The sequence below is a fragment of the Crocuta crocuta genome, unplaced genomic scaffold, assembly GCF_008692635.1.
Source record: "Crocuta crocuta isolate KB4526 unplaced genomic scaffold, BGI_CrCroc_1.0 scaffold144, whole genome shotgun sequence".
Lineage (NCBI taxonomy): Eukaryota > Metazoa > Chordata > Mammalia > Carnivora > Hyaenidae > Crocuta > Crocuta crocuta.
Genome location: NW_027529669.1, coordinates 2,230,865 through 2,302,953, shown reverse-complemented (window position 1 = coordinate 2,302,953; position 72,089 = coordinate 2,230,865). Strand labels below are relative to the sequence as shown.

At 40.3% G+C, this 72,089-nt stretch overlaps 1 protein-coding gene across 1 annotated transcript; it reads right to left on the bottom strand.

Annotated features, from left to right (window-relative positions):
* Positions 1 to 33,637: 33,637 nt before the first annotated feature.
* SMIM36 (small integral membrane protein 36) lies at positions 33,638 to 33,919 on the bottom strand. The gene has a single exon (XM_077762838.1). It carries the CDS (start codon positions 33,917 to 33,919, stop codon positions 33,638 to 33,640), a length of 282 nt encoding a protein of 93 aa, XP_077618964.1.
* Positions 33,920 to 72,089: the final 38,170 nt, after the last annotated feature.

The window sequence follows — 72,089 nt, the reverse complement described above, 5'->3', positions numbered from 1 at the left end:
TTTTTTTTTTTTTTTTTTTTTTTTGCACAGGGAGAGTGGTTTGAAGAAAACACAGTCTTGTTCTCTTCTGGGATGGGCAGGGAAGGGTGTTTCAAGTGATATTGCAGAAGAGTTAGAATTATAAGTCTGGAGCTCAGAGGGTAACTTCTGCTTTGGGGTGTGGAGGCTTCTCCATACACTAGTCTAAGACAGGTCTGGGATGTGAGAATCAAGGCAGCCGGGTGCTAGGGCTTCTGTGTTGGGGCACCAGGTCTCAGTATACCAGGGATCAAGGTCACAGGCATCAGACATGTGATCTGAGGGATTGGCATTTGAGTTTCAGGTGCTGGAGTATTAGGGCTTGGGAAACAGGCATTAGTATTCAAGGGTTTGGGGACATCTGGGTGGCTCAATTGGTTGGGCATCTGATTCTTGATTTCGGCTCAGGTCATGATCTCAGGATTGTGGAATTAAGCTCTATGTCTGGCTCTGTGCTGGGCATGGAGCCTGCTTAAGATTCTCTCTCTCTCTCTCTCTCTCTCTCTCTCTCTCTCTCCTCCTGCCCCTCTCCTCTGCTCATGCTTGTGCGCTCTCTCTCACTCTCTCTCTCTCTCAAATTGAAAAAAAAAAAAAGAATTCAAAAGTATGGAGTATGGGGAATTAGAGCCAAGAGTATTCCCACCAAGACACGTATTTAATCTACCTCCCCCCATCTCCTTTGGCAGCAACTCACTGCTTAAAGCTCCCTAACTGGCTTCTCATTGTCCTTAGACTAAGATCCAAATTCCTGATTGTTGCCCATAAGACCAAATGTAATCCAATAGCAGCATCTTCCCCAACATCATTTCCTACCTCTGTCTCCATCCCTCACTACCCTCTAGCATCACCAGCCTGGTCAGAAGTTAACTTGGTCTTGGAGGAGCCCAAAGTCTTTCCTGCCTTTGGGACTTTGCAGTTACTCTTCTGTTTGCCCAGAACGCTTTCCTCATAGCTCTTCCTGTGGCTGGCGCATGTTTACTTTCAAGTTTCTGCTCAAATAGCTCTCCAGAGACACCTTAATGTGGCCCCTGGCTATTCTTCTATATGTTTCTTACTACATGCCGAAGCTGTCTTGTTTATTGGTTTGTTATCATCTTTTGCCAGTAGAATTAAAATGTTTTAAAAAGGACTGTGAGAAAGATACATCCTCTCTGTGCCCGGAACAGTACCTGACACATAGTAGGTACTTCATAAATATTTGTTTGAATGAATGAATTTAGGGACGCCTGGGTGGCTCAGTCAGTTGAGCATCTGACTTCGACTCAGGTCATGATCTCACGGTTCATGGGTTCGAGCCCCGCATTGGGCTCTGTGCTGACATCTCAGAGCCTGGAGCCTGTTTCAGATTCTGTATCTCCCTCTCTCTCTGACCCTCCCCTGCTCATTCTCTCTCTCTCTCTCAGAAATAAATAAAACATTAAAAAGATTTGAATGAATGAATTTGCCAGTTTTCCTAAACTAGATCACCTGAGAAATTACCATAAATTCCCTACAAAAAAGATTGAAGAGTTTTATATCCCCTTGAACATTCATAATTCATATCAAAGGCTCTGAGAAGTTCCAAAGTAAACACTTTACCAAACTCAGCATTCCCCAGATATATTTGACCACATATCCTTTTGTCAAGGGATTTGTATAAATATCCTTGAGTACAGGTGTTCTACAGAGCAAGTCTGGGAACTTTTGGTGTAAAAATCCTACTGCATCCAGTTAAACTGCCAGTTTGCTTAACAATAGCCAGTTGACTCCAGCCTGTACACTTGTATATGCACAGCTTTGTATATAGAAATAGCAGAGCAAAGTTAGTGATAGGACTGGGACAGACGGTGATCCTGGAAGGAAAATCCCCAGGATGGAGAAGCAGGAGCTCTGACTTTGGCCCCTAGATCACTAACACTGGAGAGGAAATGGGCTGGACCACGTAGTCAGCTTTCCAATGGGGCTGTAATTGAACCAAACATTTGCCGTGGAACAGCTGACCAGAAGGCTCCAACTCTGCTGGCTCCGAGTGCTCAGCTCACACCGTGGCCATCCTGTTCTGGAAAGTGGGCTTTGTCACCACTCAGCTATATCCTGTCTCTCGGTGACCTGAGAGTGACCTGTAAATGTTTGCTTTCTAGTATTAAAAATGAACCCATCAGTCATTGCTGTATTTAGTACTCCTCTGCCTCCACCAACTCCCTTTATGTGTCTCCTTAAACATATAGCCAGTGAGAACAAAGCCTTTAGGTCATGGTTAGTTAGATCAAATATCCTCCTTTTGTGGTTGGTCAAGCTGAAGTTCAGGGAGAAAATGGAAGCTGCTCTGTGATCCATGTCTCCTGTGTGATGACTGGGAATAGGCACCCATCCCGTTCTCTGAAGTGCAACAGCTGGGCAGTGCCTCAGACTATGAGGCCACACAGCTTGGTCTCCAAGCATATATGTCACTCCCATTTTTCACTCTCCTTCTTGCCTTCCTTTACTCTGAAGAGGCCCTCAAACCATATAAATTATTCTACAGGTCTCTCAGCAAGTTCCGTACTCATCCAACTATAAGGATCCTTGCTTTGAGAATGGCAGTAGGGGGTCCCAGGTTGGTCTTTAAGTTTTATTTAAAACTTTTTAAAAATCGTAGTATATCACATATACCCAAAAAGGGCACATATGTATACTAAGTAGATTTTTAGAAGGCAAAGCTTATAACCAGCACTGAGAAGAAGAAATAAAACAATACCAGCTCCTGGGAATCCTTCATCATGTAGGAATTTAGCACAGTATTTATCCAGTCTGCTGTTAATGGTAGGTCCCCAGGTTTTAAAAGTCAGCTCCACTGATGCTCAGAGTAGTTGATCAACACTATTTAAACATGGCAGTGGGCTGAATCTCTACTGGGGGGTATCTGTACAGAAAAACCCGTTCTGAGGATCAGTAGCAGAGCCCTGGTTTCTCTAGGAAATATTTGCCCACATCGCAAATCACCGGGATTTGCTGTCTGGCATAACCCACTCAGTTCCCTGCGCAAAGAGAAGTCCAGCTGGAAGGGTACCAGCACAAGTTAGAGCCACGCCTACTTCCTCTTTCCTCTGTTGTCTGATCAGCAATGGAAAGGCTGACAAAACCGGAAGTAGCTTTCCCAGGAAGTAGGTTCACAATATATATTTGATAGGAGCCTTTGAAATATTCATATTAAAAAAGCTGTTTTATAGAGATGCTCTCTAGAACGGGGAAGTACTAAGAGGTAACTGAAGCCCCTGAGGTACCTGGGTGGCTCAGTCAGTTAAGCACCTGACTCTTATTTTGGCTCAGGTCAGGATTTCAAGATTTATGAGATGGAGGCCTGAAAATTCCTGCCTAGGATTCTATCTCTCCTCTCCCTCTGACTCTCCCTCCACCCATGCAAACACTCTTTGTCTTTCAGAATAAATAAATACACATTTAAAAATTTTTTTAAGTTTTATTTATTTTTAAGAGAGAGAGAGAGAGAGTTCTAGCAGGGGGAGGGGCAGAGAGAGAGGGAGACACAGAATCCAAAGCAGGCTCCAGGCTCCAAGGTATCAGCACAGAACCCCACAGGGGGCTTGAACTCAAGAACTGTGAGACCATGACCTGAGCGGAAGTGTGACTCTTAACAGACTGAGCCACGCAGGCGCCCCAATAAATAAACATTTTAAAAAGAAATAAATGAGACCCTTAAATAAATAAATTAACATAGGAAGACCTGAGAAGGGGAGTGTCATGGCATTCTGATATGTACTATGGAAGAGAAAGAACTGCTAGGGTCAGAAATCACTAAAAGCAAACAACCTTTAGGGATTACCCTCTTTAAAAAATAACACCAGTATTGTTTTGTGTTTAATATTATCACCAGTTTTTTTTCTTACCCTAGAAAATAGGAAGTACATTTTTTAAATGTTAATAACTTGGGATAACCACTATTACCTTTTTTTCTTCTAATTGTTTATTTTTGAGAGAGTGTGCATGGCAGAGGGACAGAGAGAGAGGATCTGAAATGCAGTGCAGAGCCCAACAGAGGGCTTGAGCTCACAAATCATGAGATTATGACTTGAGCTGAAATCAAGAGTCCGATGCTTAACCAACTGAGCCACCTAGGTGCCCCACCACCATTAGCTTTTTCATAAGCATCCTTTCAGCCTGTTTAAATACATTTACATACATTTTTACAATCATGATGGTAGAACAATTAACTGTTTTGTAACTTGCTTTATTTCTTTAACAATAGGTCAGGGGACTTCTATGCAGATAAGGCCCACAGGCAAGTTCAAAACTTCTACCTTCTTATTTGAGAAAAATCCAAGAGAGAAGGTAAAAATAGTCAAAACAAATTTAAAGACTTCACAATTTATCATGAACATTTCTCCATTAATTACTCTTCTGCACTATGATATTTAATGATCATTTTTTTTACCAGCAAGAAGAAGGACCATAATTTACTTAACTCATCCCTTACAGGTGGACATTAGGTGATTTCTAATTATTCACTGCGGTGGGTAGTCTTAGAGAGAGTTCCCAGGGCATATTCATTATTTTTACTTCAAATAAATTCCTAGGGACCCCTGGGTGGCTCAGTTGGTTAAACGTCTGACTCTTGATTTTGGCTCAGGTCATGATATCACAGTTTATGAGATTGAGCCCTGTGTCTGGCTCTGTGCTGACAGCGCAGGGCTTTCTTGGGATTCTCTCTCCCTCTCTCTCTGCCTCTCCCTGCTCGCTCTCTCTCTCTCAAAATAAATAAACTTTAAAAAAAGAATAAAATTCTAGAAGAAAAATTTCCCAGACAAAGCTATGCCCTTTTCAAAGCATTTTGATACTGATGCCCAACCCTATCCCCCTAGAGAGGTTGTGCTGATTTACAACCCCTCTAGTAGCTTTTATGGGCCTTTGCCAAACCTGAGTACATACAGGCATTTAAAGTAGTCTTTGGCAATTTGACAGGGGATGTGATACCTTGTGGCTCCTTTAACTTGTGTTGTACATGGAGTGTAAGTTCTCATCTGGTCTCTGATGCCTCTCACAACAGAGCCAACACACCTACCCATCTTTCCAGTCTCATCTCTCTCTTCCTACATGCAGGCACACGTGCACACAGCCACTTATGCAGGACGCACACATCCCTAACTTAATATTCCAATGTTTATTCTCCTCAGATGACGCTCATACTCCATCTACTCTCACCTTGACCTTTCCAGTAATATCTCTTAACATGTATCATTTAAGACTATTTCAGAGGCCACATCCCACATCAGGTCTTTTTTGACACTCTCAAGCAAATTTAATCTTTCCCCTTCTCTTCCGTACTTCTTTTCTGTCCATCATCTTCCCCTACTTTAGTTCTACCATAGTTAATTCTATGGTGCAGCCTATTTCTTGATTCTCTCTGGCATGAGAGTCAAGTCATGTTTTCTTGCCATGTCTCAGCCTTCTCACTGGTCCATGTAAGAAAGCTAAATCAGGCTGTATTGTTTAAATCTTCCTGTATGACATATTTCACATCTAGGATAGTGAACTTGAGCTTCCCTGAAGCCACAGATGCCTCTGAGAATTGGATGGAAGGTTTGGGCTTTAATTTCTCCCACATGGATTTATAGATGTGTATATTTCATGACAATATGGTTATTAAATCATCCCTGGAATTTCCTTTAAAACTTTCACTTAGGTCATGATCTCGCGGTTCGTGGGTTCGAGCCCCGCGTCGGGCTCTGTGCTGACGGCTGGCTCAGAGCCTGGAGCCTGTTTCAGTCTGTGCCTCCCTCTCTCTCTGAACCTCCCCTGCTCACGCTGTCTCTCTCTCTCTCCTAGAAATAAATAAAACATTAAAAAAAAAAAAAAGAACTGTGACTCTGTAGTCTTGTCAATTCTGTTTCTCTCTTGAACACAGTAGGAAGGCTCAATCAATATTTGCTACTGAAGATCAGATTTAAACAGTAAGGTGGAGAGACCAAACAATAATTATGTTAAGCTTACTCCTGGGAGCTTAATGATACATTTCATTACCTTGTAGTCCCTTTTGCTATCAATTCTCCACTCATGCCAACACCTTAAAAAGGCAAACTGAGAGGCTTTGAAAATGTCCTTGAAATAAGCCATGATCTTTGGTCTTTTAGACACCTTTAACGTCAAGCATTTTGGTGACCCTTACGTAGCTGTTTGCAATTTCAGACTTCCTCAGCCAGAGGACTTGCAAATCAGGAAGAAAGTTAAAATGTAATGTTTTTCCTCGAGCACAAGGACACAGACTTTGAAGAGATTAGTTCATGGGGTGGGGGTAGACTGAGAGAGGATCAACCAGGCAGTTTTCAAAGACGTTTGCAATATTAGGAAACACATAAATGCCCTCTGAATGAAGAACAGTGTTTACATAGACTTGCATTGAAAAAAACAACAAAAGAAGTCCTGCTGACAGTTCTCAAGATCTTTATCTGGATTTCTCACCAAGGGGAAACATATTTGTGTATGTCATTAACCCATGGGCCACTGCCTGTTCTTGGCACTAATGGGCAGAGAGTTGGGATTTACTTGCTATCTGAATATCCACACTTGGGTATGTGCTCCTGTTTTTAGATGGTGCGTTTTTCTCCTTTTGTTCCTCCTTCTTACTTCATATTATATTGCAATTAATGCAGTGTAAACCGCTTTGTCAGTTTGAAGGCATTAGTCCTGTAGTTTGAACGTGGGTTTTTACCCTCGGTGCAGTCAGTACCAAAGTTGAGAGTGATGAATGACTCAATCTTGTGTCTGGCCATTCCGTTACTTACTATCACTAATTGCTCCTCCATCCAAGCAAACAAACGGACCGTGGTCAAAAGGCAAGAGGAGGTTAATTTATACTTCTTCTGATGATGCTGATGTGCTACTGATGGCATCCACTAGTGTGGAATGAGAAGTTGACTCACGCTGTTGGTTACTCCAGTTTTAAATGATCTGTGTAGGTCTGTCACCTCCAGCTCATCTGGGTTTGACTCATTCCTCCAAACCAGACTTTGCACCCAGTTTTCCAAAGCTCAGTCCTAGATTTTGTTGTTTTCTGTTGTGGTTTAAACTTACCCTTCTGACAAAAGAAAAAAAAAAAAAAAAGGAAAACCCATTTGGTATATATACAATGTATGTAGTTTATATGGATCTTTTGTGAGCCTGAGAATAAGGGATGAAAAATTGGCTTGAATGTCCCTGCCTCAGAGAATCCATCCCTAAGTCTCAAGAAGAGGTGAGAACCTCCTGCTAAAAACTCTCTAAAATTGTTCTTTACAACTTTAGGGCTATTATGATCATATTTTTAAAAGTTTATTTATTTTATGAGTGAAAGAGAGAGCAGGGAAGAGGCAGAGATAGAGGGAGAGAGAGAATCCCAAGCATGCTCTGCACTGTCAGTACAGAGCCCAACTTAGGGCTTGATCCCATGAACTGCGAGATCTTGACCCCAGTTGAAATCAAGTGTCAGATGCTTAACCGGCTGAGCCACCCAAGTGCCCTGGGTTATTATGATCATATTTATATAGTTAATTATGCAATTTTTCATTTATTGTATTTGTCTGCAAGGAATTAAGTCTTTTAAAAAATCATTTCTCTACAAATCAAAACTGCATTGAGATGCCACCTCACGCCTGTCAGAATGGCTAACATTAACAACTCAGGCAACAACAGATGTTGGAGAGGATGCAGAGTAAAAGGAAGCTTTTTGCACTGATGGTGTGAATGCAAACTGGTGCAGCCTCTCTGGAAAACAGTATGGAGTTTTCTCAAAAAATTAAAAATAGAACTACCCTACGACCCAGCAATTGCACTACTAGGTATTTATCTAAAGGATACAAAAATGCTGATTTGAAGGGTCACATGCACCCCAATGTTTATAGCAGTGTTAGTGACAATAGCCAAAGTATGGTAAGAGCCCAAATGATCATCAATTGATGAATGGATAAAGAAGATGTGATATATATATATATCACATTTTTTTTTTTTTGGGTTGTTTTAGTGTTGCAGAGGGTTTGAGTTCTGGGTTTCATGGGTATGTGTATTTTGAGATTTTTAGTTGAAATATAATAAATAGTGTGATAACTATTGACACGATGGTGATAAATCAAGTTGATGTGTCTAGCTGTGGCATGTCACTAAGGAGAGGCTTAAACTCTCAGTCTTTAACTTAAAAGGTTAATGCTCTGATTAGCTTCTCAGTGGNTGTGTTGTGGGTGTGAATGAGTGTGGGAGTAGCCCCAGTAGGTTAGTTGAGCCGATAAATATAATTAGGGACATTAGCATTAAAGCTCATGTCTGTCCTTTATGATTGTGGGTGGTGAGTATTTGTTTTGCTGTTAGTTGTACTAGTCATTGTTGGAGTGAGACTAGGCGGTTATTAATCAATCGGTTTGGTGAGGGGAATAGGATGCTTGGGAATATGATAATTAAAACAACGATAGGTAGGCCTATTATTGTTGGGGTAGTGAAAGAGGAGAATAGATTTTCGTTCATTTTTTTTCTCAGGGGCTGGGTTGTTTTAGTGTTATAGGGGGCTTGGGTTCCGGGTTTCATGGGTGTGTGTGTTTTGAGATTTTTAGTTGAAATATAATGAATAGTGTGATGATTATTGATATGATGGTGATAAATCAGGTTGATGTGTCTAGTTGTGGCATGTCACTAAGGAGAGGTTTAAACTCTCAGTCTTTAACTTAAAAGGTTAATGCTCTGATTAGCTTCTCAGTGGTCTTAAAGTATGGTTACTGATCATTTTTCGAAATAAGTCAGTGGAACTAATTCAAGAACAATAGGCATAAAGCTGTGGTTTGAGCCACAGATTTCTGAGCATTGTCCGTAGTATATCCCAGGCCGTGTACCTATTAGGGTTGTTTGGTTGAGTCGACCTGGAATGGCATCGGTTTTTAAACCCAGGGATGGTACGGCCCATGAGTGTAGGATGTCTTCGGATAAGATTAATATTCGAATAGTCATCTCCATGGGTAGTACTACTCGGTTATCGACCTCTAATAGTCGCAGCTCCCCGGGCTTTAGCTCTTGTGTGGGAATCATGTATGAGTCGAAGTTTAGATCTTCGTAGTCTGTATATTCGTAACTTCAATACCATTGATGTCCCATAGTTTTTACAGTTAAAGAGGGGTTGTTGATTTCGTCTATTATATAAAGGATTCGCAGGGAGGGTAGTGCGATAAGGACTAGAATAATGGCGGGTAAGATTGTTCAGATAGTCTCTACTTCTTGGGCATCTATTGTACTAGTGTGTGTAAGTTTGGTCGTTAGTATGAGTGAAATGATATATAATACTAGGGAGCTGATNTGATTTCACTCATATGTGGAATTTAAGAAACAAAACAGATGAACATAGGAGAAAGGAAGCAAAAATGAGATATAAACAGAGAGGAAGACAAATCATAAGAAAATCTTAAATATTGAGAACAAACTGAGGGTTGCTGGTGGTGCGTTGGGTGGAGGGATGGGCTAAATGGGTGATGTGCATTAAAGAGGGCAATTGTTAAGATAAGCACTGGGTGTTATATGTAATGATGAATCACAAAATTATACTCCTGAAATCATTATTACACTATATGTTAACTAACTTGGATTTTAAAAAATAAATAAAATAAAATAAAAATAAAAAATCATTTCTATGTAGGTTTAAAAAAGTACATAGAATATAGCATATGCTCAAAAAGATTTTTTTTTAATGTTTATTTATTTATTTTGAGGGAGAGAGAGCACAAGCAGGGAAAGGGACAGAGAGAGAGGGGGAGAGAGAGAATCCCAAGCAGGCTTCACAATGTCAGTTCAGAGCCCAACATGAGGCTTGATCTCACCAACTGTGAGATCATGACCTGAACCAAAATCAAAAGTCAGAGATTTACCAATTGAGCCATCTAGGTACCCCTCAAATACCTTATCTTGATCAATATCACAGTAGTCCTCCAAACCACTGTTCTATTTCTCTTCCTTCTCTCTCTCTTCTCTTGCTCAGACCCTCTCCAAACATCGTCATCAAAAGGAAATGATTATCCATGCAACAAAGTAAATGGATCTCGAGGCATAATGTTAAGTGAAAAAAAAGATTGACTCCAAAAGCTACAGTGTTTGATCCCATTTATATGACATTTTGGAAAAGTTAAAACTATTGGAACAGAAATCAGATTAGTGGTTGCCAAGGACTAGAGTTAGGGGAAGAGGGATGACTATTAAAGAGAACTTTTTGGAATGATGGAAATACTCTACATTTTGATTATGGTGGTTGTTACATAACTGTATTGGTCGCCTAGGCTGCCATAAAGTACAAGAGATGATGGTATGGAAATGTATTTTCTCTCAGTTCTGGAGCCTAGAAGTTCAAGATCAAGGTGTCGGCAGGGTTGATTTCTTTTGAGGCCTCTTTTCCTGCTGTGCCCTCCCATGGCCTTTCCTCTGTGTAGGCACCCTTCTGATATCATTTCCTCTTATTATAAGGACACCCGTCCTATTAGATTAGAGTCCCACCTGAATGACCTCATTTAACCTTAATTTCCTCCTTAAAGGCCCATCTCCAAATGCAATGATATTAAGGGTTAGGACTTCAACATACAATTTTGGGGATACACAATTTAGTCCATAATGACAACTGTATAATTGAAATTCACAGAATCATTCCCCTTAATATGGTGTATTTTATCCTATGTAAGTTATACTACAATAAATTGAAGAAATAAACAAATGATTTACTTATGTAAAAATTGTGCTTAGAAAACAAATACATTTCTTTGAGTACTCAGGAAAATGTACCTTGTTTATTTTTATGATCTTCATTTCTTTAATGAGGAAAAAAGAGTTAGTATTGAATGAGTTAAGTGTATCCTTGAAGTCATATTGTTTTTGATGCTTAATAATGGTTATTAAATAGAACAAGTCAGGGCAGAGAGCTCTTGCAGAAAAAGGCTACAAATGTAGGCTACATTAGGAATCCACTGGGAGACTGGTCTGGAGCAGCAGATGGGAAAGGCTGTACGTATGGGCGGTAGCCAAATTCGTATTTTCCTGGGTAACTTCTTTGGGGGCTAGTTGAGGTCAAACTTGAAATAATTTAGGACAGATTTTGGGGCAAGCAGTCTGGTGTTGTGGAAAATATATGGTCTTGCATTAAATCGTGGCATTAGATGGATAGATGATTTTCAATATAGCCTTCTCCACTTATTACCTTGGAAACATTATTTAACCTCTCTGGATCTTTATTTCCTCATCTGTAAAATGGGCTAATAAAAGTTAGCATGCAGGGTTGTCCTGAGGATTTGAAATAAAGAGCATAAAACCCCAGTATTGTGAGCTGGCACTCGATAAGTTCTCCACAATCTACAACACTTAACATTCTTTGTAATTTGGGACAACAGAGTTCATAGTAGGTCAAGCCCAGAGATAGAATGTTCAGGCTCATGGGGTCATGGGCCCCTGATGTGGTTTAGTTGTTGCTCTTTTGGCGGCCAACTGCTGTGTGTAAGGAATGATGGAAGATCCTTGCCTCCCCCCTCTCTGGGACCCCAGAGGTAATTTCTGGAACTCTCTGCTAAAGTCTTTTCTCTTACTATGACAAATGTAGTGCTTAAGGAGCTGCGGATTTATCTTTATTCCTCCAAGAGAATTCTGGCTTCTGAGTCAGAAGGAAAAGGTTTTCTTCTGCTTTCCACAGGGTCCCCCAGGCTCAATAGTAGTAGTACAGTCGTGGCTGGACACATATAATAGGAGGGTGTTGATCAGCCAGTTCACTGCTTAGTAGGATAGAAAGTGCTCTGCATTAGAACATAGAGAGCCTTGGCTATGATCTGTTTTATTCCCCAAGTAAGTGATTTGAGGGAGATAATTGTTCCCCTTTGGGTTTCGTTTTCTCAATCTATGAAGGGAACATGGTGATTTAAAGAACTGTTAAGATCCTTTCCAGCTAGGATATTCTAAAATCCTATGGTTTGAAGCTGGAGATATATCTTAAACGATTGATTGACTTATACAAGGCCTGATGCTGCCTTCACTCAATGCTGAGCTCTGTACTACCTTCTGGGCAGACACAGAACTCTCCCAGCCTGACCTTGTATTTCGATCACACTGCTACCTGTCCAGGATCAATTCCCATTTAACGCTTTTATCAGTGACCTAGAAGGCATGTTAATTCCATTTGTGAGAGGTTCGGAGCTGGGAGTGTTGACACTGTGGAATCTGATTCTTGCAAAATCAGGTTAAGCAACAAAACCAAACACTTGTAAAGTTTGGAAAGATGGACCAACACTTATAAGATAAATACATAAGTTACAATTAAGTACAAATAGAAGAAAAGTTTCTAACTCAGGTTTAAAATAATTTTTTTTTTTTTTTAAAGACAGACTTTTTTTTTTTTTTTTAATGTTTTATTTTATTTTTTTTAGGAGAGAGAGAGACCGCGTGAGCAGGGGAGGGTCAGAGAGAGAGGGAGTCACAGGCTGAAACAGGCTCCAGGCTCTGAGCTGGCAGTCAGCACAGAGCCCGACGCGGGGCTCGAACCCACGAACCGCGAGATCATGACCTAAGCGAAAGTCGGACGCTTAACCGACTAAGCCACCCAGGCGCCCCAGGTTTAAAATAATTTAAATTTACAGCTATAAGATAAGGCATACAAGGTGGTAGCTTTGAACATCTGCCCTGCTCTTCTGTTTAGCATCCTGAGATTATATGTTCATAGAATAACATTAGTCACCCAATTGGAAAAGGACTGAGTCTCCCTAAGATCTTCCTGCCTGGCAGTTTTTTAATGCCATTGACATGCTTGGGAACTCGTTCAATCATCTCTTCTATTCCTACCATTCCCCTACCTTTCCTTCTATTTGCTCTTTTGAGAGCAAGGTATGCCTTATTCTAAGCTTGTATCCACCCCTGTATCCCTAGCCCATAGTTTGTTGACCTGTATACAATAGACAGTTGATAAAAGAGAAATAATTCCCAACTTTGCAAGCAGTGCATGTGAAGATAGACAGGAAGTTTTAAATGACGACGGTTAGCCACATGATGGAGTCACTAGGAAACACCAAGATCATCTTGGGCTGTGTTAGTAGGAGTATGCAGCAGGCAATAAGAGGACTCTGTACTCTGTGCTGGCCAGATAAGTTCATGAACATTGTGTCCTGTTCTGGGTACACATTTCATGAGGGACATTAAAATTGGAGCCTGTCCAAAGAATGAACAAATTGGAGGAAGTACAGCAAAGTGGTTAAGGCCACCCACTTTGAAGTCAGGTGGACTTGTTGTTCAAGTTCAAGCTCAGACACTTAACCATGTGACCTTGGGAAAGTTGCTTAACCTCCCATAGTCTCAGTTTCCTCATCTATAGAATGGAACTAATTGACAGCATGTATCTCATGGAGTTATGGCAAGATTATGATGAGGATGATAAATTGCGATTTATATTTGAAAGAACTAGAGGTGTTTAGCCAGAAAATTTGGAGCCTGAACGATGGTGTGGAGGAATGGTAAGGGAAGTAAGTGGGAAGTACTATCTATCTAGATATTTGTTTTTGTGTGTGTGTGTGTTTTGTTAAATTTTGTTAAATGTTTATTTATTTATTTTGAGGGGGGAGGGGCAGAAAGAGAAAGAGAGAGAATCCCAAGCAGGCTCCATGCTGTCAGTACAGAGCTCTACATGGGGCTTCATCTCATGAAACTTGAGATCATGACCTGAGCTGAAATCAAGAGTTGGGTGCATAACAGACTGAGCCACCCAGGTACCCCAAGATATTTAAAAAACTGCTATTGGGAACAGGTATTAGACTACTTCTGGATCAATTCCTATTACACAATTAGATCAAAGAGTAGAATTTGCAGGAAAGGAAGCAATATTGCCTCCACAGGTAGCAGAAATTTTGACAATCATTGTTTGAAAATGAAATTCAAGACCACAAAGAGTGTTCAAGCAGATGCTGATTTCCATATCTTAGGATGGTACAGAAGGTGGTCCTGCACTGGGGGAGCACCTTTGGGCTCTTAGGGATTCCCAGACTTGGATGTGCATCAGAATCATCTGGGGGTAGAGCTCAGGAATCTTTAATAAGTACTTTATGAGGTGCTGACAAAGCCAATCCCTGCATAGGTAATTTAGACTCACTGGACTGGAGGATGGTCCCCTTTCATTTATATGACGGGATGCTGGTAAAGAACTACTGGGAGCAGAAGACATGAAGATGAAAAAGTGCCAAGCATATTTTGGGGTCATTGGGCTAGAACGGAGATATCAAATAGAAGAGGGCTTGGGGATCTCACTGGAAAGAGGTTAGGGTCAGTATGTGAAGATCTTTCAGTACAGGGGAGGGGAGTCTGCAGGTTACCACTCAGTGTTCCATGATAAGTGTAGCATGAAGGGAGTTAGAAAAATTTCCCGTTCTGGGAAGGTGAGCTAAATAATGAATAACGGCAATGCCAGACCCAATATTCCTTCCCAGTTGGAGTTCACCATCTTGTAACCTGTAACTTAAATCATCACCTTCCATTTTCTACATTCCACAGATACCATCAGACAATGTGCAATGATCGGTTCCATGACCTGAGTGCGCCCTTCCATTCACAGCACATGGAAAGGCAAGGAGGGCTTTCACTTAGGTAGTCCGCCCAGTTCTTAGAGGAAGCACCCATCGGTCTAGGTCTACTCCACTGAAAAACAGCAATCTCAAGATCACAGTCTTGATGATGTCAGAGGCGCCTCGGGCTGAAAGGTGAAGTTCAGTTTTCCTCTTAACGGACACGTTCTCCTGCCTAGGTCCAATGTACTGAATTCTTTCATGTAAGTGTTTTTGTTCTTATCTCAAGGCAATTCTTAAGCTAATTAGTTGCAATTATTAGCTCTACTGCAGTAGAATGCACAATAACAGAAGGGGGAAATGAGGCCATTAGGGAGATACAATCAGTGTTCTGAGACAGCATATAGAGAAATTGCAATGATCCCATGGACCAATTTAAGTTTTTTAAAAAACAATCTAAAACCAAAACCTACTCCTGAATCCTCAGAGAGCCAAAGACACAGAGAAGTGCAAAACAGGAGACAAATACTGTTCTTATACAATGTTCCTTCTAATATCTGCCTACAGCCTAAGGCCATGTCCCTAAGGAGGGTTTGCTGTGGGAAGATATCACAGCAGGCAGAAAGAACAGACAGGCTTGTCAGAAAAGCTTGCTTTTCACTGTCAGCTCTCGGATTGGGGGCTGGTCCATTCCATCACCCATATGAGGGTAGAGACACCAACCTTGCAGAGTGTTGGGGGCTTTGTGAGTGAGGCACCTAAGGTTGGTCCTGTTCTGAGTCTGATAAATGCAGATTGAGTTGTGGTGATTTTCTGTGCAGCAACCTGGCTCTCTGGCTAAGTCAAAACGCAATTTGCTTGGCTCTACTTTTATGCTTTCATGAAGACACTACTAATTTTCTAGCATCATCTCTGATATTCTGGTAACATTCCAGTCAAACGTATGTAAATTTGCATCTTTTCATGGAAGCATAGAATATGTCTTCAAGAGTTAGGGAGCTGTATTAGCCAAAGCAAAGTACTAAATACTGGGTGGCTTCAAACCAACAGAAATGTATTATCTCACAGTTCTGGAGACCAGAAATCTGAAGTCAAGGTGTGAATAAGGTCTTGCTCCCTCTGATGGCTCCTGGGGAGATGCCATTCTAGCGTCTGCGATTTCCCCTCCATCCTCGGTGTTTCCTGGCTTGTAGTGCCTCCTTCCACTCATATGGCTGTCTTTCTCCTATGTGCTTCCATACCAGCCTCCCTCTGTGTGTCTCTCTCAGTGCCCAAATTTCCCCTTTTTATAAGGACACCAATCCTGTTAGATTAGGACCCACCCTAATATCCTTATTTTAACTTGATTACCTATGGAGAGACCCTATTTCTGAAGAAGATCTCATTCTGGGGTACTGGCAATTAGGGATTAGGTCGGTCAATGTATTTCTTTTGCAGGGGATGTAATTCAATCCAGAGCAGGAGTCATACAGATCTGGGTCCAAATCTCAACACTACCATTTACTGGGCATGATCTTGACCAAGTTATTCAGCTCTCTGGGCCTCAGTTTCCTCATCTTTGAAGTCAGGACTATATTATTCACTACCTTACAGGTTTGTTATGAGGATAAAAGGAAATGCTGTTTGCCAAACGTATGGCAAATGGTGAGAGAGAGAAGGGCATCTTCATGGATATATCACTCTTTGTGTATTCTCAATAGGCATTCTGTTGCTGCTTGTGTAGAATCTGGCAGATGTGCCTTCAACCCTGTAGTTGAAGTTCCTAGCTGGATCATCACCACTGCTTTTACCATTAAAAATTACCTTTGACCATTTGATTCTTCTTTCAGAAACATGGTCATTGATGAAAAAGGCTTGACTCTCCCATGAGGCAGGGCCTGGATAGTTAGGATGTCTGATAGTAACCTCACCACCATTTCCAGCTGAGCACCACAAGCAGAGGGAGAGCAGAAAAAAATTAGGTGGGATCTCATACGTGTCTAGATATTTTGTTATTATGGCACAGCATGGGTGAAGGGACTGAGAGGTACATAGTGAGCTGAACAGGAAAGGCAGGAAGAAGGGCGTGCTCTTAAAAAAAGCAATGACCATCCGGCTACCTAAAGCCCCAGGTGTAAATACTAAATGGTTGGATGCACAAACATACTTTGGGTTTCTCATAAAATCAAAACCTGGTATAATAATGGTATTTTAGTTATGAAGGAGTTGTATGCTTAAATACTTAAGGTTCTGGTCCCAGATCTGCTAAAATAGACTCCTGATAATGGAGCCCAAGCATCTGTATTTTTTAAACAAGCTTTAAGATCGTGTTTAGCACACTTACTAGTTGATTTTTTTGAGATGCACTGACTTACTCCAAATCCCCATCGCTGGGTTAAATGCCCTCCCAATGTGGTGTAGAAATGCAGAGGTGCAGGATTTCTTTTGATTTCTAATTTTAATTATCAACTGCATAGTATTTTATAGTAGTTGAAGGACTCTGGTTTGGAATCAGAAGACCTCAAGTCTAATCATCATTTTCTTTCAATTTCTCTATAGGAATTTGGACTAATCGTGTAACTGCTGTTTCTCAGCGATAATGTGGTTGCTCCTTACACTACCTTTTAATCATCACAGGGTCTGTATAATAGCATGACCAACTGTGATTATCTCCCATATGCAATGTTACAAAATTTCTTCTTATCTTTGATTTTTTTCTGTCCTTCCCAATTTCTCTAGGAAAATTATGAACTGTCATTTTGTACTTATCTTGAACTTAGCTGTCCCACACTTACAGTAAAAAACCATAAGGTAAAAGGACATTTACATGTGCACACACATACAGATACACGATCTCTCTCATTCTCTCCCTCCCTCTTTTCCACCCCCCCTACTTTTTCTTTCTTTCTCTCCCTCACACACACATACCTTTAATTAAACAGCCAGACCAGATGGTACTAAGTCTCAAGATACTTTACATGTAGGCAATCCTCTTAGACCCTTACTCAGAGCTTAGTAGATAGGCTCTTATTTTATATATAATTCTAACAAAACTTGGTTATCTAACTTACAAAGCCCATGTAGAAGAGAAGCAGCAAACAGAGAGAAAATAGGTAGATACTCTGAAAGCATCAAAATCTGAGTGTTGAATGCCCAGCAACAGGCAGCGGGGGGAAAAAAGAGAAAATTGTAACAGAGCAATCTGGAGCCCCTAGGTTTAGGGATAAATAATACTTTGTGTCTCCACGGGTCCTGCCAATGCTGTATTACAACAGTCTGATCCCTTCTGTTTTTGAAGATGATTCTGAGTCATCAAGAAGACTAAATTAAGTTCTATATTTTTTATTTAGGAAGCATGGACATGGGAACTCTAGCTAAGAAAGATTTATATCTAAAATGTTAAAAACTTGGGGTACCTGAATGGCTCAGTCAGCTGAGCATCTGAATCTTGATTTTGGCTCAGGTTGTGATCTCATGGTTTGTGAGTTCAAGCCCCGAGTCGGGCTCTGCACGGAGAGTGCAGAGCAGAGCCTGCTTGGGGTTCTCTCTCTCTCTGCCCTTCCCCTGCTTGCATGTTCTCTCCCTCTCTCAAAATAAATGAAAATAAACTTAAAAATGTTAAAAACGTTTAGACAAGATATGGTTTCTGAGAATTACAGAATTTTAAAGTTTTTTTTTTTTTATTTCTAGGAGAGAGAGAGAGAGAGACAGCGTGAACAGGGAAGGGTCAGAGAGAGAGGGAGACACAGACTCTGAAACAGGCTCTGAGCTGGCAGTCAGCACAGAGCCCGAAGCGGGGCCCGAACCCACGAACCGCGAGGTCATGACCTAAGCGAAAGTCGGACACTCAACCGACTAAGCCACCCAGGCACCCTGAGAATTACAGAATTTTAAAGTTGGAAAGCATCATCATCATCATCATCATCATCATCATAAAATTATAACTTATCAGGCAGGTATTTGCCAATAACCCTTTCCACTGAGCTGACCAACTGGGTGTAACCTCCTGCGACTCATTAATCGAAGTTGGTGAGCTAGACAAAGGAAGTCTTTTTATTCTTTCTAAAAGTGTAGAAAAGTTAGAAGTAAAAGAGAGAATTCATCAGTTGCTACAAATAGCACATGTCCAAACACCCTTCCTACTGTTTCTCTTCAAGTACCTTGCATTCTCTGCCACATCTACACATCCCTCCCCATTCCATCTGCTCCGCCCTGCCCCACCGCACGGGCCCACTTCTATTCCTGTTCTTCAATCTGGCTAAGTGCCACCTCTTCCAAGCAGCTGCCTGGAACCTTCAGCTGAAACTGGTGTCTCCTCTGAACTTTCATGGGATGTCACTGATCTCTCTCATTTCTCTACTGTATTACAGTTTTGTTTTGTTTTGTTTTTAAATTATGGCTTCTTCCTCTTAATAACCTGCAAATTTCTCAAGGACAGAATCTGGATTTGATTCACTTCTGTGTCTCTACTAACCCCTGGTGTAGCATGTCACATGCAATGGGTGTTTGATAAGTGCTTATTAAATGAATCAAGGCAAGGATTTATGTTTTGCATTTGTCGATGCAACATTGTTGAGACACACAATTAGGGACTCTGGGGAAAATGTGAATTTACAAACTGAGACACTCATCTGAAAAATTAACACTCTGATTCTTTTTCCTTAGTGGAGTAACAATTTCCCCTCTTCTTAAAATATGAGACCTAAGAGAGAGGGCTTCTCCCAAATGAAAAGAAAGTCACTGAATGTCATCATATGGCATTTAGGCCTGTGGCTTCAAGCACATTTGCTTGACATTCTGTAGTTTGTTGATTTTTAACAAAAATTAGTCTAATAACACCTTACGCTGGGCATACATTCCAAAATGCTTTAATATACCCAATTTCTTTTGGCCGTCCTAACAAAATATAATGACATGTAGGACAGATGTTATTATTCTGGCTTTTCAGATGAATATTCTGAAACTCAGTGAACTCACATAAATTACACAAGGTTACATGAGAAGTGGCAAAACTAGGGTCATTTTTGCCAGCTCTCAGCCCAGCACCTAAGCCAGCAGAACACACAGAAATTACTAGATCAAACCTTTCTTGTTTGGTTCAGCCCGAGTGTCTTTTGTGTCTTTGGGCACCCACAGTAAGCATTGATTCCGCTGTTCATCTTGCATTTCCTACTTTGTACTGTTAGTTGTTTGTTTGTTTGTTTTTTTAATGGAAATGATGTGATGGTTAACTTTATGTATCAATTTGTCTCGGCCATGGTACCCAGATATTTGGTTACACATCCATCTAGATGTTGCTGTGAAGGTGTTTTTAAGATGAGATGAACATTTAAATTAGTAGGCTTTGTGTAAAGCAGATCACCCTCCATACTGTGGGTGGGCCTCATGTAATCAGTTGAAAGCCTTAGGAGAAAAAGTTTAAGGCCTCCCAAGGAAGAGGGTATCCTGTCCCTTGAAGCCTTTGGACTTGGGTTACAGTGTCAACTATTCTCTGGCTCGCCAGCCAGCCTGCCTGCCTTGCAGATTTTGGACTTGTCAGTTATGTGAAAATATTCCTTAAAATAAACCTCTCTCTTTCTCAGTGTGTGTGTGTGTGTGTGTGTGTGTGTGTGTGTATGTGTGTGTACATTCTGCTGGTTCTGCTTCCCTGGTGAACCTTGACAAAAGAAGAAGGATCTTAATTTATGAGGATAAATTGTTTTATAAATGTATTTAAATTTTATATATATGAACATGATCGATTCATAATGATAAAAAACTTTTCTAAAAAGAAAGAAAAGGGAAACCTCCCCATCAAAGAATAAGCAAACAAGCAAAAACTTAAAGAAATATAGTAAACCCCCGGATGCCATTGGCAGTAACTACAGTTTCACCTTCTTACTATAAAAATTGACCATTAAAAGGAAGGAGACAAGCATTAATTCTGTCCTTCCTGTATAAATGGTACTGGAGAGCCCTAATTGATGAGAGACATTCTTCTTTACAAAGAAATTCCAGCCAATAAATGTAGAAGGAATGAGAGCTGAAATTACTTTCTAACCGCTAATGCAATAACTCAGGTGATGATTACCAGTGGGTGAAACCATGCGATGAAAGGTTCAGGAAGAACTTTTCAATGACATGATCATGCTGCCACCACCGGAATCCACTCATCAACGTGAGTAGCACTAATAGTGGGACAATCAGACATTGTTTAACTCCTGACATGAGGCAATATATAGCAAATAGAGACATCTATGAAGAATCCTTACCTAAAAGGAAGTTGAGCCTGAATCAAGCCTTTAACTAACTGTAATGTACAGGAAATACAGCAGCTAGAAGAATAAAGAAAATAATGAAACAAATGAGCAAGTCCCAAATGGGTACTGTGACCCAGAATGAAAGGGGTATCATTCATAATTATGCTGGCATAAAGGACATAGACTGGGACTGCTCCCTGCAAAACTGGAGGAATGATCATTATAAGAAGTTGGTACATATTTTGGGGTTTGCTGACTGCAGTGACATGGCCCAAATTTCCTCACCTATTTCCTTCTTTTGGCCTTCAATCAACATCCCAAAGTCTGTCTCCTGAGTGAGGCCAGGATGCTAGTTTCATGTCTGCTGAGTCTGCTCTAGACTGAAAAAAAATGCCCACATGATCCTTGGAGGCACTCATATCTCCGCTGGCTCCCAGGCAGAGGCATCCCGGCGCCAGTCTGTTGGCATGGAGGCTACATTATGAAATGCTCCCCCAATGGCCCTTTGCCTTTCTTTTAAATACTTGCACAAGTACTATAGAAAAATTGGAAATGGCACCTAAGTAAAAAGGAAACAATTCTCACAATTGCCGAGGGCCTAGTACTATTAATATTTAAGTTCATTGTGCTTTTAAAGACATACGTACAGTACATTTTTTGTACCATAATGGAATCATAATGTATATGGCATTCAGCAATCTGCCTTTTTCATTAATATTATATCATTACCATATTATCACATTAGTGAATTCATTGCTACAATGAATGCATACTATTCCATTATAAAGATACACCATAACTTATTAAACCTTTCCTGGTTTTGAACATTTAGCTTATTGCCAACATTTTGTTCTTTATTCATCTTTGTATATATTTTTCATACATTTACTCAGTTTTTTTCCATAGAAGAAATTTCTGAAAATGTAACTGCTGGGTCAAACACCTTGCACATTTTAAAGGCTTTTGGCATATCTGAATCAATTTGCCCTATAAGTAACTTGTATGGATGTATATGCTTAGCACCACCATGTAAGCATTCACCTTTCTTCGTCGTCGTCGTCATCATCATGATCATCATCATCATCACAGCTAAAATGTTTATTGAGCTCTAACTACGTACCTGGCCAAGGCCTGAGGATTATATACATAGCAACTCATTTAAATGTCAAACTTCTCTGTAGTAGATACTCTGATTATTCAAAATGTATGATAGGGAAACTGATTATAATAGATGATTATATTTTAAAAGCAGAAGTGTGTAAATGAAAAAAAGTAAAAAGAAATGTAATTTCCCACATCTTAAAATCCCACCCTATTGAATAGCCACTGATAAACGTTTGTGTGTATTTGTCTACATATTTTCTATGCATAGAAAAACATGTAGTATGTGAATGTACTTTGTTTTAAAGCACAAGAGAGACCTGGGATGCCTGAGTGGCTCAGTTGGTTACGTGTCCGATTTCGGCTCAGGTCATGATCTTGCGGTTCACAAGTTCGAGCCCCGTATTGGGCTCTGTGCTGACAGCTCAGAGCCTGGAATCTGCTTCCGATTCTGTGTCTCCCTCTCTCTCTGTCCCTTCCCTGATCATGCTCTATCTCTCTCTCTCTCAAATAAATAAACATTAAAAAGAATTAAACACGAGACAGATTTTACGACATGTACCTCAAACTCCTCAGTGAGGAGCATTTTTCTGCTAACAATATATCCTGGTCATCTTTCCATGGCAATTTGTGCAGATTTACCTCATTCCCTTTTATGATTGCATGACACTTCATTGTATGAATGTGCTGTATCGGCTGGCTCCTCCATCTCTTCTCCCCAGCCCAGCTGCAAGTCTCTTATGTCTATACCACAACTCTATGGCACTTAGTAAGGTCTGAGCTCGTAGTAAGTGAAGAGGTTTTCTGTGGACATTTTCTCCAAAAATCTGGGTATATTAAGTGGAATGGCCAACCTGAGAAATGCCATCCTAAGCAAGTTATAAATCCTTAGGTTTCATGTGATGCCTTAGCAACTGACTAAAGTTGGTTGGGTGTTTTTGTGGAGTCATAATACCTTTGAAGTTTACCAATTAGTTCATCATCCAAAGCATTTCAAGTAGAGTGGAAAATCACCACAAAGACACTCGGGTACTGACTATGCCGGCTGTGACCCTCAGCAGGGCATTTTTCCTTTTCTGCTTCTCCTCACTGTTGCATTAGAGGTTTGGACTGATGAGCCATGAGGGTCCTACCTAGCTTGGAGATGCTGTGAATTTATAAGCAGGAGCAAAAACCACCTCTGTAAGCCAGGTGGTAAGAATGGGTCATAGTTCATGTTCCCCGAAGAACCATTTTAACTCTTGGCATGTGCCAAGAGTTTTTTCCACTTTTTAAGGTGGAAAAATACAGAAAGAAGACCATATGGTATAGTCTGAGAATCAGAGTGATGATGATCTCCCAGAAACAGCGCAGAAGAAAATCAGTCTATGCTGTCCATTCTCTCCTACTTTAGGCACTTTCCAGATAACTCTGCAACAACATTTGGGAGTGCTCAGTTACAAGGGTGCAGAGATTCATTAGCTAGGATCACATGTAAATTCACTTGTTTTATTTAGAAATGAAAAAAGGTATCAAAGTATACATATACTGCGATTGTTAACATGTAATATATACATAAAAATGGCAGAAAATGCAACAAAATAGTATAGTGATTGTCTCTGGATAATGGGACTGTGGATGATTTGTCTTTTCTTCTTTATACTTGACTCAAGTTTTCCCCAAAGAATAGTCATGTCTTCTATAATTAGAAAAAATACAATCAGAAAAGTAATTAAAATTGTTAATTAAAAAACAAGCATACTGGGGCACCTGGAAGGCTTACTCAGTTAGGCGGCTGACTTCAGCTCAGGTCATGATCTCGTGGTTCATGGATTCAAACCCTGCATGGGGCTCTGTGCTGACAGCGAGCTCAGAGCCCGGAGTCTGTTTCAGATTCTGTGTCTCCCTCTCTTTCTGACCCTCCCCTGCTCACACTGTCTCTCTCTCTCTCTCTCTCAGAAATAAATAAAACATTAAAAAAATTAAAGAAAACCTAAGCATACAGTTACTTACAGTAAATGCTACAGGAGATCATTTTGGGTAGTTGACATTATCATCATCTTTTTCCTTTTATTTAAGGTTTACCTTAACAAACATGTATCCATTTTAGAAGGACAAATAACCCCACCAGTACAGTAACCTACCCCAAATTCATTCATTCCCTCTTCCTTTCTAATGAACCCTGACTTGAGGGGGGGCAATGTCAATGTATCCCGAAAAAATATGCATCTTACAGGTTTCCTTGAGATAGAAGCAGTTATTTGATGAAGTTCTAGCCAATGAAATTTAAGTATAACTGGTTGAGTAGGTCTCTTCACTGATTGACATATGCCCATTTGCCCTTCCCCTCTACTCCTCTCCCTGCCTGGAACTCAGACATAAGATTTGGAGCTGTGGTAGCCATCTTGCAATGATAAGGGAACATCAAGGGTGGAAATCATGAAGTAAAGCTAGCGGAACAGAAATAAAGGTACCAAGGACATGGAGGGCATCTTGGAGCCATTTCCCTTTCAGCTTTAGGATGCAAGAGAGAGAACAAAGTTCCAATCATGTTTTAGCTACTGCACCTTGTGTCTCTGTTAATCATAGCCAAACATAAACTCTAACTAATACACTCACTTATGGAAAAAAAAAAAAAAAAAGAACAACTTTTTAATTCCTAACCACCGTGACTGTCTTACAACAAGGTTTTAGGGGGATGGCCATTGAAATTCACTCAGGATGAAAACAAAAGGCAATGTTCTACTAAAAATTAAGGATTGTCTCTGAGGCTTCAATAAATCTGATCTGTTTCACATTGTCAGTGTTCCATGCACAGTGGTAAGTTCATTATTTTTACATTTGGGGACAATACATTTGCTAATACATCCCAGCAAACTAGGAAATCAATGCATCACCATATGCCTAAACTGAAGCCATTTGTCATGGTTTATGCTCCTTCCAAAGAGCGCAAAACAGACTTTGACTTGAAGAAGCACCAACGTGGGGACAGTTAGTTGAAATGTCAGATGGAAACCATGTTAGAAAGTGGGGTATGTGCATGCATCCTGTGAAAGGAAAGGATTCAAGTGTCTGTTAAGCTTCCTTTTGCAGCTCCCTGATCAACAACGTCCCAACTGGAGGCATTTTCAGGACAAATCCTCCCGTCCTCAGCAGCTTTTTTCTAAAAGGTGAGCCTGGGAAGAGAGGAAAGATCAGGATAAAGCACAAATGCAGGGTCAAAACCGCCAGAGCTGGAAGGACCCTTGAAGGTTGTTCATTAACTCCAATGCTTTCTTTTTGCGGATGAGCCAATACACCCGAATGCCTCCTTCCTGGAAGTTAGTGGTTGGGTTACAATTAGTAGCCTTCAGGGCTGTCCCTTAGAAATGGATGAGAATCCAGCACCCAGAGGAGGTGTGGGCAGTATCCAGTCAAGGAGGAGGAAGCTGCATCCACCTTCAAGAGAGGTCTCACAGCGGGCAAGAGGAAGTTAGGGTGATCGGGTGGGGTTGGAAGGTCTCATCTCTGTTGATCCAATTTCCCAGGCCTCCTTCACAGTGCCTGCGGAGACAGCTACGCGAGGGCCCTGGCATCACCTCTGTGACTCCATTCATTAGAGGACTATCTGGTGCATTCGCAGCCCTCCCTGCTCAGGACCTCAGAGCAGCCCACCCATCTCCCTCCTGTGTCTGGGGCACTTAGCTTCCACAGGAGGGTAATTCTTATTCTACAGCTGAAGTAAAATGTCTCCTTTTTTTTTTCCCCAACAAAGTCATCACTGAAAGACAGAGGTTTCCTGATGTATGCAGTCCTTTATTGGTGCTGAGACCTATCTAAGACACTTATTCTTTTGTTGGAGGGACTTAAGATCCCTCCTGGAAAAGAGAATTCAAAGGAGATGAGCAGAATTTACGAGCCAGCCAAACTCACCTTTGCATAAAAAAAAAAAAAAACCTCATCAAGGAATTCTGCCAAAACATCTTTAGCAATACAAAGATCTAGTTTAAACTTGAAAATGATTGCTTTTTATTTAAAAAAATATATTTTCTAGATTAAGTTGTTAGATAAGTTTCCCACTCCCACTCATCCAGAGCAAAACCTAATGTTAGGTGCAGGGTGGGGGGAGAAGAATGGAGGTAGATTATTCCAGTTTATACACAGATAAAATCAGGAGGCAATATGGTAAAGTGGTGGAGAGCGGTGGTCTCCAAGGTGAGGTATGCAGGAAGATCCACATAATGTATATATATGTGTATATATAATGCACAAACCTATACGTATTTAAATATAAATGACTTAAATATATGTACATGTATATTTATTTAGAGAGATATAGTACACACATGCACACAGGTGAGGCTGAAATCATCTTTACTAAAAGGAATACATGCTTAGTAGTGTTTGGAGGCCACTGCTTTGGAAAATGAGCTTAAGACTGTTAGCCGTCAAAATATATAAAATTGGGAAAACAATATCTCTTAGTTGTAGTAAAGGTTCTGACATCATATACAAAGTGCTTAGTAGTTTTTCCTTCTACTTGGCAGGCTTCACGAGGATGGGTCATGTGCATGAGGAATCCTCCAGGGCCTGCCAGGAGACCTGCACAAAGTAGGTGCTTTACAAATACTTGTCAAATCGAGAAGTGGTCAATAAGTATACGCAATTGCTTCCACACGAATTGTAACTCTGCAGCAATGACATTGGAGTGCTCAGAAGTGAGGATGGTGTCATGATTGGGATAACCTTCGGTTCACCCCCTATCTAAAAATAGGTGAATTGTTCATAAACTCAGGCAGTTTATTTTTAGAAACAAGTGATTTCTGGCACACCTTGTCAAGATGCTATTACCCCATCCATGAACCAGCTGTTTAGTCATTCATTACGCCTCGTGATTTCATCTGACTGCATTCTTTCAGGAGACATGTTTGTACAAATCACTGTATAAACGGTGCTTCTTTATCAAACCCAAAAGAGGTAAATGAGAGAAAAGGAATGGAAAGTGTAAGAACAGAAGGGATGTAGGGTAAATATAGGGAAACTTTTTTGATGGCAAGAGTTATCAAATTCAGTCTTGTTGACGTTGACAAAACCATTGTTTCCTCATCTAGATCTACTTTTCCTTCTGAGCATGTGTATGAGGACTGTTACACACGTGTTTTTCTCCAAAGTTTTATGATAATATTTGTTTCCCTCCTGTCTCTAATGGTAAGCAGCTTTTCACTGATAAGTTGCCCTGATAAGAATGTCTTCATCTGATCTGACAAACAGTTCAGAATCCAAATTCCACTGCCACATTTCCGTTGAGCCACTCTTGGATAATTTTAAGCTCTCCCTCGGGGAGGCACGCTTTTCTCTCCCTTGGTCTCACTCATCCTTCCAAACAAGTCCTCATCTTTCTAGTATTTCCTGAGCCTCGCACCTCTGTCAGCTTGAGATTGCAACCAAGGCCACCAGGCTGGAGTTGTGTCAAACAGAGAGCTTGTAGATCTCAGCACAGGGCTGGTGTTTCATTAAATAACAGCTAACTAGAGAGAAGACCTGAACCAAAAAATAAATATGTGCAAACAACTTCCCATTATCTCGGGAAGATGTGAAATAGCTGAGATCTTTCTCAATCCTGGTGTCACAAAGCCCTTATCTGAAACACTGATGGCCCAAGAAGGTTAAAGTCCAAATGAACTGTTACAACAAGGTAGATAAAAAACATGCTTTCAGTTTCTATAGTTACTAGTGTTCTCAGGGAGGATGAAGTAATGAGAAAAAAGGCTGTCCTTGATTCTATTGAGTCGTGCTGAACTTTATCTACCCTCTAGTACTTGGAGACTTTTGCCCTAATCAAGAGGACTGTGTTATTCATGCTGTCCCAGAAGTTAGGCAGTGAGAGACGTTCACAAAAGCATGGACTTTCTGCAACCAGCTTGCTGAATCCCACCCTTACCCTGCATAGATTCTGGGTAGCTATGGAATTACAGGGCAAACTCAAGACTGAATCAGAATCCCTGGGTTCTGTTCATTCCATTCTGTTATTTGAAAGGTTTATGCAAGACAATCTGAAACTCCCTCATCTCTAAAATAAGAATAATTATTCCTCCCCCTACAAATTGTCACTAAATCTTAAATAATAGAAGCAGGCACTCACTAAGTGGTTTTTAAAGGATTTATGGGACACGATAGACATATAATCTATGGATGTTATTGTTTGGAAGGATTGGGATTCTTTAGGGTTAGCTCTGATCTTGTTTTGTTTCAACCCAATAGATTTGCACATGGACTCCATAACATTTTTTCTTTGTCGACTCGTCCCTTGCTCCTCTTTATAGAACTGAGAGTTCCTCACTTTTAACAAGTATCCTTCACACTGTATCTAGCAAAACCACAAGCACATTTTCTTCCTAGAGACATTTTCCTCCTGTATTCTATCCTCCTTAAAAACACAACAAATGGTTACTCTGCTTACACAGGGTTGATTTCTTACATAACTCTGACAAAGTTTGGCCTTCTAGATTCTGCCCAAGGCCCCAGCTCAACATGTTGCTGTCACATCCAAAGGAATAATGTCACTTATCCTAAAGGGCCTTGAAATGTTAAGCATCCCGTCATCTGTACTAAGCATTCCCTTTAGACACAGTATTATTCTGCTAGGGCTGTCTTAACAAAGTATCACAAACGGAGTGGCTTAAACAACAGAAGTGTATTTTCTCACAGTCTGGAGGCTGGAGGTCTCACATCAAAGTGTCAGCAAGGCTATGCTCCCTCCTAGGGCTATGCTCTCCTCTTTATCTTCTGGTGGTTTCTCAGCAAGTGGTCACATGACTCTAATCTTCACCTGTTCTTTTCCTTGTGTGCATGCTAGTGTCCAGGCTTCCCTTTTTTATAAAGACACCAGTTATATTGGATTAAGGGTCCACTCTTAGGACCTTGTATTCACTAATTACACTGGTAATGTCCTATTTCAAAATAAGATTGCATTCCTGAATACTGGGGTAAAGACTTCAATATATAAACTTGGGGAAGGGGGACACAATTCAGCCGATCACAGACATTTTCCCTTAGGCCCAAATTTCTACTGCATGTGACAACTCTCAACCTCACACTCCTTCTTTTCAGTGCTCCCATAAATGAGCCTGGACCTGCCCTACTATCTGGTTTTCAAGTGACAAGGTCCCTACTTATTTTCACCATATCTTCTGGTATAATAATGATGGCCTCCATTTCGTTGAAATCCTATCTACACCAGATACTTTATGTATATTATTCTAAGCCTCGCTGACTTTAACATCATAATCATTTTTAAGGTGAGGGAAAAGGCTTAAGAAGTTAAGTGATGCCTGAAAGGCTGAACAGCATGTAGTGACAGAGGGGCACATTTCTGGTACAAAGCCCATCTTGGACCACTCCATCTTGGTGACTTCTATAACACCAAGAGAAAATGTTCTGGCCAAATTACAGCAACTTATTTTCCTCTGATGGAAGCTATGGCTATCTTATTTAGAGGAGACAATCTGAAAGGCCATCAGATTATTTAGCAGATATTTATGGGGCAACTTCCTGGGTGTGCAGTTCAAGTGTGCGGGAGAGGTGATGTGAAACAAACACCGGCTAGCTACTCTTCTGGAACAGCTGGGAGAAAACAGGTAGCAGAAAACCACACATTTAGAGCTGACTTCAAATCCTGTCTCCCATGTGTAATCAGCCATGTGGCCTTGCATGAACCTTAGGGCTTCCCTAGACCTTCAGTTCCTTATCTTTAACGAGTTTTCATTGTGTCCATCTCACAGGGGAGAGTGAGGATTAAATGAGATATGAATCCAAAGCATCTGGCATGTAACAGATCTGTGATACATCTCCGTTCCCTCCCTCCCTTCTCTTGCTGTGGAAGCATTTTGCTTGTGGCCTTCCCACAGCTATCATTTGAGAGTCAGGCCACAATGTTGCATTTGCTTTTATACAAATTGTGCGTAATGGGAGAATAATGTACTGAAAAGAGGTGGACTAAGAAAATGCTAATCCAATCAGGAAATAAAAATAAGACTGTATTTGACTGTTAAAGGGACTTCTTGGTTCCAGCCAGCAATCCATTCCACCGGGTTTGAAAACATTAGTTACAACTTCATAGCTGTGCAATAAATCATTCCACTGGGAAATAAGGCTTTATTTAAAAGATAAGAAATAAATTATGAAGTTTTACAATATGAGCAGTCAGGAGATGGTGCTGTAGAAATAGCCCTGTGTGGGGGTGGGGTGGGGTGGGGGCAGGATGGGAAAAGGGAAAAGGGAATAAGAAGATATTGGTCCCGGCTCTGAAGCCAACTCCTTTTGGGGACAGCAATCTTCCTTCCGGGCTGCTTTCCTCATTAGCAAAATTCTGAAAGGCTTTTGTAGCTCTCATATGATTTTAAGCATACATTCTGGACATAAAAGATTGTTCTAAATGCTGAGACGCTGGTTCCTGCCTGAAGAACACAAATTGAATGAACCAGAAATCAAATGAACCAGAAGCTTGGGAGAAAAGCTTAATACCTTGTATTCCGATGTCCACCTTAGAGTCTTTTTAGTTTCCTTCTCTGGTTTCTCTCCCCTGGCTTTATTTCTGCTCCTCTTATCTGTTGTTATTATTACTATTATTTGGTGTGTTTTTGTTGTTGTTGTTTCTTCTCCTTGGAATTTATTTCTCTATCCTCTGTGTTAATCTTTCCTCTTCAACTGACCCCAGTATGGAATTGAAACATACATGAAAATATTTCCATTAAAAAATGTCAAATGAATGTTTACTTCATATTCTTAGCTTTAAAATAAGAAGAATTTGGGCCAGCTGGGTGGCTTAGTAGGTTAAGGGTCTGACTTCAGCTCAGGTCATGATCTCGCTGTTTGTGGGTTCAAGCCCCACTTTGTGCTCTGTGCTGACAGCTCAGAGCCTGGAGCCTGCTTTGGATTCTGTGTCTCCTTCTCTCTCTGCCCCTCCCCTGCTTGAGCCCTATGTATGTGTGTCTCTCTTTCTCTAAAAAATAAATAAGCAATAAATAAAGTAAACAATATGAACAATAACAATTTAAAAAATAATTTAACCAAAAAAGGGGTGCCTGAGTGGCTCAGTCAGTTAAGTGTCCGGCTTCAGCTCAAGTCATGATCTCGTGGTAGGTTCGAGCTCCATGTTGGACTCTGTGCTGACAGCTCAGAGCCTGGAGCCTGTTCTGGATTCTGTGTCTTGCTCTCTTTCTGCCCCTACTCTGTGTCTGTGTGTGTGTGTGTGTGTGTGTGTGTGTGTGTCTCCTCTCTCAAAAATAAATAAACATTAAAGAAATTTTAACAACAAAAAAAGAAGAATTTAACATTTAGTGTTTCTCTTTCTCAAGAAACTAAATTAACTATTATTATCACTTTTTTATGGTCTACTGACTTTTCTTCTCCATGGATACATCTTTTTGTGTCCACTGATGTATATATCCCCATAACAAGGACAAGGAATAAGAAGGTTAGCCCAGCTGAAGCTCATGCTAGGGGAAAAGGGCAGGTTCTTAGAAGCTGCTTATGAGTTTACTGTCTTTTCCTATTCATTTTACATGTTCATTATTAGGGTGAAGATGACTTCTCGACCATAAAAAAAACCTCTCTGTAGGACTTTCAATATAATTTTAAAATCATATGTTTAAGAGAAAATATAAATTTTCTGATAAGATGTGAAACAGAATTTGAAATACACATTTAAAAATCTGAGGACAAAATAACTGGGATTATCTTTATTTTTCATGTGGTTACTTAACAGTCCCAAGGTAAAGCCATGCCCATTGCTGAAATGGGCACAGCAGAACGGGCTCGTCCCTCCTCTTCCATTTTCTCTAGGATAAATTGAAATTTAATTTCTCACTTTTTCTTAACAGTTTGGGAAACCATCAGACTTTCATAGTTAGTAAACTCTACAATTTCTGCTTCCAAGCTCTGTTTATGCTATTCCTTCTATCTCAAATGGCATTTCTTGGCTTACACCTCAAGCCCCCAACATACATTGGTCCTTCCAGAAAATAGCTGCTTATTTTTCAAGACGAATAATCTTATCTTTGATGTCTGAATCTAAGACGAAGTTGGCCATTCAACATTATTTAAATGTTTCCTGAGCCCCTTCTGTGTAGGCACAGACAGTAGGCATTTCTGTCTCTAGGGACTCCTGCACTCTGTGTAGACCTCTGTCAGAGCACCTGCAAGCTTTCTTGTCTGTCACCGGCTAAGCCATGCCCGACTCCTCCTTTCTCTTTCAGGCAGCAAAGACCAGAGGGCAGCAGTCATGACACACTCATTTCTTTGTATTTCTATTCAGACCCTTATTGGAAGAAGGGGTTTAATGAATCACTAAGTGGATATGCAAGTTACTTTGAGTTTGGGGAAAAGAGGAGTGATAAAAACATACAATGGAAGTAGTAATTCAAAACTATGGAAATAGATGAATGAGCAGGGAAACAAATTTATTAGTTAACAGTAGCAAAGAAAGGGAAAGAGCAGCACTCCTGGGGGGAGGGGACTAAAACAATATGGAACCTGAACATTTTGTGGTGAGTCTTCAGTAACTTTGTTCTGGAACAGTTCTGAAGATTAAGCATCTCGATGAGAAGTATGAAAGGGAGTAACATTAATGATATTAAAAATTAATAATATTAATAATCAGGAGTAAAAAGCTAACCTTATGTGCCAAGAACGGTTTCAAGTACTTTCAGTGAAATAACTCAAATACCCAAACAGCCTGGAGGTCTTACCATGAGTCTTTAGGCACAAAGAGGTGGTTCAGGTCACACACCAAGTGAATGGAGGAGATAGGGTTTGAACCCAGGCTCCAAGCGTTGTCGGCTAGCCTCCATGCTCTAAGATGATTGCGGCCCCCATGACTCATGTGGGGGAGTAGCATGGGAGGAGCTGGTATGTATACAAAGAATAATATTCTTAAGTTTGGACAAGTCAATGGTTGCCTTGTAAAGAGGGAATTTGCTAAGTACAGGATAGATTTGAGCTAGGCTCATTCCTCCTCACACACACACACACACACACACTACTGCCTTCTGTGTTTTAAAACTTTTCTTAAAGTTTGAGGAGTGGAAGAGGCCACCCCAAAATATGACACTTGGGCATATTGATTATTTTGAATTAAAGTTACTTGAAAAAGAGCTGGTGCTAGAAGGATGCTCTGATCCTCCTTTGTTTCCTTGAAAGCAGGAAATAAATCTCCTGGGGGGGAGGTGCCACAAGGCATTCTTGTCACCAGAAATAGGGAATTTGGGACCAAGAAAGCTATATCCACAAACTTTATTGCATCTTCACTAATTTACTATCCCAAACCCAAACTTTTCCAAACTTCTTTGCTTTTGCTTTGTCAACTCTTCACAGATTTATTTTTTTATTTTTATTTATTTATTTATTTTGGTTAAAGGACATAAAATCAGCCTGCTCTGGTCACTTCTTTGAGCCTCATATTTTCCATAGATAAAAATTAAACTATTCATCTGTTTTATGTCAATGTAATTATTAGACCAGCCAAAGAACCTAGCAGGGAAGAAGAAAAGAGTTTCCGATCCAATGTCAATCTCTCCTAGAAATGGCAAGGACAGCATCACCACAAAGGGACCAACAACCAACGTCACTATACAATAGTGTTAATGAAAGTTTTGCATCCGTAGAACTTGACCAAAGGCCACATTGGGCTTCTTACCTTAAATGGTTGCTTCCTCCACAAAGAGGGTGATGAGAACGTAGAAGGTAAGGCAGAACTCCCACTTACATAGCCAAGCAGGATCGGTACGGCCACTTGGAGAACAGCTTGTCCAGAATGTCTAGTGCTCTCTCTTCAGTAGCCCTTGGCCAGCCTCACACCATTGTGCTTTTCTTCCCTAATGGAGCAGAATCACCAAAATGAAGGCTGGGCCTCCTTGCCCAGAGGTCCCCTGATGTGCTCTGCTGCATCACCACCAAGTGGATGGATGGCTGGGCATCGAGAGTGGTCTCCGGAGCGTACTCCTTACTGGGGTCCTTGCCTCGGCAGTCATACAGCACGCAGGAGATGAGGAATACCAGGAGTAAGATGACGTAGCTTGCTACTAGGATGATCAGGTTCAAGGTGACAGGGTCGATCTCCAAGTAAAACTCCATCACATCTTTCACGGTTAGGAAGTGGGTCCAGAGAGAGGCAACAAGACCGGTGTGGGCATTTCAGGGAGCAAACTCTAGCTCTTTGGAATAGCAGTGCTGTCTGGGGTAAACATACAATAATCCCCGCTGCTCCAGGAGACCTCTCAGATTAAAGCTGCTCAGTTTAATAACTTAAGCTCTTGTTGTTAATACCACAGCCACCAAAACAGAGTAGCTGTCTCTTGTCAATTCACCTCTATAGAGAGAGAAAGAGATGGTTCAAGTGTAATGAAAGTGTGGTATATACGCACAGAGTCCATATAATTCATTAGCTAAACAGGTGGTGTGGTGAGTAAAAGTAAGTGTTGTTAATAATAGCACACTGTTAAGAAATAGAATTGTCCTGGAAAAGCTGTGTAGTGTGGTCACACTCTGTGTACAGAGGTTTAAATGCTAAGTATCCATACAGGGAGTGATGGGGGTGAGCCGGTCACTGGGTCTTGGAATGGACGTGTTTCTTATAAGAGGAGCACACTCAGCGCCTGACATTTTCACCCTTTCTTCATTTGTTGTTGTTTTTCAGTCATTCATTCAAAAACACTTTGCGAGCACCTCTTGTGTTCTAGGCTCCCCGTATGGGGCAGTAAGAGAAGCAGTTAGCAGGAGAGACAGACATTAAACAAACAATGGCACAAGTCACCATGTAATTAAGCACAGTGCGGAGAAGCTTATAAAGGACGAGGAGAGGGCGATACGAGAGTGTGTCATCCCAAGGTGGGTCAGAGAACACTTCCATGAGGAAGAGACATTTAACCTATGACCGGAAGGATATGCAGACTTTGGTCAAGTTAAAACAGGGAGGGGAGATTCTAGTCACAGAGAACAGCATTGTGGTATAAGTACCGCACGCTCACCGATTGTGCCACTGGAGCTCCCAGAGAACAGCATCGTGAAAGATCTAAACCGAAAGAAGTGCAGAAAATGGGAGGAATTGAGACATGGGTAGCACGGCTGGAGTACAGACAGAATGGGAACCATCAGGGGAGAGAGGCAGGCAGGGGTCAGATAGCAAAAGGACCTGTGTGCCAGACTTGAGACTTGATCCTAGCGCAACAGGATGCAAGGAAGTGACAGGACCAGATCTGCATTGTAAAGACATGGCCTTGGCTGCAGTGTGGATGCAGAAAAACAAGCCGATTGAAAGGAATATCAGAATGCAGATCTCTCTATTTATCAATCATCGTCCTGCCCCAAAAGTCCTGCGCAGGGCCAGCCCAATGGCTGTGCATCCTGTGTGTAGACTCACGGGGCCCATGTTCAGAGGGGCCCCATGCCTGTTTAATGCTCTGCTGTCATCGTCTTAAAATTATTAGTCATTATTATTTTGGATTGGGCTCAAAAATTATGTATCTGCATATACATATCATCTGTATCATATATACATTTTTGACCAGACAGGACTCTTTCTCCAAAAGCTAATGGGACTCTTTGATACCTCCTGGTTAAAGGCTGAAGGTCCCAGAGGTCTGCTGGTTTCTCACCGTTGTTAGACTTTAATGACCTAACAGCTTCCTGTCTGGCCTCTTTTTTTTTTTTTTTTAATTTCTTTAATGTTTATTGTTTGTTTTTGAGAGTGAGAAGAGACAGAGTACAAGTAGGGGAAGGGCAGAGAAAGAGAGGGAGACACAGAATCTGAAGCAGAATCCAGGCTCTGAACTGTCAGCACAGGGCCCAATGCAGGACTTGAACCCACGAACCGTGAGATCATGACCTGAGCTGAAGTTGGATGCTTAACTGACTGAGCCACCCAGGCGCTCCTGTCTGGCCTCTTTCTGCCCAGGTTCCATTGCAACTTGAGAGTTCAGGGATGTTGTAGAAAGGAGTTCTTCTTGCCCTGGAGACTTTTATAAAAGATAATAAAATATTTTATGATCTGTGGTCCTGGATTAGCCTGTGGAATTATACTTAAGCAGACGGGTAGTTCTCAAACACTGTAGGTTAGAATCAGTTGGGTTTCTTAGGAATATGATACACAGGTCAGCTCCAGATCTGTTGAATTAGAATATTTGGGGCTGGAATCTGAGAATCTGCATTTGTTAAACATCTTTATAATTTTGATAATTTTGGTTTGCAACCAGGATGGAAAATCACGGCCATAGAGGTGTAAAAGCAGGATCACCGAAAGCCTTGGGTGGCTGCCAAGAGATGTCATAGGAGATTGTCAACAGAGACTTTAACACCATCTGAGGTTGTGTGTCCCACAGGCTCAGAGAATTCTTTNTGGGCGCGAGTGCAAGTACGGAGCTCCTTACTTCTCCGCCATCTTGCCCCTCTCCCGAAGAAGTCCCTTTCCTGATGGCAATTTACATTTACCAAGCTCGTCAGAGACTGCTATTTAAAACACCATACCAAAAAATTAAAAAAATAAATAAATAAAATAAAACACCATACCAGGCGCCCCTGGGGTGGCTCAATCAGTTAAGTGTCAGACTCTTGATTTCTGCTCAGATCATGAATCCACAGTTCATGGTATCGAGCCTTTGTGTCAGGCTCACTGACAGCACAGAGCCTGCTTGGGATTCTTTCTCTCCTCTCTCTCTCTGCCCCTCCCCCTGCTTGTATTCTTTCTCCCTCTTAGAATAAATAAATAAATGTAAAAAAAAAATAAAACAGAATACTATTATTAAGTCATAGTGAAAGATACATCTGTGATAAGGTTGGAAGAGTTTGTGCTAGAGCAGAAAAACAAGATTTTTCTCCCTAGAGGCAGATCTACAAAGGCCATTTATAATCAGAATGTTTCTTGGTGAGCACAGAATCTCAGCAGGTGGAGTTGTCTGGTGCACTTGTAAGTCACATGCAGTGCTTCTGGATTACAGCAAGGCTCATTCATTCATTCATTCATTCGAGAGAGAGCACGAGCAGGGGAATAGCAGAGAGAAGGGGAGGGGGAGAGAGAGAGAGAGAGAGAGAGAGAGAGAGAGAGAGAGAGAGAATCCTAAGCAGGCTCCAGGCTCAGTGCAGAGCCCAATGCAGGGCTTGATCCCATGGCCCTGGGATCATGACCTCAGTCATTATCAAGAGTTGGGATGCTCAGCCTCAACTGAGCCACCCAGGTGTCCTGCACAGCAAGGCTGTAAGAGGCCGCATTATGTACCAGTTAATTCATTTTTCTGCCCACTCCGAACTCCAGATTCTTGACTTCTATAGTAAACGGATGCTTGTACAACACAGGTTCTTCCATGTAAGAATATTTAGGGAACTTCTTTGATGACTTTAAATAGAGGACACAAAAATTTGCTAAAATTGACTCTGAGATGAGAACTACACACATTTGAGCCCACATTAAATTAAACCGAAATATATGTAGCAACTGTTTTATCGAATGGAGTTTTTGACATCAGCTCCGGATTTCTCTGAGCAGCAGTGATAATGCTTACCTGCAGTGGTTGATTCAATCTGGCCTCCTCTCTTCTTGCCTTGTTCCAGTTCTATTTCCCTCTGTGGTGTCTCGGAATATTTGGTTCAAGGCTATGGTTTCTCCTTTGGTATCTTATTACTATCTGCAGAGTGGTTTTTTTTTTTTTTTTTTTTTTTTGTCTTTGTATTTATTAGTGCTCAAAGTTCATTTTGAATCCAGACTTGTGGATGTTTGGCATCCTTCCAATGTGTTTGGTAAAATACTGGCTACCTGTTTGACTTAATTAACCCCAGGGATGGCTGCTTTATTCACATTGTAGCCAACATCTCCTAGCATCTGTCCTGATCTTTAAGGAACTTAACTTTTTGTGCCATCTAGTGGCCAAGGCAGAGGCTGCTAATGAAAGAAAAAACAGCCCAAAGCAAACTGGGACAGTCATTTCTAATCAGCAAGAGAGTGTAACATAGGTAATAATATCAAGTCACATCTCAGAACAACTTCTTGAGGTAGTCAGGACATACTTATCCCTTTGCTCATCTATTGTGCACTCACCGTATGCTGGCTGGGTGCTAGATGCTTTGGAGCTGGATGATGTGATCAGTACTGAAACGACATTCATATGCCCAATGTTACAGAGCCCTAATGAAAAGAGGAATTATCCACTCCATTTTAGGAGTGAGGAAAATGAAGCTCAGAGAGGCGATGGAATTCGAATGAGCTCATTCTCTTTCTCTCTCTCATCCTTCAGTCTTTTCTTTCTTTCCTACTGACAGAAACATAAATCAAGTCCATACACAGAAAACTCTATGCCGTGGGCATTTGAAACCCAGTCAGATATGGATCCCATGGGTTCTAAGTTGTATATATATTTATTTATAGCATAGTCCATTTTGTCTCTTGCTCTGGAGCATCACTTAATAATGCCAGATAAATATGCATTAAATGCATTTCCAGGCAACTAGAGTTTATTCCATAAAACACCAAAATATTTTTATATTTTATCTATTCTGGTTAGGTATTTATTTCTTATGTCACACCATGCCTTGCTTCCTCCAGAAAATGTAGCATCCTGAAGTCTTAGTGCAGTTTTAAGTTTTAATAACTTTGGAGGTAAAAATGTCACACACTTACAAAAAAAATCACTGACAGTTTAATTATGTTACAGTTGAGGACACTGAGGCTCAGGGAAGTGATGTGCATAAGGCCAGATGATAAGTGATAAAAATAAGACTTGAAACCAAGTTTTTTGAATTCTGATCCAGTGCTTTTTTTTTTTTTTCCACTGAAGCTCTTGACTAGATTGAATGGGAAATGACAGAGAGCTAGATGCCACAATGACAGAAGAGTGAGGACAGCAACAATAATGACAAACAAATTCTAATAATGAAAAATTCCAATAATGGAAACCAATTCCAATAATGAAAACCAAATATTGTCAAGTCTACTTAACCTAAAAATTTGCACTAACAAAACCTAGCTGACCTCGTAACCCGCTGCCCTTCTCAGCTTCCCATTTGGAATCTAGTGAGCGGCTCATCTGGGATCCTCTGGAGAAATACTGCCACATTTGATCACAGAGCAACTTCAAGATCAGTTTTTCCACTTGTACTGGGTTGAATAAGGTCTCCCTCCAAATTCATATCTACTCATAAACTTAGAATGTGACCTTATTTAGAAATAGGGTCCAGGCGCTTGGGTGATTCAGTCAGTTAAGCATCCAACTTTGGATCAGGTCATGATCTTGTGGTCCATGAGTTCGAGCCCTGTGTGGGGCTCTGTGCTGAGGGCTCAGAGCTTGGAGCCTGCTTCAGATTCTGTGTCTCCCTCTCTCTCTCTGCCCCTCCCCTGATCATATCTGTCTTCCTCTCTCTCTCTCTTCCTCTCTCTCTCAAAAAAATGAATAAACATTTAAAAAATTTAAAAAAAAGAAATAGGGTCTTTGCAGATACAATTAGTTGAGTTAAGATCAGGTCATACTGAAGAAAGATGGGTCTTAAATCCAATGACTCTGGCCTTATAAGAAGGCCATGTGAAGACATGGAGACACACATAGAGAAGAACCATGAGGAAGTGGTGACAGAGATTGGAGCAAGGTGTCTACAAGCCACGGGATGCCAAAGGTCACTGGAAACCAGCAGAAGCTAGGAGAGAGACAGGGGGCACATTCTCCATCAGAGCACAATCAACCCTGATGAAATGTTGATTTCAGACTTCTAGTCTCCCCAGCTATGAGAGAATACATTTCTGTTGCTTTAAGTGACCTAGTTTGTGGTAATTTGTTATGGCATTCCTAGGAAACTAATAGACCATCTATCTAATGCTTAGATAAAACCAGAGAGGCTTAGAGCAAACTGTGAGGTATACAAAGCTCTTTTGGCACTTGCCCCTTCTAGCCCTGAGTTAGGTTTCTGGTTTCTTCTTCTCGGGTATGGCTCCATAAAGAAAATGCTTGAGGTGAAAGAAAAATTTCGTATGTGAAATTTGCTTCCATAAAAAATAAACACAAGACCTTCAGTTTAAAATAGCAACTGGCTGGCAGTCCCTGATGTAGCCTTTTATATCTTCCCAGTAAAATTCCTTGGAAGACACAGAAAAATATAAAAAACCTACAAAAGAAGTAAAAAACAGTGTAGCAGGGGATAATATTTTTAAGATGTTAAGTCATTGCTTCTTGTGTTTCCCCTTCCCAAGAATTATTTGAACCCATTTCTCTTCTCCTTCATCATCCAGAAATTCTAAAAGTAGTGACTCTCAGGAGAGATACAGCCTAATAGAGTCAAATTCATCATCTTGAGCTCCTTTGTAGACTTCATAAATTTTTACTAGAGTCCATAGACTTAGAGTCAGGCATTGTGGGGAGAGCAAAGGCCATTTTTAAAATTATAAGATATTGGCTTTGCGCACCAAGAGACCAAGAGCACAGAATTTATACCTCAGGTCAAAATATAGCAAAGATAAAGTGAAGAATGTGAGCAACTTTCCTACTCTGAAGACAATAAAAGTTGAAAGTGGAGATTTCAAGAGGAGGTAACAAGAGCCTCGATGTTACTGAGCCCCTATGCAGGCTATTTCCTTCCCCAATACACTTCTGTTGGTGGACAGATTATAGAATCACCCAGAAAGGTACTCCAAAGCCAAAGGGTTGAGCTTTGATTCCAGAGCATATCTCTGGGAAATCATCAGGTTCTTAGAGAAGCCCCATGCCCTGTATAACACTGAACAGCAAAGGGCTAGAATTTTAGAGAGCAATTTCCAAGAAAGGCTGATACCTGGACAGACCAAGGCCACCTTACAAGAGGGTACAGGGAAAATAGTTAAGAGTTTCTAAGACTCCAACATGGGATTGAGATGGAAGAGTTGAGAGATGTCTGCTTGACATCATATTTCTCCCAAGGGCATAGAGTTAGCAGTGCTGATAATTGTGGTTATCCCACAATTTGGACATGGGCAATGACATAGCTGCTACAGAGTTTGATGCCTAAGAATAAATGAGATAAGCCACATCTCAGTAAGGAACATTGAAGACAAATGATAACATGTAGATCCCATGTTCCTTCCCCAAAGCTGAGACAATACCTAAGACTCCACAAACTTAGGTGATTCCCAGAAAGAAGAAAGCAAGAAGAGGGGGAAAAAGGAGAACCCATAATTTGAATAAGTATTTACTTCCTAAAAGATGAAGCTTTAAATAAGGAATAGTTGATTGCTTTTAATGGCAAGATTGAATTTTCACCATTGGAAGACATGGGGACTTCTGAACTAATTTATTTCAGTTATAGAGAAATGAAGGAAAGTAGGTTTTGTATATTTGAGTTGTGCTTCTGAGTTATACATGCATTAGAATAAGGGTGAACCTAATGCCAGAATTTGAGAAGACTGTTGACTAACTATAAGGTAGATGGAGCTGGACTGATAACTATCTAAACAGTTTTCAATGCAGGGCATAATTAGGGCTTGCATTAGGAGACAGAGAATATTTGAAGATAGTTGAACATTTCTCCAACCAATTCCACCATCTGCCCCCATATCACAGACCTAGAATTCATATAACCTCATTGCTATTCTCCCAAGACAAGTCTCTATCTCCATCCCATCTTCAGCACCTTCCATCCAAGAGAAGTAAGTAGAGGGGGATGGGTGGTGGTGGTGGTGCCTTCACGTCACGGGCAGTTATTCCCCACAAGTAAAAGATAAAGGTGTACAATGTGATGATTTGATATAGATGATGTCTCAATAAAGCTGGGAAGAGGTGAAAAAGAAAAGAGAAGTTTTGTTTTTAAATAAATGGAGCAGAAATATAAGAGAATCCCCCAAAGAAGTCACAGGGGCAGGAGAAAATTCCATGTCAATAATAAAACCGTATCAGATGAATGCAGGGTCAGATCACACAGGGCTTGGTAAGTTATGCTAGAGAGTCTGAATTTTATTCTAAATGCCATAGGAAGCTATCAGAGAGATTTAAATGTAGTAACAATGATTATACTTAATCTTGGAGAAACTCTGTGGCTTATGTGCAGAGAATGAATTATAGAAAGACAAGACTGGGAGAGCAAAGAGGTCAGTCAAGGAGTCCACGCAATGTTGCAGGTCAGATGGGGTGGTGGTGTGGTCAAGGTTGTTGATGAAGATGTTAAGAAGTGGCTTGGATTTGAGAAATATATATCATACCTATTGAGGATTAGATGTAAGGGATGAGAGAAAGAGGGGATTTTGGCCTGAGCTAGTGGGTATATGGGGGTACAATTTAGTGATGTGGATAAGTGGTTTGGGGATAGACCTTGAGTTCTTCTTGAGCTAAATCTGAAATACTGAGGAGGCAGCTGGATATCTGAGTCTGAATCTTAGTGGGAAGAATGGTGCTGCAGATACAGATTTTGGAGTTGACAGATGGATAGTATTTACAGTCATGGAATTGGATGAGATGGGATTGGGAGAAAGTGTAGACAGGGAAGAGAAAAGGATGAGAGAGTATTCCAGCATTTGGAGTATTCCAACACTGACAGGCTGAGCAGATAAAGAAAAAGGAGCCAACAAATGAGACAGAGAAGGAGTGGCAGTGAGGTAAGGGGAAAACCAGGGGAGCGTTTCTCAGGGAAATGTAGGGAAAAGTGGATTTAAAAAAGGAAGTGACCAACTGAGTTAAAAGCTGCTAAGGGATTGGTAACATGAAAATAGAAAATTGACCATTAGTTTTGAGACCTGATAAAAACTGAAGGCATTTTTCATGGAGGGGGTAAGGTAAGGAATGAGATCTAAAAAAAAAAAAGTAGGTTGAGAAAAGAATCAAAACAAAGAAAGTAGAGAGGGTAAGGAAAGATAATTTTAAGGAGTTTGGCTGTGAAAGATTGCAGAAAAAATGGGAAGTAGCTGGAGGGCAGTGTGCGAATGAAAGACAAGGAGCTGTTTTCTTTTTATATGAGTGATATTAGAACACGTATGGGGGCCAATGGGAACAATCCAGTTGTGAAAGGGAATTGATAACACAAGAGAAAAGGGAAAATTATAGAAGCAATTTTCTTGAGCAGAGATGAGATTCAGAGTAAACATGGAAGGATGAGTCCCAGCTAGGGGCAGGGACAGTTCTTCCACTGCATCAAGCAAGGAGAAAAAATAAGTGAGCTTAAAGTGGTCTTTTCTTTTCAATGTTTATTTATTTTGAGAGAGAGAGAGAGTGAGAGAGAGCGAGCAGGGGAGGGGCAGAGAGAGAGGGAGACACAGAATCTGAGGCAGGCTCCAGGCTCTGAGCTGTCAGCATAGAGCCCAATGCAGGGCTAGAACTCATGAACTGCAAGATCATGACCTGAGCCAAAGTCGGATGCTCAACTGACTGAGCCACCCAGGTGCCCAGAACTTAAAGTGGTCTTAATGGTGAGAAGAAGAGGTTTGTTTCATCCAATTCTTTCATGTTTTTTTGTTTTGTTTTGTTTTGTTCTTCCTGCTCATGAATGAGTCAAAGTCATTAGCAGAGATTGAGTGAGAGAATTGTGTGGTACATGAAACATAAAGAGAAGCTTTGAAATATTTATTTTGGGGAAAGATAATACAAATATCCTAGAGAAGTGGGGTAGGACTACTGGGCCCTGTTGAGTTCCCATTGAGATTTGTTGTCATGAATTTGAAGTGAGATATTTGGCTCCAACTTGGTGGATACTTTGGATAGGCAGATGGGAGGTTTAATCAAGTGAACAAAATATAAGGTAATGTTAATAAGGGTATTAGGAAACAAATGGTTGTAGTATTAGGTCACAGCTTCTAAGTTGTGGACATGTGGTGTGTGTGTGTGATTGTGTGTGTGTGTGTGTGTGTGTGTGTGTGTGTGGCGTGGTGATAAATGGTAGAGTCAGTGCAATAGTGGTCCCTGTGTAGTCAAAGGAGAGTTGAAGTAGAGAATTGAGTACATGCACTGGGAAGATTGGAGGTGGGCATGACTGAAATTGAGATTTGGGAAGGGACATAGTTATTGGCGATGGCAAGATTTAGGGAGAATGATGAGCTTGTGTATGGCTGAAGAGGAGAGATGGGCATATCTTTTCAGTTGGGGTAGGCAGAAATCTGCAGAGACAGAACATTGTTGAAATTGCCCAGAAGGATGAAAGACTGAGAGTGAAGAGAACAGTGTGAGTAGAGTACCCAAGCCTTGATGAGATCAGCAAGTTGCTAGATGAGGTAAAACCAAGAGGTGTCTGGTGATTAAGTCTGATGACATACCCCTCACAAGAGTAAGCCCACTAGCTTAGGATTTTGATGGAGCAAGGGGAAAATATGCTAAGAAGTAGCAATTCAGGGTAGCAAATCACCTATCTGTGTAGTTTCCTGTGGCTGTTGTTAAATCAACACAAACTTTGTGGTTCGAAATAACAAATTTCTTGTCTTACAGTTTTCATAGGCCAGAAGTCCAAAGTCAGTATCACTGAGCCAACATCAAGATGTTGGGAAGGTTGTGCTTAGTCTGGAAAGTCTAGAGCTCCATCTGGAAAGTCTAGAGAAAAATCTGCTGTCTCTTAACTTTTGGAAGCTACTGGCATTCTTTAGCTTGTGGGTGCTTCATTCCAATTTCCAAAGCTACCATCTTCAAATCTTTCCCCACTCTATCTTCATGTTGCTTTCCCTCTGTGTATAAAATCACTTTTTGCCTCACTCAAAATGATTGCATTTTGAGCCCATCCAGATAATCCAGGATAATCTCTTTATCATCTCAGGATCCCAAATTTAATGTTGTCTGCAAAAATCAACATACAAGCTAACATTCACAGGTTTCAAAGATTGAAATGTGGATATCTTCTTGAAAGGTCATTTTTTAGCCTAACACATGGAGTTTGGGGGGAAAAATCAGCTCTGTTTGAGAGGGAACCAGTGTCTTCAGGGATGGTCCATTTTCAATAAAAATAATACTGGTAATAGTAATAATAATTTTTACTTAATAAAAATTATTTTGAACTAAAATCTCAGGCTAGGGGTGCCTTGGTGGCTCACTTTGTTAAGCATCCAACTACTGATTTCAACTCAGGTCATGATCTCACAGTTCGTGAGATCCAGCCCTGTGTGGGGCTCCTTCAGAGTCTGCTTAAGATTCTCTCTCTCCCCCTCCCTCTATCCCTCCCTAACCACCCCCCCACCTCAGATATGCGTGCACATGAGCACACACCTTCTCTCTTTTACAAAATTAAAATAAAATAAAATAAAATCTCAGGCTATATGAACAAAAATCAGGAAAGGAAAAGATGAACAGAGCTATGCTAAACTTCTCATCTTAAATAAGAGAACTTCAAAAGACATCACTTCCTAAACTTCAGCAATTAGAGAGAAAAGGATTTTATAGCTTGCTTTGGAAAGTATTGAAAAGAACTGTTGCGAAAAACTAATGGCACCATGGTGGTCACCCCGTTTTAGGGGTAGCAAATTTTATCACTTCCCTGCTCTGCCTTCTTTTCTTCTGCTCTCTTTCCCTTTTCTGGTTAGAAATGTTTCACACCCATGATGACATTCTAGATTTCCTTATCTGAATATCGTACCATCTGGAGGCATTCTGCATTCCTTTTGGCTTGGGACTTTTTATAACCTGTGATTAGGGTATGGATGGTTAAAGATGCCTACTTTATCCAATTTCCTATGTAGAATTTATGTAATGTTAGTATTCATTTATTTTGATACGTACATTGGACTTGGGAGGACGTGCGTGGATTTAAGATGTATTTTTGGCTCCAAGATAACAGATAATGCTCAGATGCAAGAAAACTTTGACAGTGCTAATTGTCAGGATGCCAAAAGCAACTCAGAGGGAAATAAGAGCGGATGGAACAACAGAAAATCTTGGTGGTTCTACATTCAAAATACGTCAAGAATCTAAACCTTTCTTTCCACCTTCACTGCTTCCACTTTGCATCAAGCTATTGTTACCTTCTGACAAGACTATTGCAATCAGTCAGCTTGCTCATCTTACCCCGCTGCCCCACCCAGGCTAATTACCAACACAATAACCTGAGTGTGCCTTTAAAAAACGGAAGTCAGACCATGTCCTTCCTTTGCTCGAAACCTTCTGATGATTTCCCATTTCACCCCAGCAAAAGCCAACATGCTAGGTGTCCTAAGGCACCTTCGTCCTCTCATTTCCAGCCACCTTCCTCCTCACCTGCTCTTCTCCAGCCACTATCATGTTCCTTGGACCCTGCAAGACACTCTTATCTCAAGATCTTAGCACTTGCTGTTCTTTCTACCTGAAATGTTCTTCTTCCCATTACCCGCACAGCTTGTTCCCTGACTTCCTCAGGTCATTGCTAAAATGTGGCCTTAGCAGAGAGGCTTTCTGTGACCACTCCTTAGAAAGTAGTCCCTCTCTTTGCCCAGGGCTCTCCTTTCCTCCTTGATCCTTCTTCTTTATTCTCCATAGCCCATGTCCCTATCAGACACATTCTAAGTGTTAGATGTATGACTCCTCTGCCCCGCCCCCACTAGAATGCAGGCTTCACGAGGGCAGGAGGTTTGTTTCAGACTCTGCTGCATCCTGGCACACTGCCCAGAACATGCACAGTGGAAGCATTGTGTATGTTCCTGGATGAATGAGCCATCCACAAATATACATCTTGCCTTGATAAAGTCTCAGACCGCTTGTTATGAAATGATGGTCATGAGAAGAGACCTCCCTGACAGGGGATTAGAGAAAATATTAAAATGAGAAGAAAGGAAAATCTGAATTATGTCCCTCCCAAGTTCATGTGTTGAAGGCCCTCGCCCCCAGTACCTTAGAATTTTTTTAAATGTTTATTTATTTTTCAGAGAGAGAGACAGAGTGCAAGTGGGTCAGAGAGAGGGAGACACAGAATCTGAAGCAGAGTCCAGGCTCCGAGCTATCAGCACAGAGCCTGATGTGGGGCTCAAACGCACGAACTGTGAGATCATGACCTGAGCAAAAGTCAGACACTCAATCAACTGAGCCACCCAGGCACTCCCATTAGATATTTTTAAAGGTTTATATTTAGGGGCTCCTGGGTGCCTCATCCATTTAAGCATCCAACTCTTGATTTTGGCTCAAGTTATGATCTCACTGTTCATGAGTTTGAAGCTCCTCATCAGGCTCTGCACAGACTGGGATTCTCTCTCTCTCTCTCCACCCCTTCCTCCTACACCCAAGTAAATAAATAAAAATTTAAAAAAATAAAGATTTTATTTTTAAGCAATCTTTACCCCCAACCTGGAGCTCAGAACTCACGACTCTGAGATCAAGAGTCCCAGGCTCCCCCAACTAAGGAAAACAGGTGCCCCCCCCCCCATGGGCATTTTTAAGACATTTCATGCTTTAATCTTCCAGCTCTGTGGGACCCAGAAGAGCAGTGCTCTGTTCTGAGTATGAACTCAGCCCAGGTTCCAGCACTGGAAGAAACTTAAGAATTTCCTGTGCCCTCTCCCTCTCTCCTGCTCTCTCCTTCTGTCCTATCTTCTTACCAGTTAACACTTAGCTCTAAGGTCTTTGGAGGGCAGCCAAATCCTGGGTTAGCTTCATTCTTTCCCCCATAGAGGCAGCTGCAGTCTCCCTCCCTGACAGTAGGGGGCACCAGAAGACCACAACCCTGTGTAAAGTCTAAGGTTTAAGGTCCAATTTTCCTTCCCAGGCAAAGCAGGAAATGGACAAGTGGTTTTTGGATAATAATGGAGTTTTCTCTTCTTTGTATCACCAGTGACATTCTTTTGGCAACAATGGAAAAAATAAAATAATTTTTCCCCTGTACATTGCATCAATCTCACTTCTCCCTCCTCTGTAATCTCTTCTCTGTTTCCAGGAACTGTTTTCCCCTATAATGCACTTGCTAGAATTATCTTTGGGGAATGCCCCAATCCCAAGATTCCACAAGTTTCAAGGACTTCCTCTCTGCTCACCTCATTTGTCTGGCCCTCAGCACACAAGCTCATTTTACTGGTAGCCTGAAAAATGAAATCACTTAGGAAGAAGATACTCTCTGAATCCCATGATGCTCTCTAAAGGTGTCTTTAGGTTGATGTGCTGTTTGGCAGATTTGTACTTTAAAATGGTGGTGGGGGTGTGTTTCAGGAATGCATTGTGTTTCTGCGGCATTTACATAATTTACTATCTGAAATAGATTTTATACCGCCAAAAAACGTAAGAAAAAGAGAAGGGGAAAATTGTTTGTGTCCATTGTCTCTGGCTGCTGTGGAAAATTTAGAGACCAAAGCTGCCATGCCAGGAACGACATTTTTCTCCAGGAAGGGACTCTCTAGTTTATTCAGAACCTTTAACTCCTGCAAATGTTGGTCTAATTACCAAGCATTTTATATTCACCCAGGATACAATAAGCCATATTTTCTAGAAGTCAAGGAAAGTCGAAGAAAGGAGGAATGAAGGTTAGTGCAGTCCATTAACTGTCAACAGAAGCTCAGAGGCCTAAGGTCACTCAGCCTGTTTGATACAGTAATGCTTCTTGGTATGTAGCTCTTTCTCCCACCCCTACTCTCATGGGTAACTAAAGTAACTTGTCAGGGAAATTTCATTTTCTTGGGTTTGCCTGAAAACGAAGGTGTGCAATTCTAAAAAGGAACGTATGTGTATTTCTTCCTTGGAGAGAAGTATCTTTTATGGACTCTTACCAAGAGAGGGCACCTCTGAGCAGGAATTCTCTCTCCTGGATAATTTTACGGTTAGAAAAAAATTGGCCATCCCTGAATGGATCACTGGAGATGGGAACTGCTAAGTTAGTAGTAGCTATCTCCAGAAATCATTCAACTTAAGAGGGGTGGCAGGAACCAAATTCTGTCTACTTTGCCCCAAAAGACTAATACTCATTTCTTCCTGAGTCTAGCTTTGTAGCTTTGTGTATGTGCTCACACTGGCCTCTGCCTGAAATGCCTTTTCTTTTCTTTTCCTTCTCCTCTGGAAAACTCCTAGCCATAGGCCAAAGTCCTATTCCTTTCAGTTTTCTGCCTTAGCTCCTCTGTATCCCAGAACTTGTCACATCTCAGGATTAGAACATGGATTATTTTAGTGTATCTTACTCTCTGGACTGTGAAACCCTTAAAAGCTTGGATTGTGTTATCTCTGTTTTATCTGCAGTGCCTATTCTTATGCAAGGCACATAATCAATGCCTGACAGGTGTTTGTTGCACATATAAACACGCTAGTCAATACAATTAGAATTGTTCACTAAAGGATATCATCAATGGATGGATAGGATTATTTGAGGAAATCTTAAACCAACAGCTTAATTGTTTTTGCTTTTTCTGCTAATATATTTCAAAGAAAATGTACTTTGGGTATACAGAAATGTAGGCAAAAGATACATGTGATAAAGGGCTATTATCCAAAATAGTCAAAGAACCCTTAAAACTCAACACTAAGAAAACAAACAAGAAATGGATCAAAGACATTAACAGACACCTCACCAAAGAAGATGTACAGATGGAAAATAAGCATATGAAAAGTACTCCACATCGTGTGTCATCAGGGAAGTGCAAATTAAAACAATGAGATAGGTCTCTACATCAATTAGAATGGCGAAAATGTGGAAATCTGATACCACCAAATGCTGGTGAGACTGTGGAGAGAGGAGCTCTCATTCATTGCTGTTGGGAATGAAAATGGTACAGCCACTTTGGAAGACAGTTTGTCAGCCTCTCGAAACTAAATTGTACTCTTACCATATGATCTGGTAATCCTGCTCCTTGGTATTTAACCAAAGGAGTTGAAAACATGTCCACACAAAAATCTGCACATAGATGTTTACAGAAGCTTTATTCATAATTACCCAAACTTGAAAGCAACCAGAATGTCCCTCAGTTCACGAATGGATAAATAGCCTGTGGTATATATATTCCACGAAGGTATAATATTTAGAAGTGATGTCACCAAGATGCTGACACAGGTTGTTCCTGACTTTGCTCCTCCTCACAAGCAGAACAACAGCTATTCGTGGACCAGACACTGCTGAGAGAACCCTAGAACTCGGGGTGGGAGTGGGGAGTGGGGGGTGGGAGGGGTGAAGCCAGAGCACCCCCTGAGCCACAGAGGTGAGACAGCCTGCCTTAGGAGGTAAGAGGTTAGGGCTCCTGGGTGGCTCAGTCTGTTGAGCCTCCGACATCAGCTCANAAGAAGGAAAGAGGCTGGCTGCTCTATCCCTCCCTCCTCCCTCAGGCTGGCACAGCACTCCTAGGTCTCCCTGGGGCCGGGAGGATCTAGAAGGAAATCCAGCTGCCCCAGCTCACTCCAGTCTCACCCCATGGGGATTGTAGGGGGACTCACCCCTGGGGACTGGGCCACCAGGAATGTGACTGTGCTGGAGAAGGGGACTAGCTACACCCATCTAAGCCAATGGCATATTCATTTGCAGACCCAGCTGGGGCACAGTCTGCCCTCCCACTGCTGAGTGTGGCCCCTGGAATGGTATTCAGCAGTAAAAAAAAAAAAATAAAACAAGCTATCAAGCCATTAAGAGGCAGAGAGGAGGGGCGCCTGGGGGGCTTAGTGGGTTAAGCATCCACCTTTCGCTTAGGTCATGATCTCGGGGTTTGTGGGTTCGAGCCCCGAGTCGGCTCTGTGCTGACTGCCAGCTCAGAGCCTGGAGACTGTTTCAGAGTCTGTGACTCCCTCTCTCTCTGACCCTCCCCTGCTCACGCTGTCTCTCTCTTTCTCCTAGAAATAAATAAAACATTAAAAAAGAAAAAAGCAGAGAGGAAACCTAAAATTGCATATTACTAAGTAAAAAAACCCATCTGAAAAGGCTACATTCTGTAGGATTCCATCTGCGGCGGGATCCCCTTATCTGTGGGATGCATTTCAAGAGCCCCAAGGGATGCATGACCCCATACAGCAGCCTATATATACTATGATAAAGTTTAGATTATAAATTAGGCACAGGAAAAGATTAACATAGCAACTAAGAATAAAATAGAACTTACAATAATACACTGGCATAAAAGTTAAAGTGACTTATTGTACGGTACTCATCCGTCTTCTTATATGGTATGCGAGCTGGTAAAATGCCTATGTGATGAGGTGAATGAGCTCAATAACATAAGCATATGACTGCAACATTAGGCTGCTATGGACCTTCTGATAACATGTTAGGATGATAATCTGCTTCCAGACCAAAGCTGACCGTGGGTAACTGAAATGGCAGAAAGTGAAAATGCAGATGCGGGGTGCGTGCGGATTACATATATGACATTATGGACAAGGCAAAACTATGGAGTCAATAAAAAGATCAGTAGTTATTAGGGATGAGGTAGGAAGAGATGAATAGCCAGAGGACAGAAGATTTTTAGGGTAGTGAAAATACTCTATGTGATCTAATGATGGATACGTGTCATTATATATTTGTCTAAACACATGAATGTAAACACCAGGAGTGAACCTTAAGGGAAACTATGGACTTTAGGTGATTATGACATGTCAATGTTGGTTCATTCTTAGTAAAGAATGTACCATACTGGTGAGTGATGTTGATAATGACACAGGCTATGCATGTGTGGGGGCAGGGAGTGTATCTCTTACCTTCCCTTCAATTTTGTTGAAAATCTGAAGCTACTCTATATAAATAAAGCCTCCCCCCCCCTTTTGTTTATGGGAGAAATGTAGCTAATGAGTTTTGAGTAAATAATTAGGTAGAATTTGAGCTCTCCCACATACTTCCTCTGTTACCCTGGGTGTCACTTAACTTCTCTGGATTTTAGTGGTCTCATTTGTACCTTTAGGGGACTTTTTCAGATGTTTGTTCTGGGTCTTTCTAGCACTAACTATTTAAAATTTCATGAGTTAGAACTCATAGACATTGATATTTATTCAAAGAGAAAAAGGAAGTATTGGTCAGAACTATCCTTTTTCCTAACTATATCTAACTGTGGCACAAAAGAGACCATGCACAGACATTACAATGCAGAACATGATTAATTTTTTTAAAAAGCTAGTTGTTTTTAAAAATAAATTGCTGAATTTCATCCAACAACTGATAACTAATTTCCTGTTAAAAATATTTAATACAGGGGCACCTGGTTGAGTGCCTGACTCTTGATTTCAGCTCAGGTCATGATCCCAGAGTTGTGTGATCAAGCCCTCCATCAGGCTCCATGCTGAGTATGGAGCCTGATTGAGATTACTTTCTCCCTCCGCCCCTCTCCCCCAGCTGGCCTGCTCATGTGTGTGTGTGCACACACACACAAGCACATATTTATATACACACACATATATTTAGTATAGTATTTAAATGCAACCTTTCCTCTTAAATAATCTGGCCTATCTGATACAGCCCAGGTATAGCAGATGAATCTTCACTGAGTACATCATTGACCATTTTGTTGAGTCAACTGAGGGTAGTTTCCAACATCTCCAACATTCATGAAAGATCCCAAGGCAGCCCTTTGAAAATGGGATATTTCACCGATAGCTCACCATCAAGCTGCTGAGCTCTCCCCTGGAAGCCAAGTGAAAGAACTATCTTTGAGATAGTTTGAAACTATGAGAAAGTTTGATCTATCAAAACAACAAAGCTTTACCCTCCCCCAACCTCCAAGGATCTCTAAACTCCACTGGGATTTGGCAAAATATCATTTGGGTGGAGATCATTTAATGATGACAGGAATACAGCTTGGCTTTCCAGAGACTGCCTGGGAAAGTAAAGGTCAGTGTTAGTAGTGGTGTGGGGAGGCGGGGGATGAGGTTTACAAGTGAATTTAGCTGAGGAATGTGAAAACAGCTAGAGTTGCTCTCTGAACTCAGAACCTCAGAATGGAGTTGTCTTCAAATTCCTTTGCTGCCATTTATAGACCAAGCCCTGGGGTCTCCTTTGGCAGTTGAAGTCTTAGTGGAGGCAGAAAGTCTTCTGCTTAGCAATTGCGATGGAAATCTAAGAGGTCGTAGAGCTAATTCATGCAGATGGCTCTAGGAGGAGAAAAAAGAACATTGCTTGGATGTAGAACTCCTCCTTTGGAAACTCTCCAAGGAAGGAGAAAAAGCAAGTTTTTGTTTGTTTGTTTGTTTGTTTTTTCCTCCCTTAAGTAAGTTTACAGTAGATTTAGGCAGCCAGGCTCAGGGACTAAAGCAGAGGTATCCTATTTGGGCCTAGCTAATACTAATAATGCAATTTCCTTGGCTCTCCTTGGTCATGTCCATGGTTTAGATTTTTTGGACTTTCAGATTCCATTTCCATCTCCTTCCAAACTATCCTTCTAAAGCAACATCTCTGTTTATTCGCTGTAGTCTCTGTGAACCTTTGCAGGATGTCCATCATTATAGACCAAACATCTTAATCATACCTTCGGAATCCCAACACTGCCCACCTATCCTTTTCTCCTGCAGATTTCCCTACAGATCAAGCCTCCCATTGTGTCCTGTTCAAGTGATGGTTGTCATAGGTTCATGCCCTTGCCATCCCGGAATGCCCTCTCTCTGCTGTTGCCTTGGAGAATCCCCATGAATTCTTAAAATTCTGCTCTAATTGTCATCTTCTTTGGAAGTTTTTGTATCTCTCCAAGCTCGAGGCCTTTATACCTTCTTATATTGTCTTAGCATTGTGTTCACACAGGCCTCTGTTTCTGTTTTCATTTCTCTTTCCCTAACTAAACTGTGACCATTTAGTATTTGTTGTCGGGCCCTGCCCTTACCAGTGCCACTCATAGGACTGGTAGACACTCATATTTACAGAATAAGTGAATTTCTTGGTACTTAACTTTTGGTCTTAATGAAGAGGGAATGTCGTTTGAATTGGCTATGTACTGAGAGAAATGAATACTGAAGGAAATAACACTTAAATTATCTTTTCCTTTGACGTTCAGCTCTACTTTGCATAGACAAATGTTATTCTGACTGCACATCAGAACTCAGTCACCGTTTTACATAAACATGGCCCTTCAGTAGACATAATCGTCTAGGAAGTGCAATGTAACCCTAATAATAAACTAAGAGAACACAGTGGTCCTGAATGGGACCCAGGCAGGAGCTAAACACACCAGACAATGGTAAGATAATGTTATAGATGACGAGATAACAGGCAGGGATATTTGCTGTCACTTGGAGGAAGTATTTCTCCATTGTGTGGGAACAGATCTTTCAAATGAAACCCAAGCAGTACTTGTGTGTATGTCCCTGGCCACTCATTTTCTGGCATCAACCTTTATTTCAAAATCCAAATAAGATATTGCTGTGGAAAAAAAATCCCACCTGTGAATTTTTGTGGAGATCCTTGGTTTTTGTCCATGTTGCAGTATGCTTCCCACACAGTGCTGTTGGTTTCTGCCATTACTTTTTCTTTTATTGAAGTTTTGTGGGAACTGAAGGGATTCTGGTGTTGCATCAGATAGACAGCAACCTAAAACTGAATGTTAGATACTATCGTCCTGAAATTTCCTCCTACTGGTTGGTTACATGGAGGCTATGTGGAGGGCTGGTCTTCCTTCTTGTATCTTCTGCTTATCTCTTCACATCGTCCTGCTTGGGTTGCCTGCTGGGATTAAAAGTCCTTCTTACTTAATTGTGTAGAGTGATTCGCTTACAGTTTTCTATGTTCTTCCAGACTATTGCCTGAGGTGGCGTGGGTGGGTGCTCACAATGGGGTTCAACACAGTTAAAATTTACTTTTCTAAATAAACAGCTTCACTTCTAATTGGAGCACAGTCTACTGTTGTTCTAAATAGCAGTTTTCACTTTCAGAATAACCATAGGAATAGCTGCTTTCTAGGCTCAGAATTTTCTAGAGCCAAGAACATGGAAGCCCAGAAAGTCTGGTTTGGAAACAATTTAACCAGATAGGATATATCTTTTCTTTTTTGTCCATATGTTCTCAACACTTTACCCTCATGATTTAAAATCCAGATGTGTAAGGCTATAGGCTAAGCCATTGTCATAGTATGAATACTGAGCCATAAATGAGTCATAAATGAGCCAGGTGTTACCTGCAGGCTTTAGTCAGTCCTTGTCTTTCTTATTCAACAACGCTGAAGTCCTCCCAGGTTAATGATTTTCTTTTAGTGGCATTGAACTTGAATGTTTCAAAGTACCATCATTAAATATATTCATCCTCGATTACAATGATAAATTTGACCAACAAACTTTGTGAAATTTGTAGTTGGTAGTGATCAGACATAATACCAGTGGGACACCCATAGTAAGCTAATCTTTAAAAAAATCCTCAGGAATAATAAAAGTAACAACATAACAGCATCTATAATTAACCAAGCATTCTTATGTACCAGGCACTCTACTAGCACTTTCTGTGTATAGCTGCCTCAGAACAACCCAACCATGAGGGAGATGCAGGTAGCATCCCCATCATACAGATGAGGAAATAAAGGCACAAAAAGTTTAACAACATGTCTAAGGAAGGGAAGCTTAGCATGGATCTAATAGACTACACTTGGCCTGTGGGTCTCATTTTGGATTTTCTCTATTCCAGATGAGATGAAGAGATGAAGATCCAAAGAAGTGAAGACATTTGCAAAGATGTGGACTCACATCAGCCAACACCCATTTCGGTGCTCTTTGCATTATCACATCTGCTCTCCTTTCCCCAAAAGGCTTTAGAGTTTCCATTTGCACAGAAAGGGATGTGTGTTTTGCAGCTATCTGGAGGTAGTTAACAAACAGTAACCAAGATGCTCCAGTGACTGCTTTGTCTGTTACTAGGAACATCTTGCCATTAGTTTCCGAAAAGAATTAATTATTATGTATTAATCTGCCCATGATTCAGGAATGCAGTTGGGCATTACATTTAAAAGCCACTTCTCTGTCTGATCAAATACAAGTTAATTCAGAAAAAAGGAGGGGGGAAGCAAAAAGATTTCCCCATTAAATTTTCAAATCAATTGAAAAAAGAGTCAATTTAGCAGCAGCAAATTATTTTTGTTTAGTAAGAGAAATCAGTTTCAATTAATCTAAAGGAGGAAGAAGAATTTAATGACATAGAAAGGTGGTCTGGAAGCCAATGACAGAATGCAGTTATGATTCAAAAGGCACGAGAAGTCCCAAAAGGAGCTCAGAAAACAGGCTTTCTTTATATTTTGTTTCCACTGGTCTCTACAAATGCTTTTCATTTGGGTGTCTCTGCAGCAACTAATGCTGAGATATCTTCTACTTGTCTACTTATAGAATAAAGGCTTTGCCCCAGGTTTCAAGTTTATGTAGTTTTCATACAAATGAACCCACACTGAAATTTCACTCAATCACAGAGCCCCCAAGGAGAGGCTCTGACTGGCTGGTTCTGGTATTCAGCCACTGCGCATTAACTGAATCTTAAGTGATGATGTTATGTAACAAAATATGGCTCCCAGAGTCCCATCCCACTGATTCAGGGGCTCAAATTGGAGAGATGTTCTCAGAGAAGAGTGACTTGTGAGCAGGATCTCTTTTAATACCATGTAAACTAGGTCTCTGTGTGAACAGGCTCTTCAAAATTTAAGGACTTTGTCAAACTTAGGGACAGTGCCTCTTCTATCCAGCTAGGTATATTTTTAGACTAGATTGTAGAGTATATAATTAGGACAACAAATTTAAAAGTCAACCTTAATCAACCAAATGTTAATTTGAATTCTCTGTAAACCAAAAAAATATAACAGATTCCAAAGCTAAGTGGAAGTGTTTTTGATTATTATTGACACCGCACCCATAATTTGTGAGGATAATTGAGATGTATCCAAGCTTTTAGTCTTGCTGTTGATGTTTATGATTTAGCTTAAATTAGACTACCACATTGCCTGTAATTGATGGTCAGAACATTGGAGACTGTAGGGTTTTTTAATGCCTGCACATAATTACATAAATAAATCTGGGGGATGCATAAGTAAAGAAAGTGGAATTTCTTGTTATGTTCCTTCCTAATGTATCCTTTGTATTCTCCTAGATCCTGAAAGAATCCTCAAGGATCATCCAGTAAGATCCCTTCTTTACAGACAGAAAGTGAAACACAGAGAGAGGAACTGAGTAGTCCATTGTCAGATGACATATTGAGTCACAGATCCAAGGTTAAAATCCTTGATTCCCCTCTTCTTTTTATTATGTCTTACTATTAATAATAGGATTCATAAGACATATGGCAGCACTGCTAACAAGTTATATTTTCACTAGTTTTTAAATGACCTTAACTAACATCTGGATTTCACTAATTCAGTCTAATTTTTTTTTTTTTTAGCCCCTGAGCATAAATGCTTTGGATAATTTTCTGACTAATTCAACTAACCTGTAATGATAAGTCACCAGCACAGATGATTAAATATCAGAGAAAAAAAATTTCTTTTCTCTCTCTATTGTTTTGGTAGACAACTAGATTTAAGTTTTCTTAATTGCAGAAGGAAAATACATATGCTTTGTGACTTGGAGGAAATTTGTTTTTCACTACAAATTGTTAAGAAATCTGTAAGGACAACTTTCTACAACTATAATTTTGTGTGTTAGAACCATGAGAATACATGACCCACGATATCTTTTATCTTTTTTTCTGCCTCCATAAAGGCAGGCTCCAAGGAGATCTGGTGTTTAGATTTGAAATTAAATACTGGTTCATAGATTTATGTGTGCACAGTATTATTTCTCCTTTCATTGTTCACAATGGACAAAGCGGAAATATGACAAAAGAGATTTTACAGATCCAAAGATGGCCATGCTAAATTCCAATATGCATTCTCAATTCCAAATAATTTGGGAAATGAAGCATGATGATAAACAGGAAATTGAAAGAAAAAAATTGAGTGCAATGTGCCAACCTCGCTTGGCCAAATAGTGTGGGGTTAGAGTTCTGAATTCCTGGATTGCAATTTGTCCAAGTTTTAGATATATATTGCATTAATTTGCTTTTTCAATTTGACAAAATAGATTATTTGATTCTTAATAATTTGATACTTTAGTTTTAATTTCAAGATCAAGTTTTAAAAAACAGGGCTTTCTGGGAAGACTAAGCTCTCTAGTGATTATAATTATAAAATTTTTAAATTAAAATTACTGTGAAAGAAAAGCAGAGTTATATTGTTAAAGCATGAAAAAGGACTACAAAGTTCCTGTTTTCTGACATTGAGTCATGATTCCCCGGAAGCAGAAACTTTAAATTCTTACTGACTCTTGAATTTTATGTCCATATTTTTAATATGCTGAAAAAATATTGTGTTAAAATTATTAACAATAATTTTACTGGTTGACTTTCTGTACACAGCATTCCCAACTCCCATCCTCCTGAGGGACAGCTGTGACAATATTTGGATGGTCATAATATTATGAACACCAATTTTGGCTTATCAAAAAATTGTAATATTGGGAAGGTAGGGATTAAGAAGTGTATGTATATGGATAACTGTGGGATGTTAGTATATATAGATCTAAATCCTTTTCATCTATCATCAGTGGATGAAATGATATATGAAATTTAAAAAATAAAGATTAAGTGTCTAAAAAAAGAAAAGGGAGAAGACTGCTGGGCAGACTCTGCTCTTTGGTGAATGCATTTGTTTTTAATCAAAATGTACATTTTAAACACATAATCAAAGAAATACACAATTACATGCTACTGTTTTGAATAAGCTTTTTGGTTTTTGGCCCAGCATTATTATTGTCTTAGAATTTTAAAAATTTTATTTGAGAGAGAGAGAGAAAGAGAGAACCCCAAGCAGGCTCTATACACAGTGTGGAACCTGATGCAGGGCTTGATCCCATGACCCGGGGATCATGACCTGAGCTGAAATCAAGTGTTGGATGCTTAGCCAAACACTCTCTGCTGGAGTTGCATGTCACCTTTCAGGACAAACACTTTAGATAGTCTATCTGTTCTATTTTTTTCCCCTGGAGTCACACTGGTTGGAATTTTCTAGCTTCTTATGCCAGTCTTAACAGGTTTCTGGGCTTAATGACCAGCTGGCATCCTGGGACTTCCTTCACCTTCATTCTGGGAACTTCTTCCCCCTCTGTTGCAGGATCCTTTGTTTCTTGGATCCTCTCCCTTGGGCTACTTTCTCATTTTGTATGGCATGTTTTTCAGACACTTGCTGAGAAAGGGTGCTTGCCAGTTTATTTTCTTGAGACAGTATTTCACATCCGAAAACATTAAATATTTTTTTAATGTTGATTTATTTTTGAGAGAGAGAGACAGGGTGCAAGCAGGGGAGGGGCAGAGAAAGAAAGGGAGACACAGAATCTGAAGCAGACTTCAGGCTCTGAGCTTTCAGCACAGAGCCTGATGTGAGGCTCAAACCCATGAACCATAAGATCATGAACTGAGCTGAAGTCAGAGGCTCAACTGACTGAGCCACTCTGGTGCTCCATTTTTTTTCCACATCTGAAAACATTTTTATTCTATCCTTTTAACATGGTTAGTTGTGTGTGTGTGTGTGTGTGTGTGTGTGTGTGTGTGCATGTACATGTGTGCACATGTCTTATTCAAGAGTTTATTCATTTGAATTTTGACGACATTGTTTCTTCATCCTCTAGCATCATGTGTTTCTGTAAAGTCTTAACAATATGATCCACAGTCCTATATCTATATTCTATTTAAAAATGGTTTTTCATTTATTTTGAGAGAGAGAGAGTCCAAGGGAGGGGGAGAGAGAGAGGAGAGAGAGAATCTCAAGCAGTCTCCCTGCTGCCAGCACAGAGTGTTACGCAGAGCTCTATCTCATAAATTGTGAGACCCAAGCTGAAATCAAGAGTCAGACAGCTAACCAACTGAGCCACACATGTGCCCCTATATTCTAGTTTTTAAAACCTGGATTTGTGGGATGTCTGGATGATTCAGTCAGTTAAGTGTCTGACTCTTGATCTCAGCTCAGGTCTTAATCTTAGGGTTGTGAGCTCAAGCCCCAAGCTGGAGTGAGGCCTACTTAAAATAAAAAAAAATTAAAATCTGGACTTGAGTTTCACCAAGATGTGTAATAGTATGGGGCTTTAAAATTCATGTGCTGAGCAGTTATAAGGATATTTTAATCTGCAGATTAATGCCGAGACATTTTTTTCTTGAGTTATTTCTCTGATAAATTTCTGCCCTCTAAGATCATTTAGACCTTAATGGATGGGGATGGTTGTTGGCTTCATTTTAGGGAGACTGGAGCTGGGCATGGGCTATTTGTTGGAGAATTCCTGAAAAGTTTGAGCCTTTCAGCTTCTCCAGAGAGTAATCCTCCAGTCTCCTTCCTGGGCATTATAAGCCTGGATGCCAATGTTGGGGAGCCAAGCAGTTGAGAGAAAGGAACTGAACTCTCATTAATTTCTCTAGACAGACTAGTGTGAAGGAGGGGTTGTGAACTAGTTTGCTGAAGAGTGGAGGGCTTTAGGGAGTATAACTCCACTTTACACAACGCTTGCATCCTAGCCCTTGCCTTGACATTCTGAGAAGACAGGTATCACAATTTTCTGAGCCTCTCTGGAGTTCAGTGGAATGAATTACTCACACCTTTTGGCTTTCCCTTTTGTAACCTAGACTTTATCAGATTTATTAACTTATCAATCTCTTTTCAAATTCTAATATTTTTCTAACATCCTTTATGGGCTGCTATCATCTTGCCCATTCTTTTTAGTCTTGTGTATCTGTACCATTTTAATTTATGTAAATTCAATCCTTTCATTTTGGAATTTTTGGGGAGAGAAGAGAGATAACTATACATATTGCTCCACCATATATATTGTTTGGGGGAATCAAGATTTGCCCCTCACACACTGACCACTTGACTCAGCCCTTTATCTTTGGTTTCAAAAATTTATTTTGTCAGGCTAATCTCTGATGTTATACTCACAATGTAACATCAAACAGTTATTGAAATAAATACTATACCTGTCTGATTAACTTGCATTTTAATTAGAATTCTTTCTATTTCCTTTTGTCTTTCTCCTTTGCAGATCACAGTCATAAAAATGCAAAATTAGAAGTTTTGTCCACTTTTAATTGAGATGTTTAAACCATTTATATTTAACGTGATTATTATTATGGTTCACTATAAATGTCTATCTTGCTATTTGTTTTGTATTTGTACCATCTAATTTTTTGTTCCCCTTTTCCCATCCTGTTTTTGTTTCATTAATTCAGCTTTTTAAAAATTCCATTTTATTTATTGGCTTATTAGCTATGTCCTTCTTTTGTATGTGGCTTTAGAGTTTATAGTATACATTTAACTTATCATGGACTACCTTCAAGTAATATTATAATATAAGAATCTGGTAATAGTATAATCCCATTTCCCCTCTTCTGGGCTTTGTGCTACTTTGACCATATAATTTATTTGTATCTGAGCTATAAATCCCATACTATATTCTAATTACTTTTGCTTAAAACAATCTTCAGGTGATTAATTATGCCTTTTGTAAGTCTGAAAAAATTTTCACATTTTCTATGGAAAGGTACTTCAGCTGGGTTTAAAATTCTAAAGTGGCAGGGCTTTTTCTTTCAGTATTTTACGGACTTTGTTCCAATGTATTCTGGTTTACATTGTTCCCAAAGAAAAGTCTGATATTTTTCTTATTTATATTCATTTGTGTGTCATATGTCTATTTTTCCTCTGGCTGCTCTTATGATTTTCTCTTATTACTAGTTTTAAAGCATTTGACTAAGATTTATTATTAATAATAATATATTATTATTTAATGTTTGTTTTTCTTTATTTTTCTTGTGCTTTGGGCTCACTAAGCTTTCTGAATCTGAGGGTTTATAGTGATAATCATATTTGGAAAAAAGTTTTGTCAATTTTTTTCTTCAAATATTTTTTTCTACGTAACCCACTCTCCCTTCCCTTTAAAGACTCCAATTATATGTTACTAAGCTTCTTGAAATTGCCCAACAACTTAGTAATGCTATATTTATTTTTTTGTTGGTTTTTTCTTTTGTGATTTATTTTGGATAGTTTCTATTGTTATATCTTCAGGTTCACTAATATTTCTTTTGCAGTATATAATCTGTTGTTAATACCATACAGTATATTTTTAATATCAGACATTATAATTTCATCCTTAGAAGATCATTGGGTCTTTCTGAAATATCTTCCACATCTCCACATGGTTAGTCTTACTTCTACAATTTTGAACATGTGGAATATAATAATAGTAACTGTTTTAATGTCGTTATCTACTAATTTTATCATTTTTGTCCTTTTTGGTTCTGTTTCTATTGATTTATTTCTCTCTTTGGTATAGGTTATATTTTTCTGCTTCTTTGCATGCCTGGAAGTAAATAATCTTTTGTTCTACAGTGAGTTACATTACTTGCAAGTAGTTTGATCTAATTTTTCTCCATTACTGAAGTAGTATCTTTCTGAATGCTAACAGATCATAAATGACAAGGTTTTCCACCCTGTCTTGTGAGAACACAAGCTATTATTGGGCACGTAAACCCAGCAATTCTTACCTTCCTCACAGCTTCATGCGGTTTTCTTTTCTTATTTGCATGTCTTGGTCACTCACTACTCAGTTGAAAACCTGGGTGGGATCTTTTAAATATTTGTGGAACTCAGTCTATCTATGCAGATACTGTATCTCAAAGGATTTGTCTTGCAAACTCTTAGACATCTTTATCTCCTTGAATACCCAGCAATTTCTCTTCAATTTAGGAAGATGCCTGTGCTCAACCTGGGTTCCACTTCCCTGAACTGCTGCCTGAAAAATTTCTTTGGCTTGTAAACTGGGACTTGTGCTTCTTGTATTTGCTTAATGTCTTTCAGGAATCTCTTTACTGCATTGTCTAATGTCTGGTGTTTGTTAACTCTTGTTTTATACATATGTATTCTTTTTTTTTTTTCTTCGTTCTTTAGTTGAAGTGTAAATCCAGTCTCTTGGCTCTGAGCCACTCAGCTCTACTTTGGAATGTTTAAACAAGCCACTTTAGGTGGCAGCATTAGGCATAATGTTATAATTATAAAAGCCTGCTAAACGCTAAAGAGGGTCCTTATTTCTAGCATCTGCAAAGCAGTCCTATTCCTTTTTAAAAAAATTTTTTTAAATGTTTTATTTATTTCTGAGAGAGAGAGAGAGAGAGAGCATGAGCAGGGGAGGGTCAGAGAGAGAGGGAGGCACAGAATCTGAAACAGTCTCCAGGCTCTGAGCTAGCCATCAGCACAGAGCCCGACGTGGGGCTCGAACCTACAAACCGTGAGATCATGACCTGAGCCGAAGTCAGACACTGAACTGACTTGAGCTACCCCGGCGAAACTTTTTTTTTTTTAAGTTTTTTTTTAAATGTAAAGTAGTCTTATTCCTACCTCACAAGGTATGTTGAGTGCTAAGTTCCTGATACTTGGAATGTAGAGGTGAAGAAGACAGATGAGGCTCCCCTTTTAAGAGGAGAAAACATTAAATAAATAATAATAATACAATAGCTCCCTACCACTGTCTCCTTACCCTACTTTATTTTTCTGTGTAATATCCTTTGTCATCTGATTTTTGATATTATTCCAGTAAGATTGTAAACTCTATGACAGCAGAAACTTTTTTAATTTGCTGTACTCTATTGTTTAGAAAAATGTCTGCTATATATGTTTGTCAAATGAAAGAATGTTGAATGGAAGTTCTACAAAGAGGAAGGCAAGGGTGTAGTGAAGTTCTGTGACCTGAAATACCTCTCAGGCTGTGGTCTTGCAGCCACTTGGATCAGACTCATGTCAGGTGATTTTTTAACTTTCACATTTTTTATTCCCTTCCCCACCTCAGATCCACTGATACTAAATTTCTGAGGGTGAGGCCTGGCAATTAAAATTTTTAACCTTTCCAAATAGTCTGTACACACCTTAAATTCAGAGAATCATTGATTTGAAGTAGAGAAAATTTGAAGAGAAGTAGTATTGTAAATGAAACTCTGAATGGCGTGTGTGTGTGTGTGTGTGCGCACGCGCGCACATGCGTTCACATGTGAGTACCTCCTGATAGGAAGGAGCTATTTCAGGAAGTTATTTTAAGCAAGGGAGTGATATAATTAGGTCTATGTTTTTAAAAAGATCACTTGGGTGTAGTGGGGTAGTTTTCTTTAGCTCAAAAGTTCTCCTTCCTTGTAGCTGAGAGTTCCTGTATGTAGAGGAGAGATCATGTGCTTTGTAATCAAATAGACTAGACTTGACCTCTTATTAACTGTATAAAAATAAAAGGCTATAACTTCTTTTAGACTTACTTTCTTCACATGAAAGTGGGGATAATAATTCATTTTTTTAAATTGGGTTTTCTGAAGGGTTGATCTGTTTAATTCATGTAAAATAGCTAGTACATACAGATCTGGAAATAATGTTAGTTTCTAATGACCCTCTCATCCTCAAGGTGCTTCTGCCTTTTGGAAGAAAATCAGGGAACACATCAAATAATGGCAATACCTAGGGCCAGTGTTGGCAAGTTGTGACACTAGTCACAAGTTTGAGAGGTCCTGAACAATGTTGAGTAAGACTGTGGGTAAGCAAGGACTCCTAGAGGGAGCTTCAGGAAAAGGATAAAAAAAAGTCGTGTGGCCAGTTCTTGCTGAAAAAGGCATAAATAATTTATACAGTGTGTCATCAGGGACTAGGACTGGTGGCTATTGAACAACATCTTTCTCAAAGACCAGCATAAATCACTTTAGTTTGAGTAATAGATTTTCCAAGTATTTTATTAGATTTCTCTCTTGTCTGGTGGTACGTTGCTCTTGATTGCATAGAATAAAAACATCAAGAACATTTTGTACCTTATTTTCCCTTCTCTCTTTCTTTTTTCTTTTTCCTTCCTTCCTTCCTTTCTTCCTTCCTTCCCTCCTTCTTTTATTTCTTCCTAACTTAACATCTTAAATAATTAGTCTTTAAGAGTTGGGCCTTTACTACATTTTTCTATTACTAGAAATGAGTAATGAATTGAACGGATATCTATGTTCACAAGTCAGCATTATGTTCCTTCCTCTCACACACACCCTCCACTGTGACCAGTCATCTCTCATTAAGTTTTGTAGTGTCTTAGTATAACCTTTTGCCCTTTTTGAAGCTGTCTTTAATGTTCACTGTAATCTACTTTCAGCTCATTAGAATTAATGGGGAGATATGCTGGTAAACTTTGGCTCATTGGGATATTCTTTCATTAAATTAAATATAAATAAGCAATGCACGCACACAGTCACATAATTTTGAGTGGTAATTATGTGCTTGGCAATATTGATAGGGTGACTAAAAGAGAATCAGAATCCCTGTACTAGTGGGGGAGATAAACAAAAATGTATGCACAAGTACATGTATAATAATAAATTATAGTAAGCTCCATAAACAAAATAAAGTGTACATAAATAGAGAATAACAAGAGGGAGAAGGAAAGAAGCTTATTTAGCATGGTTCTGGAGGCATCTCTGAAGATATGATATTTTAGGATGAGATGAGTTAATCAAGCAAAGAACAGAGGGATATGCACTCAAGACAGAAGGAACAGCATAAGTGGAGTTCCTGAGGCATAAAAGAGCTTCTTTTGTATGTCAGGAACTTCAAGGAGACCAAGTGCAAAGAGAGAGAGTGGCTGAAGATGGAATTTTATAGGTAATTGACAACCAGAGGTTAGATCATGTTGGTCTCTGTGGGCCCTGGCTATGAATTCTATTTTGAGTGCTTTGGAAATACATTGAGAGGTATTGTGAAAGGGCATGGAATTAGTTGATTTTTATTTTAGCAAAGATTACTCTGGCTTATGTGTAGAATGTAGATTGGAGGATCAAGGGAGAATGTAGGAAGCCCAGTATGGAGATTATCGTAGTGGTCTAGACCAGGATGGTAGCAATAGCAACAACAGCAACAATAACAACAACAACAAGAATGGGTGTGTATCATGTTTATTTTGGAAGCAATAGTGAAGGAAGAGATTTGGGGTTGAGAGAAAGTAATTAAGCGTGCCTTACAATTTCTAGCCACTTATTGAGAAGAAGGAAGGCTTGGAGAGGCGTGGTTTGGTAGTTAAAGTAAAGCTCAGTTTTGAAAATGTTAAGTTTGAGATATCTGGGAGAAATCCAAAAGTACAAGTCAAACACGTGGTTAAATTTATAAATATAGAGTCTGGAGGACAATTCAAGGATATGATTATATATGACAACTCCATGGTATATGTATAGATGGTATGTTTAGGGTACCAACTAAGATCTTAAAAATGAGACTCTATATACTGTGGATCAAAATTTTTTCTCATTCATGTAGTTGTTCAGAGTTAGGTGGGGACGGTCTAGATTAGGTAGACAGTTCCACTCCACAAAGTCTTCAGGGCTTCACTTTGCCTTTATCTTTATTGATTTATCATCCCTTGAATATTCTTCTTCTCTGTGTGGTTGAAATTGGCTCACTAGCACCAAGACCACATTCCATCATTCAGACAAAGGGGAAGAGACAGCATCTTATTTTTCAGAAAGTGACTAAGAACTTTCACATATTACTTAATTGCAAGAGAGGCTATAACATACAGTTTAGAAACTGACCATGTACCACCTGGTGAGGTGTCAATTCCACTATTAAGTAGAAAGGGAGAATGGATACCAGAAAACTACATATTTTCTGCCATAGACAGTATATAAAGACAAGGGACTGGATGTGCAGGACTTCTCAGTGTGGTCACTATTGACATTTTGGACCAGATAATTCTTTGTTGTGGGAGGCTGTGCATTGTAGGATTATGTATTTTCTATCAATATTTATTTTTTATTTTTATTTTTTAAATATAATTTATTGTCAAATTGGCTAACATACAGTGTGTACAATGTGCTCTTGGCTTTGGAGGTAGATTCCCGTGGTTCATTGCTTACATACAACACACAGTGCTCATCCCAACAAGTGCCCTCCTCAATGCCCATCGCCCATTTTGTCAGCAATATTTAGCAGCATCTCCATCTTCTACCCTCTAGAGGTCGGTATCTTCCTCCTGCTCTTGAAAATCAAAAGTATCCTTAGTAATTGATTAATATCCCCTGGGAGAAAAATCATTCCGTGTTGAGAGCCACTAGGGAAAAGGGATAGAGAAAGAAGGTGAGGGTGTAGCAGCTGGGGTTTGAGGAGTGCCAACATTTAAAGACTTAGTAGAAAAAAGCAAAGGAGAGGAGCAAAATGAGCAAAGGAGACAGGCAAGAGGTAGTCAATGGGATATAATGAAAAGCAGGACTGCAGAGTGTCACACACACACAAACAATATAAAAGGTAGGAATGGTTTACTATGTTAAATGCTACTGTGAACTCAACTGAGATGAGGAAGAAATGTGGATTTGGCAAGAAGGAAATTACTGTTGACCTAGACAAGAGAAATTTCTGGTAAACATGAAACCCAGATTGCAATGAGTAAAGAGTGAGTGAAAATGAATAAATGGACAAGATATTTGTAGATAATCCTTAAGCAACTGAAAAAATACAGAAAAATGGAGCAGCTGTTGGAAGATTATAATAGTGCAGGTGTTTGATTGTTTGTTTTTTTCCTGATAGGAGATACTGGAGTTTGTTTCTATGAATTGAAGGAAACAATCTAGTATAAAAGGGAGTTACTTATGATCCAGAAGAGGGAGGAAAAGGCCAAATGGTGAAAATCTTTGAAGGGATGAGACCCAGTGCACTTATTGAGAAATTGGCTTCTGAGATGAGAAGGGATACTGGCAGAAGGAGATGAAGCATAAAGTTAGGTTTACCAATGTGCTGATGGGAATATGAGAGGGTTCCTATAGGTTGGGAACTTTGTGTGAAGTTGGAGATGGGCTCCCAGGCTGAGAGTGGTAGGGCCACAGAGCTGCTGAGGCATCCATTGTGTGGGTGTGCAGGGGACAAGGCAGAAGTGAGCTTTGAGGCAGGCATGAAAATAGTAGGGATATTGGACAATGTTGCATCTGTTTAAGATCCGAGGTAACTTGTCTAGAGTGCATTAATCTTTCTGGTTGTACAAACACAATAGGAATTGATGGAATTGCTTAGTATTCCAAAGTGAAGCAGCCAACAGTGCACACAGAGAATGTACCCCAAAGCTTCTCTCCTAGACCAAATTGAAATGACTCTTCTCTTTGCTCCCATTTCTGGAAAGGGGTCTGGCAAGAGCAAGAAGGGATGACATCTTATACAGTCACGGTAAACTAAGGTGAAACTTTGTGAATAGCAACCACGACAGGTTGGCTCCTCTAGAATGAGAGGCTGAGATGGAATTTGGGACGTAAGATGTTCATTACAGATTGCAATTGTTAATTTTATGTGTCAAGTTGGATTGGTTAAGTGTTGCCCATAAGTAGTAAACTGTTATTTCTGGATGTGCGCATGAGGTGTTTCCAGAAGAAAATAACATTTGAACTGGAAGACTGAGTAAGGAAGATCACCCCACCAATGTGGGTAGGTATCATCCAATATAATGAGAGCCTGCAAAGAACAAAAAGGTGGAGGAAGGGTAAATTTGCTCTCTGCTTGAGTCGGACATTAATTTTCTCCTGTCCTTAGATATTGGCGCTCCTGATTCTTGGGCCTTTGGACTGGAACTTACTTATACCATTGGCTTCCCTGGTTCTGAGGCTTTCAGATTTGAACTGGAGCTATACCACCAGATTTCCTGGGCCTCTTAATTGCAGATGGCAGATTGTGGGATTTCTCAGCCTCCATAACCACATGAGCATATCTCTCATAATAAATATCTTTCTCAATATATCCTATTGGTTTAAGTTACTTTATAGAATGGTGACTAATATAGGGGATCATTACTTGTGAAAGAAAGAAAGCAAGTAAACAAGATTGGTCAGAGGAAGGAGTAGAAGTGGGAAGCAGGCCTGACGGTTTTGGCTAACTCACTGGGAATTAGAGCAAGTATTGCTCAACCGAGTTGTCCTGAATTGGGTAGAAAGGGCTGGGCATTATGAATGTATTGATCCTACCACTGGATGTGAACTGCCCTGGGAAGGGTGTGACCTTGGGGAGGTGGCTCTCTGCTGCTGAGGCAGACCCTGTACTGCTGACCACCGGGGGCTGTCTGCTGACATCACTACCCACAGCTGGGCAGCAAGTGCTTCCTTGGGGGTAGATCTGGGTGGTGTATTTCCATGTCTACCATGGCCAGCATCAAACCAGAGGCACTGGGTCCTTCTGGATCTCAGTCTCCTTCATCTCTACAAGGCACCTTGCCTACTCACAGGTATCTACTTACATGAGATAACAAATGCAGGAGAGTAAGAATGTTACATTGAACTATTTTTTCTGTTTGTTTTACCAGACCCTTCCCTTTACAATTCAGTCATGAGACAGCATTTTTAAATCAAAATTTAGATATATATGTTATTATATTATTTATAATATAAAGATGATTCTGCTTTGAGGAAAATTTCTGTTGAAGTCTTCTATATTCAAATGCTCTTTTGGTGTGAACTTCAGAAAGATAATTTTCTTTTTCTTTCTTTATTGTGGTCAAATATACCTAACATAAAAGTCACCATTTTGACCATTAAAATTTTTTTTTAATGTTTATATATTTTTGAGAGAGAGGGACAGAGACAGAGCATGAGTGGGGGAGGGGCAGAGAGAGGGGGAAGCACAGAATCCAAAGCAGGCTCCAGGCTGTGAGCTGTCAGCACAGAGCCAGATGCGGGCCTCGAACTCACAAACTGTGAGCTCATGTCAGATGCTTAACCAGCTGAGCCACCCAGGTGCCCTGACCATTTTGACCATTTTTAAGTACAGTTGAGGGGCATCACGTACATTTACAATGCTGTGCAACTGTCACCACCATCCGTTTCCAGAACTTTTTCATGTTACCCAACTGAAACTCCATATCCATTAAATAATACTTCTGCATTCTTCCCTCTCTCTAGCCCCTGGCAACTACCACTCTATTTTCTGAAGACAGAGTATCTTGTATACGAATTCTTTTATGTTTTTTAAATTTATTTCTGAGAGAGAGAGATAGCATGAACAGGGGAGGGTCAGAGAGAGAGGGAGACACAGAATCTGAAACAGGCTCCAGGCTTTGAGCTAGCCGTCAGCACAGAGCCTGATGCGGGGCTTGAACCCACGAACCGTGAGATCATGACCTGAGCTGAAGTCGGACGCTTAACCGACTGAGCCACCCAGGCACCCTGAGAGTATCTTGTATATATTTCCACAGCATAAGTACTGTTGTTTCTGAAGAAATGAAAAGAGAAAGAAAAGAATGATTGCTCAAGACTTGGAGCACTATCACCTTTTCCTGTGGGCATTCAGGGCCCAGAGGTCCTGTGTTTCAGAAGGTGTCTTACTGCTTCATCACGCTTACATGCTCATGTCCCCACAAGGTGAGGAGTCCACGGAGACATGACCACCTGGAGTCTGCCTGTTCTCTCACCCTGAAAAATGGCCTAATCGTCAATCCTGCTCAGTCATACTGAGAACTTGGGAAGGAAGCCCAAGTGCCCAAGTGCCCTCAGTGAGAGCACACTCTATAACTAAAACAGCTTCATATTTCTATCTTGTGACTTGAGACTCACCACCTAAACAAGTGTCTTGGTTATATAAATAACCAAAATGTATAAACATTTTGTGCATTACTCTGTTATCTGTCATATCCATTGTACCAACTTTAAGTAGGGAAATCGAGCTCTTCACCTTGTCTTGCCAGTATTTGAGGTAGTGCCTCCTTTCCCCAGGTCTTTGTTAATTTCTGATTCTTCTGGGGGTTCTTTGGCTTTGTCCACCATCCTTTACCCCATCTTTGAATTCCTACTGTTTCTGGGACCTAGGAATTTTTCTTTTATTATTTACACATTTTTTCTTTTTGTTATATTTTCTCCAGTGTTTCCACGTGTTGGATGTGGGAGGACACTTTCCATATTAGTTCAGTGACTAAAAGTCACTCTAACCTAGTCATATGCATTTTACAGAGGAGGAAATTAAAGCTCATGAAGGATAATTTCATTATTCAACATTTCTAGCCAGCCAGTGATTCAGCCAGAAATAGAATCTGCTTCTTTTAGACTCCAGAGCCCCTCCTCTTCTCTATGCCACACTGTTACATTTGGGTGGGAGAGGTGGATTAATGGCCCATGCCAAGGCTTAGAGGTGGAAATGAGCAAGCTTTGTATAGGAGCCAGCAATCAGGGGAGGAAAAATAAACCAAGTGGTAGACTAAAAAGGGTAACTCACAATAAGGACCTAGAAGGAAGGTATTATGAATGGCCAAGATCATTTTTCAGTTTTTGTATGTGCTGTGACAGATAATAGAACATCTCTGTGGCTTCTTGACTATAAGAACTGCCACAATGGGTGAAATTAATGGTCCATACTGTCCATTATGAAAAACACATGGAAACACAAGAGTATTGGAGTCATTACAAAGGAGATCATGTGAGAAGCTAAAATTGACCCTGAGTGGAGGATGTAGGATATGTCTTTTCATATAGGTTTCTGGCATTTACTGGAACTGATTGGAATGACAAAAAAATGGAAGATTTAAAAACACAGTGGAAAGAACTATGCATCATTTTAAGTGTATTACTGAAGATAATTAATTTGATTGCAGTTGTGACGAAGCTAATAAATGCAGCAAAAGGCTGTCATATCCTGAATGTTCACCAGTGGTTTATGTCTACAGAAAGGATTCTTAAACCTGTCTGCGCAGCATTATGCCCATTGTGCAGAGGAGAACATCAAGATTTGAAGAGGCTAAAAATTTTGCTTTAGAGTCCACAGTTAATAAGTTATGGCTGAGCTCTAGGTACCTGATTCCAGCTGTTAACCTCTCTGTTCTAAGCTTCACTATGGCCAAGAAATATTTCTTTTTTTAATGTTTGGATGTTTATTTAGAAATAGAGAGATAGAGAGAGAGAGGAATGGCAGATAGAGAGAGGGAGAGAAAGAATCCCAAGCAGGCTCCACACTGTCAGCGCAGAGCCCTATTTGGGGCTCAGTCGCAGAAACCATGACATCGTGACCTCAGCCAAAATCAAGAGTTGGACATTTAACTGACTGAGCCACCCAGGCACCCCCAGCCAAGAAATATTTCTTGAACACTTTTCAAGGTTATGTGCTAAACACTGTGGGGCATAGAAATCTTAATTAGATATAATACTGATTCATATTTGAAGGTGTCATAGTTTACTAGGAAAATTCTGATCACCTACAATGCATGGTGGACAGTGGACTTAGGGATAAAGAATTCACAATTAAGAAGACTCTCTGGAGGGTGTAGCAGGTGAAATGGGCCTTGGAAAAGGGGAAAGATGTGTCCATGATGAAGGATTAGAACATGAGGATAAAGAACAGAAAGGAAAGAGGCAAGCTGTCCAGGTGGTAGGCAGAACAGGAACAAAAAAATAGAGATGACAGACAGAAGCAAGGCATTTTTTGGGAAAAGTTAAGTAGCCAGTTTGACTGGGCAGAGAGGATATGTGTGGAAGTAGAGGGAGAGATGATGCTGAAAGATAC

Coding starts and splice junctions, on each gene's coding strand:
- SMIM36 (XM_077762838.1), bottom strand. CDS start 33,919: ATGGAGTTTTACTTGGAGATCGACCCTGTCACCTTGAACCTGATCATC.